Source organism: Hetaerina americana, unplaced genomic scaffold (genome assembly GCF_022747635.1).
Source record: "Hetaerina americana unplaced genomic scaffold, ioHetAmer1.1.p SCAF_85, whole genome shotgun sequence".
Classification (NCBI taxonomy): domain Eukaryota; kingdom Metazoa; phylum Arthropoda; class Insecta; order Odonata; family Calopterygidae; genus Hetaerina; species Hetaerina americana.
The window spans coordinates 99,903-171,991 of NW_027287483.1; the positions used below are offsets into that span (position 1 = coordinate 99,903).

At 36.0% G+C, this 72,089-nt stretch overlaps 3 protein-coding genes across 3 annotated transcripts in view; 1 reads left to right on the forward strand and 2 right to left on the reverse strand.

Moving 5' to 3' along the window:
• The first annotated feature begins 3,722 nt into the window (after positions 1-3,722).
• On the forward strand, positions 3,723-13,441 carry LOC139698406 (protein bicaudal C homolog 1-B-like). Its single transcript, XM_071597302.1, has 5 exons — positions 3,723-3,737; positions 6,851-7,016; positions 12,078-12,182; positions 13,053-13,175; positions 13,266-13,441. Exons 1-5 carry the CDS (start codon positions 3,723-3,725, stop codon positions 13,439-13,441), a joined length of 585 nt encoding a protein of 194 aa, XP_071453403.1.
• A 15,094-nt stretch (positions 13,442-28,535) lies between these two features.
• LOC139698425 (trans-Golgi network integral membrane protein 1-like) lies at positions 28,536-38,959 on the reverse strand. Its single transcript, XM_071597326.1, has 5 exons — positions 38,265-38,959; positions 37,537-37,980; positions 37,248-37,283; positions 34,331-34,470; positions 28,536-29,344 (listed from the first exon to the last, which is right to left on the reverse strand). The coding sequence occupies exons 1-5, from the start codon at positions 38,833-38,835 to the stop codon at positions 29,198-29,200; spliced, it is 1,338 nt and encodes a 445-aa protein (XP_071453427.1). The 5' UTR covers positions 38,836-38,959; the 3' UTR covers positions 28,536-29,197.
• Positions 38,960-70,939: 31,980 nt separating this feature from the next.
• Positions 70,940-72,089, reverse strand: part of LOC139698394 (acyl-CoA Delta-9 desaturase-like) — a 42,197-nt gene continuing 41,047 nt past the window's right edge. Inside the window, exon 6 of the mRNA XM_071597286.1 lies at positions 70,940-72,089. This exon is cut by the window's right edge and continues 1,371 nt beyond it. The gene's annotated coding sequence lies outside the window, so the exon portion shown is untranslated.

The window sequence follows — 72,089 nt, forward strand, 5'->3', positions numbered from 1 at the left end:
TAGGCAAATATTGATTGTGAGGAGTTACGACATTAAATATTGGTAAAAGGAATTAGCAAAACACAGTCTGACATAAAGACAGAAAAATAACCCGTAAAAATAGTTTAGGCCTCTTATGATCCAATGTCTAAAGCATATTCCCTCTGCCTATGATTAGCTATAATTCCCACGCAGCCACTTCAGAGTACTTGCTAGTTTGCAGGTATTGCCGTGTGTTCATCTGCAAATTGTAAGGTGTGACTTAGTTTGTATGTAATTTTTCTCACATAATAAAAAACCTTGAGCTTGAAAGCATGAGAGCTACACTTTTAAAAGGGTGAATTCTTAAGTTCTCGGGAGGCATTGTCTCATTCCATAGTTTAAACATTTTTATTAATCCTTGCCCTGTTGTTACATCAGATCTTTCATAAATGCCTCAAAGTCATACACCATCATAACCCTCCATTGATGCATTAATAATGGATTCATTGGAACGAATACAAAATATGCAGACAGAACTTTTGCAATGCCATAATGGAGACATTTAATAGAAGAACTTTTCATAGCTAGATCATGAACTTGGCTGGAAGTTGTTTTGCTGTCTGTACACCAGAAATGAAATTGTTTCATCAAAACTAAAATAGATTAATTTGAAACAATTAAAGTTCTAGTTAAGAGATCATTTTAAGTTTTGGTAAGAAAATCGGACTCTCTTTATTAAGGTGCTTCAAAAGAAAAGCAAAATTGTAAACTGTGAAACTAAACTGTAGTGACAGATATTGCAAACCTTGATAGTTTAGTCATATTTTTGTAAATGTAACAGACAGTAATAATAAAATATCATGACGGCTCTCCAGCCACAGGGCATGGTAGCCCTACGACTAGAGAGCATTAAGCTACTGACTTTAGTACCTAGGTGAACTCCTATTGATACTCTGCGCACCCTCTGCTTCGCCCAAGCTGAATATTTTTGGGTGCCAAATGTTCCTGGGAAACCATAGGTGGTACAGGGAAAATAAATGGGCCCTCGTAGTTACCCTGCTGAAGTATATATTTCTCACAGGTGGTCTATGGGAGCAATGCCTTTCCCTATTTAACCAATCTTCAGGCTGATTACTGTGGTTAGTTCAATCATAATCATACACTCTTTGTTAGAAATTTTTTGGGCATATGGTGAATCTAATTTCTTGAATTTATTCCTTGATTTAAGGTAGTTCCTTCATTTGTCAAAAACATTGTTTTCAATTTCTTTGGATTTTTGTTGGTTACTAATTGCAATGAACTAGTTTTTAGTAAGTATGATATATTTTCATTGGATTCACTGTAATGTAAATTTTGCAGATGCTGACTCCAGTAAAGTTTAGTTTTGAGTTGCCTGCTATAAGTGCAGTCAATGACTCTTCTAATTCAGTGAATCAAATCATTGAGATGGTTCAGCAGAGGTACAGCGTCCGTGTACATTTGAGGAAAAGTCCCAAACTTTTTTCTGACATCATCATAGTGAAAGGTTCAGAAGAGGAATTGGTGAAAATAGAAACAGCAACAAGAGTCCTCATTCAGCAGCTGTGTAATACCTCAGAAGTAAGAGAGAAAGTTTAATATTAAATTTCATGTGCACGTCATGTATGTAAATCAGTATATGTATCTGTAAATATATGTACTTGAAGATGTGAATACACCAATGGTCAAAGAAATGGCAGTTAAAAAGTAATATATGCAACTTGAGTTGATTTGGACTGAAAAAAAAATTATTCAGGGTTAGTTGTTTCTTCTAAATGCTTAGAAAATATGAATATGTAGGATATTTTGCCTGCACTTATGGTGATTTGATGATTGTCTGTATCAAAGGATGGTGTAATACCCTTTAATTTTTAAATTGTAGACATCTTTAGATGAAGTCAAAAATGTCTTAAAAATACTTGTACACTATTTTGTTATCAACAAAGCTCCAAAATCAAAACCACCGTTGAAACTTGAAATGAGTCGGGGAAGTTTCCAGATGGCAAGCAGGCCTGAAATTAATGCCCTGTATATTCAAACCCTATTTTTGTGGAATATTCCAAAGACTCTATCCATGAGGCCAATTCAACTTGGAAGATTTAACAAGCAGCTCGGCCATCACCTCATAATCCCAAACTTTGTTGAAGCAAACATTCAAACTCTCAACAATGTACCATAATTTTCCATGCACGTACTGTATAATGCAATTTTGCATGACAGATTTTTCAAAAAGTTAGGTGCGCATCATAAAATTTAAAAAATGTGCAGTGTTTTTCAAAGGGTCATAGGAAATACTTTTACATAGGCAGTTGATAATTTACATTTAAATTCCCATTGCTTACCAATGTTTACAAAAAATACAAATAATGATTTTTTAGGATAGAACGTGATCAGTTTTATATAGTTTAGTTGGAATTAGTATCTTTTATTATATTTGAGTAGTCTCCAGCTGATCATATTAACAAATTTTCCTTTTTCTTTTAGCATGGATTGGTTTAATTTAGCCTAAAATGTAGTTTGAAGTCATTAAATGGTTCTTGTGACCCATAAACATAGAGTTCAGCTTGAAATTATTCTTGATACTAAGAACTGAAAACTTTTGATGCACTAGTCAGAAGATTTCTGCTGACAACATTCACCATTTTAGTTGTGTGGATCAGCCAATATAGGAATAGAAATATCTGATTAAAAAATTACTATAGAATTACGGGTGAAGCTTGGCTTTTATATTTTTCAGTCATTTTCATCAGTATGACATTCTTTTTGCTAGATTTTAATTATTCAATCATTTTTTTTAAATGGCATCATTTATCTGCATATGGTGGTGTTCAAATTGGAATAAATATTTGAAAGAATTAAGGTGCACTGGGTTTCATGTCTCTGGATCATAGGACTTAGAAATGAATAAATGACTGTATCCAAATACAGTCTCCAAGTTGGAGGATTTTCTTAAGATTCACCCAGCATGGGTGAATATTAAAATTGGAAAATTATAGCAAGTGGCTTTGAAAGGGTGATGTCTCTAAAATATGAAGTCTAAACAATATTAAAAATAATATGATAGAAAGAGTTTTGTGATGACTAGTCTATCCTTCTCCCAAATGGAAAACTCAAAAAGGGCTCAATACCTTAAGATAGGATAATTTTCATTAATATTTTAGATACATTTACAGTATTTCATGGATACTTATCTTTATGCAAAGTGTAGAATCAGTTATGAGACAGTAGGCTGTGGTTCCGCTGTATTCATGCAACAAAAGGAAGGCTTACTCACTCATGCTCCTTAACTATTCTTGTCCAAACATACCATATGGCATACAAACTGCAAATATTCAAAAAATAGTACAAAAAATGCACCTACATTAATGCATATTTTGGCTTATGTTTATGCACTCATAGATTCACAATATAGCAAAAATTATCTAAATTACTAATATATCTCCTTATTCATTTTTAGGGAGAAGTTCCAGTGCAAATGACTATGGAAATATCACCTCAACATCACTCTACAGTTAGGGGTTTCAACAATAGTAATCTTAAAGAAATTATGTTGCAGACATCTACCATAATTATTTTTCCCGATGCTCTGGACCCTAATCTCCCATCACTTAAAAAAAGTACTGTCACCATTAGTGGAAGTATTCATAATGTGTACTTAGCTAGACAGAGGCTGTTGGTAAGTTCCTGAAAGTTATTAGATAATACAAATAGATTTATTTATTATTTCATCTTTTTATTTTGGAATGGTAAAATCTAAGGTATGTCGCACAAAAACAAAAATGTAGACATGCATTTTGAGAAATAGTCATAATAAAATTACCACTTGTCATATCCTGACGAAAAAATTTTTTGTCAAGAATTCTTTTAGGTCATAAAAACAATTCTTGATTATTAAAAGATTATAACCTAGATTTATACATCTGATATGAGTTGGTATCTTATATGTCTGCTGGTCAATAATTATACAGGTTTATGCCAGCATTAAGGGGTCCTTTTAGAAACAAAGAAGTGAAATACTGTACAGCATGGACCTTCTTTCTTTGTCTTGTGGCATAATAATGGATACTCTCATTTTTTTTAATATACACAGGTTTTCTTGCACATACAAATATACATGATATATATATGTACAAATATATTACAGATAAGATTTTAAGATTTATGAAATGAAATCTACATGAATCTCTTTTTGGAATTTTTGCCATATATACATATAATAACTCTCTTTTGCATGATGAATAGTTTGTCAACACGCACAGCAGAGCCCCAAAAGATAAGTCCATAACACACTTGAGATTGAAAATGACCAAAGTAGATTGTTTTTAAAACTACTTGATCTATAACCTTTGCTAGGTTTCTTACGGCATTGGAAATTCTGGAAAGTTTATTACATAAATGACTAATATGTTCATTCGTTTGTTTTCATCAATTATTAAACATAAAAAGCTAACACTGCAAATTTTATTCAGAAGATTATATTTGATGTAAGGATCTATTTCAGGATTTTCTTATTTTTTCGTTGTATGTAGTTTGTATTTTCAAAATTAATTTTAAGGTAATTTTTTGTGAGCCAGTTTCCTAAGAATTCAAGGTAATTTTTACATTATACTCCAGCAATGAGTTGTTCTTGTTACTTGGTGTTAAATTTGTGTCATCTGCATAAAGAATTATTTCTATTCCTAATATTATTTTTTTAATTTTTTTATTATTTTAATTATCATTTTTATATTACTTCAATATTATTTTGTTACCTCTTTACATAGGTTGTAAAATTATTTATATAAATTAAGAACAAACAGTATGGGACCTAGTATAAGTACTTCCTTGTGGCACACTGAACTTTGTTTCTGTAGTGGATAAGTAACCGCTTCATATGTTGTTGGAGTAGGTACCTATAAATTCCTCTACATGCTTTCTGTTTATAAGATAGGATTTAAAACATCTGTTGGCTATTCCTCTTATTCCACAATGTTCTAATTTTTCCAGCAACAAAGAGTGGACTACACAGTCAATGTCTCAAGAGAGAGAGATATCATTAAAGATTCCCACAGTGAATTCATTATTATCTTAGCCTGTCACAATTTTATTGATGAAGAAAGCTGAAGCAGCTGTTTCTTGCCTCTGGGAAACCATGTTGAACTGCATATAAAACTTTACACTTTTTCAAAAAAGAAATGTCTTTATTTCATTAAATATTCAATATTTTTTGAGAAATTAGACAGCAGCAATACTGGCCAATAATTTCCAACATGCTTCCCTGTCTCCGTTTATAAACAGAGGCTTAATTTTAGATATCTGAAGCAGCTCTGGGAACTCTCCCTTTGTGAAAGACTTGTGTATTCAATGAACAAAGGGCTTGCAATTTACATGTACACTTTTTTTAATAACCATGACTGGAATATCATCAATTCCAATATATTGCTTATTTTTGAGATTATATACAATATTCAGTAATTCATTTTGTGTGACTGGGATGACAGAAATAGAGGTGGCATGATCTTATATTGATAATGAGCATGATTCACAAAGGGCTGGGTCTCTCTTAAGTTTTGGGACATGTTCATGAAGTAAGTATTCACAAAGTTGGCAAAACATTCTGGATTAGAGATTTGGCCACCATTTTCATTCTTTAGAATTAAGCTATCTATACTTTCTTGCTGTTTCTTTTAGTTTCCCAGTTCACAATATCCTACACAGCTCTTGTTTTATTGTTGGCATTTACAAGAAAATAAATATAACTAGCTTTTTTGGAATTTTTATAAGGTTGGAATACTCTTTCTTGATCTTCTTCTAGTCAACATCAAGGATGGAAACACCCCTCAATCTCTTTATCCAACCTAACTCTTTTGAGTTTTTAGCCACCTGATTTCTTCATTTGTTGCCCAAAACGTTCTTCTAGTCCTTTTTGGGACAGTAAGTTTTTTTGGGAAACAGCCCTCAAGTGTGTTTAATATTTTCAAGCTAGAATTTGTACTTTTGGTGGGCACATTTTAAGCAATATAAATGAACCCAAGACAAGTTTGATTGCATATCACAACTTTTCAATTTTTTCTTTGGTGTAAAGTCTTTTATAAACCTTTGTTTTCCATAGTTAGAGCAATCCTCACCACCAGTTAAGCATAGTGGTCTGATAGATTTAGATCAATTACAAATATAGCAACTTTATTAGCCAATTTTTGTCAGTAATTATATGATAAATTCTGGTGGCCATGGTTTTGATTTGTTGTGTAGGCAAGTGTATCAATGATAAACCATAAAATTCTAATGGGTGGCTCATTTTTAGTAAAACATCACTTTGAATTAACATATTAATGTTAAGATCACCACAGATAATGCAGTTTTTGTTCTTTTTTATGATGAATTTTAACAGCTGGTCAAAAATTTTAAAAATTCATCTAAATTTCCAATTGGGGATTCATATGAAAAATCACATGCAGATTTCCCCTGGTATTTTCAAAAATTCAATTGCGGAAATTTGAATATTTTTCTTTGACAATGTACTTAGAAATTATAAAATAGCATGTATTTTTTGCAAAAATGTATGATCCATCATTTTATAAAACAGAATCACAATAATACAGGTAGTCAGCTATATCCAGTTCAGCTTCTAAGTCTAAGGTTTTATTCTGTCCTCGTTCAATATGTCAAACTTCAATATGTCACAACTATGTATGTTTCAACAATCAAAACGCAAGCCCAGAAAGCCTAACTAAAGAATTTAGCAGTGTGGCATCACCATCATTATTAGTAAAACCTACTAATCTCCATTATAAATTAAATCCCAGCTTGAATTAGTCCTATACTATAGCCTTCAGAGGTCTTAAATCTGATAAGCCACATCAATTTTTTTTAATACTTTCTTTACTTCTAGGGGTCTCTGCCTCTAGTGCTTATTTTTGAAGTTTCCGAGGAGCAAGATATTGGAATTGAACGCTGCAATAAAATAATGGAATTATTAAATGTGATAATATCAGTGCGCTTGAAGCAAAAATTTGGAACTTATGCTGTGCACATTAAGGGTTTAGAGCGAAATGCTGGTAATTATTCTTAAAATTTGGTATTTATGTTTTGTGATTGTCTGATGAGTACCTATTTCAGTCAAATATAGAACCCCATAGAAAACCATTAAGATTCTATTTTGAATGATACGAAAACCTTGACTGAAAAACTTGGTTTGGGGAACTATTGTTATTCTGCTACCTAAGGAAATAGAAGAATATTTTCACTGAAGTAAATGCTTTCCATTTGATTTGCTATACTAAATGCAGAATTGAAAATTAGACAATATTGAAAGTAATTTGGTCTAGATAACTTGAAGATGGGTTTCTATTAATGATTATTACTTTCATTAGCTAGTATCAGAAAGCAGAAGTTATTATTATCGTTATTAAATAATCTACCAGTTAAGGTAGGTTCTGGATGGACACAACTACCAAATAAATATTTTGTGACTCCTAACAAAATGCATTCCAGCAACCTAATCTACATCAAGTCCCACTTCATCTCTGTGTACCTCATTCCTCCCTTCTTCCCATCCAATATACCAATCCTGTTGCTGCCCCTTCCTCATTTGCCTGACATTCTCCCCTCTATTACAGTCTTCAACATCCAACTGCTAATCAATATGCCTTCATCCATTTTTTCTGCCTCCTAAGGATTTCCTCCAACAAACACCTGTCCTCACCCACCATACCTAATACTTCCTCATTTGTTTTCCTTTCAGTCCAATTCACCTTCCACATTCTTCTCCACTCCCACATTTCAAAAGCCTCCAATCTACGTCTATCCTCCTGCTTCAATGACCACATTTCCGCGCCGTACATAGCTATGCTCCATATTAAAGTTTTTACGAGTCTTTTCTTAATATCCTCACTCATTATCCCTGTCATCAAATCCCTCCTTGTAAAAGCCTCTTTGCCTAGCGCAATTCTTCTCCTTACGTCCCTACTACTTTGACTGTGTTGGTCCAAAACACTTCCGAGATACGTAAACTGTTCTACCTGCTCTAGTTTTTGCCCTCCCATTTTACTGTTTAGCTTAGTCTTTTTCTTTCTAGAAAATCGCATTACATTTGTTTTATTAATATTGATTCTCATCCCAAACCTGTTGCACTGAATTTCCAATTCACTCAGCAATGCTTGCAGCCCCTTGGCTGACTGACAAACTAAAGCTTGGTCATCAGCAAACCTAACTGATTTTACGAATTCCCTGCCCACCTTCATTCCTACCTCCAGTTCTTCCCATGCCTCTTTAATCATTTCCTCTGCATACAGGTTGAACAGCAACGGTGATAATGGGCAACCCTGCCTTACACCTCTTCCTAACACTGCCAATCCCGGTGGCGGCGGGGTAACGTCCTCGTCTGCCATTCCAAGGGTCGCGGGTTCGATTCCCGCCTGGGTGAGTTTCCCTCCATCTAAGGCTTGGGTGTTTGTAAATGTGTCCATTGTTATCGTTGTTAATAGTTCGATGTAAAGGCCAAAATGTGCTGTTTTCGGACTTATACTGAATAAATAAATAAATAAAATAAATAAATAAATAAATTCGGACTCTCCGTTCCCCACTCGCACCTGAGCAGTCTGAGACATGTACAGGTTGTGGATTAGCCTCGTGTCTCTCCAATATATTCCTATTTTCTGCAATACACTCGTTAGTTTTTCCCAATTAACTCTATCAAACACCTTTTGGAAATCTATGAAACAGGCAAATACTTCCTGATTGTATTCTATATTCCTTTCGATTAGTGATTTCATTGCTGCGATGAAATCACCCGTGTCACTCCTTCCTAAACCCAAACTGACCATCCCCCAAGCAATCATTTTCCCTGCTCTACATCCTTCCATTGATGATCCTGAGAACAACTTAAGTTGCTCAATCAAACTTATTGTTTTGTAGTCCTCACATGATGTAAACTTCACCTTTTTTGGAATAGGAACTAAAACTGATCTCACAAAATCTTCCAGCCAGATTCCTTCCTAATAGATACTACAAATCAGTCCTTATAGTCTCTTCCTCCTAAATTTTCCTAAATATTTTAGTAGTTCCGCAGGAATGTTGTCTATCCCCACGGCCTTATTTGATTTCATCTCCCATAATACCCTTTCCATCTCTTCAATGAGTATGCCTGGACCTAAGCCATCTTTATCTACGTCATATTTTCTTTCTGTGTCTAAGCTTGCTGGCTTAAGTTCTTTACCATACAGTTCTTCTATATATTCCTACCTTCTCTCTTGGACCTTATATATTTCAACTTTCATCTTACCCAACTTATCTCTAACTGTTAAAACAGATCTTCCCTTCTTACTTCTTGATAAAGATACAACCTTACGGAAAACAAATTTTACCCTTCCTCTGCCAACTTTCCATATCCTCGTACTGCATCTTCCCTACCATGCTACTCTTGCTTTATTCGTTACCATCTCAAATTATTTGACTCTTTGTACTTCCTTTTGCCTGACTCTTTGTGTTTACATTCTTCCATTTTCTTCCCTAATATATCTATCATCCTAATCATCTCATCTGTGATCCATGATTTCCTTGTCCTTTTCCCATTAACAGCTTTTATAGTTTCTATTGCAGCTTTTGACATCCCTTTTTTAAATATCTCCATTTTTCCTCGATAGTACTCAGCTCTTTTCCCTCATGATTTTCTTTACAGCCTGTTGGTACTCCTTCCTTGCAAATCCATTTAATGCCTCCACATTCCATTTCTTAACCTACCACCCCAGCCTCATCTTTTTCAAATGGATGCTACATTACATAACAACCAACTTGTGCTCAGAGTCGGTAACCACTCCCGAGAGCTGTGCGAATTGATCACACTGTTTCTGAATCTGTGCCTAACCATAATATAATCCAACTGATACCTTTCTGAGTCAGCTGACATTATCTATTTATACCTACATCTTGCATGGTGTCTAAACAAACTGTTGGTGATGACTAACCCCTGTCTCCTACATAACTCAATTCCTTTCTCCCTTCATTCATTCCTCGTGCTACAATCGCAGTCCCTCACCTCATCACTATCTCTTCCTTTGCCTACCATCATTTTCAAAACTCCCATCACTATCAAATGTTGTCCTCCAGGAACACATGCAATTATGTCCTCTAACTGATCGTATATCCTGTCAACTTCTTCCACCTTATGATTGCTTGGTGGCATGTACACCAAAACAATTACCAAGTTTGTCGGTTCTGTTTTTATCTCTACTAGAAATTTTCTATCGGCTGCTTGTTCTACGTTTACTACACTTCTTCCTACCTCTTAATTCAATATTATGGTAACCCCTCATTGGCTCTCGTCCTGGTCCCTGTATATTATACTATAATTATCACTCCAGTAATTCCCACTATCCTTCCATCTCACCTCACATATTCAGTCTTCTTCTCCATCTTCTGTCCTGCTGCTGTCTGTTTTCCTTTGCAAAGGTTTTGAGATGACGACCGTGGAAGCCTTGCCTCTCCCGCTGCTGGGTACGACACTAGGCTGATTGGGTTGAGCCCTGTAGTTGTCAGGACTCATATTCTCTATATTGTCCATTACATTCTTAGGAATAATAATTGAGGTGGTTTTCTATTGCCCTCCTCAAAAGTGTTTTTAACATGACATCATCACTCAATGGCCACCCCACTGGGGTCAGACGCCTTTGCAGCCGTCTCACTGAGGAAGAAATGCTGCATGCAGTACCTTTCATCCGGCTCGTAACCTTCTACCTATCTGGCATGGGTGGGGCCATGCCAGAAACAACCGCCAGCACAAGACCTTCCACCACGTTAAGGTTGTAGTCCATGGGAGGGGAGGGTTGAGTAGGAATCTAATATGGGGATATCACAAAGAATACGGAACCAATAATTTACTGCTACAAAAACAGTTAAAAGCTTATTAGGACTTACATTTATGGATTCCAATCATCCTAAAAATATCTGTATTATATTATTGTCTCATTTGTCCATGAATCACTGAAATTAAATGAGAAATCCAAAATGAAAGCACAAAAGAAAGTTGGATTATATAGAATCCATTTAAATCTATATCAAAAGTCAGCAGGAACATTTTTTAAGTCTAAAAAATACTTAATATCATTTTTAGTGGATACCCAAAAATGTTGAACAACTCCCAAGTTTAAAAATAAATAGTTAATTTGAATGCATTACATATTAATAATTAAAAACTAAAAGATACTCAAAACAGCCATTTACACAAATTTTATCCCACACCTTAACCCCTCACAATTTGTGAAATTTACATAATTATTACAAAGTGCCATGAAGATAAATGAATAACTGACATTGATGTCCAAAAATTTCCTTATATTTGAGGTCTATAAATTTATAGAAACAGCTGTATCCTTGAATAATCATCTTTTGGGAAGACCGAATGCTTTAAATTCCAAAACAAACTTGAAGGTAAATTTTGTGGCATGTCATGAGAACTACCACATCATTCTATATAAATTTTTACTACTACTATGAGATGGATTTTTTTTAATTTTAGGTGTTATGATCATTTTAAAGTAACACATACATCTATAGTAGCTTAAACCTGGAATTAAAAACATGCTTGCAAATTTCTACTAATATTTTACCACAGATACTAGTTTTGATGCATTGCATGATTTCATAGTAGCTACTCAGTTATACAGTGGAATTTGTGTGCTATATTTTCCAGCAAATAAACATGGTTTATTTCCCAAAGAACTTATGTAAAACCACCCAGCACCTAATATGGCCAATCTCTGAGTCAATTTGTCTATGAGCCTTTTTCCAGTATTCTTGAGCATATTCCCATTCTTGGATTGCTAATAGATTTTGGGTCACTGAGTATTTCATTAGCTTTTGTTCTTGTGTACCATTTTTTTTATTCATACTTCAGTCATCTAAGACCATATTTGCCCTTATTTTTTTGTTTTCATTTATTTTTTCTTCTCTATTTTTGTTATATTCTATCCCCATACAAGGTGATTTGTTACATGAACAGGATGAATTTTGTTTTCTAAAAAAATTAAGCCACTAAAGATTAATATCATTACAAGATGAACTTACAATATGGACTTCTTTGGATAAGAAATAATATTAAACAATGTTTCTAATTTTTTCAGAGAAATTATATAAGTCGAGACAAATGCTACTGGATTCCAATGAACCACCTGTACTAGCTGAAATACCCCAGTCTTACTTTGGCAATGGCACCTTCATCAACACAGGTAGGATCCATGAGTTATCTAATTTGCCCATTTAAATTAGCATAGGGCCATGGTTGTTTTGCTCAATAGGTACTAGATGCAAAGATCATTACTAGTTTTTCTTAATAGGTACTAGATACAAAGTACAATGCCACAGAGTAATTGCATTATTACTGGACACTATTAAATAAGCACCTAATAGCTAAATGTACACATTAAAATTTTTTGGCAAATTTCATCTGTATGCAAACAAATAAAATATCCAAAACAAGATAAATTTTACAATATAAAAATCTTTGTATTCATTTTTAATGAGTGGTGTATTAATATTTCAGGGAGGGCAAAAATATTTTGAGAAAGGTATTTTTCATTGTAAACTGGGTAGAATTAATGAATTTATTATTGAAAATAGGAGTAGACTGGAGATATTGGTGGGCTACTCTGTACATGTCTGGCAGCACAGATGCAGGTAGTAGATGGAGAGTTGGGATGGCTTGTATTGTGCACTGGGGTGGGACAGGCTTATTCATATTCATGCATGCCTTTCAGTGTATGCACATAACATGCAGATAAAATGGTAAAAGGGTCTTGGAAATAGCTGGATGTAGGAATGAAAGGAGGAAGGAAGTCATCACATCAGACTTTAATTAATTAGTCAGTCAGTCGAATGATTGCAATCATTAACTCATACCTCATCATTAACCAACTTAAATATTTGATTATTAATGTTTTGGTAAAGTTGTTATATGCATAGGATTTTGTAATAGTTTAGCATCAGTATGTAACACTTCTTAACAGTTGAGTTCTCATTTTTTTATTTTTTTATTAGTTACACTTTTATTAGTCATGAAAAAATTAATAGATACCCCTTCATTTTTTTTCTTACTGAAGATGATTCCCTGGCTAGTAGCAATGTGAGCACAACATCTAGCACTGGTATGAGTCCAATGGCTTCACCTAGATCAGGGAGCATAAGTTTACAAGGAATTGACTCTGGATATGGTGAGACTCATGGTGAGATTCTGATTTTTTTAATAGCGTTCACCAAAACTGTTTCTCTCCTCTACTGTATAAGCGAAGGCTATTTTTTCTACTTCATTGTAGAAGAATCAAGGCCAGTTGGTGGAATTTCAATTAATGAATGTGGACAGCAATTGGAACAGCTTGGAGATAAAGCACTCAAAATATGTTCTGATTATGAAGAGATGCAGGCAATGGCTGCACAAGGTAGGTTCAATGATGTAATATATTCCCTGGCAATTGCTGATACTGATGTCTGAATTCATAATGAATAGTACTGTCATGATCATCATCTCACAGTACTTAACTGAAGACAATTTTGGCTCCAAAAGGCCTTGAAATGCATCTGCCACAAAACTCATCCTTTACCCTTGAGTTACCTACTTTTGCCCATCATATTTTAATATCTGCACAACAAAAAAGCAACGAGTTACTTTAACTGTTACAGCCATGCAAGATGAGCCAGTTGCTTCTAAATTAAGGCTACCAAACTCAAAATGGTCAGGCTTTGGTTTTAGTCACTCAATGCCTGGGAGTATGCTGAAATCATGTGCACGTCAATCAAAAATGGAAAAGTTCCTGGAGGTAATTTTCATTCATGTCTTCACTACAATTTAATTACCTCGAGAAACTCATGTTTATTTTCTTTAAATAGGAAAGTTCTAACAAGGAGTATGATAACAAGTCAGCACAACCTTATGAAGATAATCATGACAAAATAACTCCATCATATCCCCCCTCCATAACTACAGATGGAACATTAGGGTCAGAGAGACTTGACGAAAGTGTAATTGACCTATTTTCATTACTTCAAAAAATTGGCATGACAAGGTATTCATGTGAGTAACTTTTATGAAGTTTTAAATATGCATATCTAATATGGAATTAATATCAATGAAGTGTAATGTGATTTTTATTATTTGCACTGCTACAAAATTTTCAATAATGGTCCCAAAATCTGTTAAATACACTTATCATAACATATTCATACTAATGTTATAACATGATAAAATTTGGAATTCATGTGGACAATTTTAAATATTTGCAGATATATTTACTTCTCAAAAGGTTGACATTGTCACCTTTACAACACTAAATGAAAATGACTTGCGATTGCTTGGCATTCCAACTAATGCAGCCAGACAGAAGATATTGGGAGCAATCTCAGGTTTGTGCAGTTTCTCTAAATGTCTAATTGGTATTCTTTACTTATGCTACAAAATTTACAAAGATATTAGAATAGGTATTGTGGTGTCAGTCTTCAAGATCTCATTCTATTTAGAAAATGACAAAATCCTCAATATGTCCATAATCAAGTAGCAGCCAAAATCTACGGTGTTGGTAAAATACCTAAACTGTGAAAGTAAACCATTTTATCTTTCAATTAATATTTTTCCAGAAATTTGAAAATAAGATTATTTTTCAATAAGAAGTGATGGGGCAATTAATTAACAGGTCTATGCGTGCAAAAGAAGTTCTAATGGTTTCAGTCCAATTATTTTATTAGCTCTGAAGAAGGTATCTTTATTTCATGTCCTGCTATGAAAAACCTGGTTAGCACATATGCAATGTATTGATACTGATACAGTTTTTGTCACTCATAACCCTTTGATACCAAAGGAATTTGCTTTTGAAAACTGCTACTTCCCTGATTACCATGATAGAGACCCTACATTCTTTACTGAACACTCCTAGGAGTCAAAGAAAAAGCTCCCAGGTGTTCAACTCCTACCCATTACTACTCAATTCAGCAGAGGTGGTGTCCATCCATCGGAAACTGAGGAAAGTTTACCTCACATTGGTGGATCCCATCATGCCATGAGTTCACAGTCAAACAATTGTTTATGCAGAGATAATTCTGAAGAAATATTATTATTTGTTCCATAAATATAAACTCAGAAATTAATATTTTGGGCTCAGCTATGAATTTTAAAGGTTTTAATGGAACTGCTAATATCAATGGATGCAGTATATAATCCATTGCCAATTGACACATTGTACACCTGGATTTAAATCCTTTGTGTATTAAACAGTCAAAAATATAAATGTCATGCAAGTTCAATACAACCATATAATTAAAATATTTTAAGGATGAAACTAGTGATGCAAAATAACTTTTATCCAGGTGTGCATTATTAGTGATTTTTATGGTGTATGTCTACAAAAAAGGCAAGATTTTTTCAATTGATATTTTTTCCAGAGTGAAAGACAACAATTTTTCTAAATATTTATGGCTGTGGGGATAACTAACTAATTTAAGGAGTTAATTAACTGTAGTAAACTGAGACAGTATTTTTCTCATATAATTAGCCTATAATCTGTTATGTGTATCGCCTTGATTATGTGTTCTGCCAGTGTATGCATTTATTTTATGCATATTGAGTGAGATTCATTTTTTTGCAAAATTTGAACAACACATTGTGTTTTTAATGTTAAACTGATTCACCCACTGACAAAAAATCCTGGCCCCTTGAACCAAAGCTAGTCAGAAATTTTCAGGGGGCATTCCACAGGGGGCAGTGGAAAAATTGAAAATCCCTAGAAATTGGCCTGATTTTTTAAATCTAAGGTAGGATTATGTCTTTCAATGGCAAACTAGTGTAAAATTAAAAATTTTCCATACAGATTGATTCCAGTCTGCATCAGCAATAGCCATTGCCAGTTTAATAATGTTCAGTTATATTATGGCAACAATAATGATATAACGCAAAGCACTGCATTGGATTTTTTTGCCATAAAAATGCAAGGCAAGGCCTGCGTGTCATAAAAGACTTAATAAGAGTCAGTTCTTCTCAACAACACCATTGAAGATGGTTTTTAATGTTTTAAGTTGAGAGACAATAAATTTCAAAAGACAGTGAACCCAGATCTCAAAGCACTGCTTTCACAGAAGTAAACATTAACTACACTGTTGCTATTTTGAGAGAAGATCATCAAATAAGGAAGAAAACTGTAAATTTTCAATGGGCATCATCCTTACATTGGTAACAGAAAAACTGGTCATGAGATGTGTGGTTGTATTGGGTTCTGCGAAATCAAGATAATCTCACAAAAGTCGATGTGAAGTGTGTTCCCCAGCCCATCCCCTTTAGAGTCCATACCTAGCCTTGGGCAAATTTCTCTTCCCAGAGTGAAGGAAATCATTTATGGAAACTGTTTCATTATAGCAGGTATAGGAGAACTGAAGTATTTTATTATGCAATTGCCGCCACTAATGCAATACTTAAGTTATATCACTGAAAATGTACCACATAAATTTAAATCACACATTAAGCTAACAGCACAAGATACTTTTTAAAATTTTATTTATTTATTAAAAAACAAAAAGCAGCACCAAAGGCCTTTTATACTGGCTGATATAACACTAGAAATATACTAATATTAGAAAACCAAGGGTGGGTTGGTGTACTAACTCCTATAGAGTATAATTTGTTACCAATATATTGTGATCTACTGCATCAAAAGCTTTTTAAAGATCTACAAATGTTATTATTATGATAAGCCTCCTATCTATTCCATTTTAGACTCTTACGACTGACATTCACTACTAGTTCAATGGGTTGTGTGGTTCCTTTATTTCTTTGGAAGCCAAATTGATATTTAGACATTATTTTATACTTATCCAGGAAATGCAGCCATTTGTCTGCCATAAACCTTTCCATGATTTTTGAAATGACAGGCAGCATTGGGCAGTAATTATTTAAATCTTTATGAGATACTCCTCTGCAAATAGGTCTTTTGAGAGATTTTTTAAACCATTAGGGATTTTTGCATTACATGTTGAATGATTTACAACATCTTTTAATATTGTTATTATATGAAAAGGCACCTTTTCAGGTCCATTATTCTAATTCAACCATGCCCCCTAGGGTAAATGTCCATTTTGTTAATAATCTTAGATATGTCATCCTCTGTTGCTTATTTTATAAGTTTATTACTATGCTACTTACTTAGTTCTTAATATTTACCAATTTCAGCAGAATCTTGCAATTATCTTTCAGGCAAGTTATTTCTTTAGTGAAATTTTTAGAGAAACTGAAAGTGATCTCTTTAACAGAACTTAAATTACCAATATATCTTATCAGGTCTTTATATGTACTACACTTGATTTTACTCACTGTTAGACTGTTTATATTACTTCATATTTTCCTCATGATACTCTTTATTTTCATTAATGTTATCAGTATTATATTTATTTTTGGCTTTCCTAATTCCATTGTCGACGTAGTTCTTTTTAATGGTAGTTTCTTCTATTTATCTTGCTAGAATGTGATATTTCCATTTTATAAACAATTTATACCAGTTTTTTATCATTTCTAACTCATCATTTTCATCCACCCCTTCTGTCTACTTCTCATTTTAGTATTTATTTTAGATTACATATGAAGAAGACTCGTACAGTATTTCTGGCTCTTGAGTTACATGTCAATTCACCACAATCATACTGAGATAATAATTTATTAACAGATTTGGAATTATACTACTACTTTGATCTCATAATACCTTGCATTACAATGTTTAGTTTTGCATGTTTCAAACCCACCAGCTACCATGCGGTTGTCCGATACATTAGTTTTAATAATCATACATTTCACTAGGTATTATAAATGTTACCTAGGGTGCTTTGATAAACATAGCCTTCCACAACACATTCCCTAGGGTACCCAGTTATGGCCACTTAGAACCTTTTAGATCTCTTTAACTAATCACATGATTATTGTTTTTATTCTTAATATTGATATTTGTCTCCTATAAAAATAAATTCCTTCAGACTTTCATCATCAACAAAAGAGTTTGCAAATTCAACAAATTTTAATACTTAAATGAGGTGGGTCTATGGACACTCACAAAAGAAACTGAGTGTCCAATACCAGTTCACCATACTATAACTTGCATGCATGTGAAGGTATTCTTTTCATCAATAATAATTTTGTTCACAAAAAACAATACCACCACTTCCTGTTTTGGTTCTAAATTTTTGATATTCTTTTATCCTATCAGTTGATAAAGATCATTTTCTGTTTTGCATATATTCACCTTGGTAAGAATCATAATATCAAACTGGGGATATACTTGAAGATGGTTACGAATTATATTCAATTCACAGCATTTTTTTCTTAAGGATTTAAGTTCAGGGGCATTATTGAAAATTTAAAACTTTGTGAGAAAAAGGAAGGGAAAGGAATGCCAGATGAAACGCAAACAATATTTGGATTTTTAACAGTTGAAAACCAATCAATTGATAGCTATGATTTCACACGCATAATTAAATCTTGTACAATAATTGATATGAAAATTAGAAATATTATGATCACTCTTCATAAAATCTTATTCATTCTGGCATCAAAGAAAGATAAAGTGTATTCTAGCAGATTTCCAATTATTAAAACCTATTTTGAGCTTATGATAAGTAATAAAGGAAATAGACTGCAAGGGGTTGTATCATTACATGCAATCTTGCTGGAGCATGAAAGCCAAAATCCAAATGTAAATTTTGTCCAGGAACATGTTGGAACTTTAAGAATGTCATATTTTTGTAATCAAATACAACTTCAATATTTTTTCTAATGCCACCGAACATACTCTATTGGACAATTATTTTGAAAATTTTAGGGGCTGCTGCTGGCACTCACTACCTATAGGACTTCAAATGTCTTGTCTATGTGAAAACTGTCCCCACTGAATACAATGATATTCTCTACACAGAGAAATGTTGGCATGTACAAGATTTTTGGAGCTCCTAAGTGTTGTCATTTGAAAAATGGGGCTAAAAGATGTAAAATATTAATTTGATTCTGCTTGAATTTTTTCAGAGCTAAGGAAATTATATAATTTCAATGGTGGTGCTACTCATAGTGCTGAACCAAAAGGCTGATAACTCAACCGGTTGGAAAACACAATTAAGTTTATCCTGTGTTATTCAAGTGTTTTTATTAGGTGCTTTATTTAATTTAGTTTTAAAATTTGTGTGATTATTATATAAAGCTCTTTACTGAAATACTATACCAAATTAATCACAAATGAAATTTGTAACAAGTTTTGTTTGGTAATGTTCATACTTCGCAATCATTGGCATGATTTATATGATTGAATTGGTGTTTTACACTCTAGTCAATTTGACCTACACATTGCATATCATAGCATTTTTTTTAATTACACTTCCATATATTTGTTGTTAGAATGCATTCCTAGTGTAACAAAATGGCTTACTGTCTGTCATTTAATATGTATGCTGTGAAATTTCTTGCTTTGTTGCAAAGATACTTGGTGAAAATTGTGGTATTTTCAGCTTAATTGTTAATATTGAGTATTATTTATTTTTTAGTAATCATCAGCCAATGTAATTGATTAGTTTTATAATTTAAAATAATGTTAGTGAACATAGCTATACGCTTCTAATACACCAAAGAATTTTTTTTAACAAGATAGTTTTAATTAGGTAAATCCCAAATGTGATCTAAATGTTTTATTGTACAATATTTTCAATTCAGTATGTCATCGTAAGTTTTCAGGATTCATTTTTCTGTGAGGTGGTAACATTTTGATTGGCTGGCACATTTTACTGGATCTGGTCAGTCAAATGAGAGTAGAAGAGAGTTAAGTGCTGGGCTTTCAGTAATTTTTATAATTATTAAAAAATTTTGGCATAAAATTTTGACCTGAAAGTAACCCATGGGAATTTTAATTGGGAAATACCCATTGTTTGTCTTCAGTATTTGTTAAATATAGTAAATAATGTATTGCTTAATTGTAGATGGTTGAAAAAATAATTTGCAAAGGAAATTTTGAAATTATTACCACAGTGAATGAAACTGTATTTAATATCTTATTTTATCAGCTGTGATAATTTTGATATGTTACTGTCTAAAGTTTTGAAAAGTTACTGCATATTTGTGATATATTTAAATAAACATGATTTAATTGCATTTATTTAATGAACATTTCAATACTTACTGAGCACATTCATATGGACTGGACTGAAATGTCGAAAGAAAAACATTTTCCATCTCTCTAGAGTATTTTACTCCTACAGAGTCAGCCAAGTAGAGAGAAATACCGATCATCCAAATGTAGAATGAATACATTATAGGTGCCAGTCACCATTGAGGTTAGACCAAAAGAGACTTAAAATCTCCCCTATTACTACGGCAGGGATTATCATGAATTACTGGGTATAAATACTAAATAAATACATAGCTGAATTATTTACAGGGAATATGTGGAAATGACAAATCATGCCTTAGGGAAGGGCTCTACAAACTTAGCCATTGAGAAAATAACCTAAGTTTTCTTCTTCATAGTATTTTCCAGATGCCAATTAATTACAAAAAGCTAAGGTAAAATCAATGCATATGCAGAAAATAGTCTAACTTAGGTTTTCTAGTTCCAAGTGCTCAAAAATAGACCTTAGTATCAGAATTATTTTTATTGAGTAATAGTTTTCCTTTCAATTCAACTATGAAATTTTCTACCTTGTAGAACTCTCATTCATTTACTTTCACATTTCTTTCTGTAAAGCTATAGGATGAAGAATTGCAACAAAAATGTTTGTATTCATAATTATTTAGACTACATTTTCTGATTGCCTGCACTTCCCTACTTTGTGAGATTATGCAACCTTAAAAGACTTAAATGCTGAACATTCTCAATTTCTTTAAGCATATATAAATTGCCCTCCCCGGACTACAACCTTGACGTAGTGGAAGGGCTTGTGCTTTCCGATTACCCCTAGAGCTGTGCTGGCGGGAGTGATAAAAATTGCTCCTGGTAGGGTCACCCATGCCAGATAGGTCGAAGGTTAGGAGCCAGACGAAAGGTAGTCCACGCAGCGTCTGTTCGTCAGTGAGGCGGCTGCAATAGCGTCTGACGCCAGTGGGGCGGCCAGTAAGTGATGGTGTCACGTTAAAAACACTATTGAGGAAGGCAACGGGAAACCACCTCAATTATCATTCCCAAGATTTAAATGATGGACTATAGAGATATTTTGAGTCCTGGCAACCACGGGGCTCGGCCCAATCGGCCGTGTGTCGTGCCCGGCAGTGGGGGAGGCAAGGCTTCCGCGGTCGTCATCCCACGAAACCCTTGCAAGGGAAAACCAGCAGCAGCAGGACAGAAGACGCAGAAGAAGAAGACCACATTAGTTAGAATAGAAACGTGGAATGTTAGGACAATGATGAGGACAGGGAAACTGGAGAATGTTAAGCGAGAGATGGAAACAGAAAAATAGATATTTTAGGTCTATGCGAGGTGAGATGGAAGGATAGCGGGGATTACTGGAGTGATAATTATAGAATACAGGTAATATACAGCGGCGGGGACAAGAGCCAACGAGGGGTTGCCATAGTATTAAACTAAAAGATAGAAAGAAGCATAGTCAACATAGAGCAGGTAACGGTTAGATTATTACTAGTAGAGATAAAAGCAGAACCGACGAACTTGGTTATTATTCAGGTATACATGCCACCGAGCAACCATGAGGAAGAAGAGGTCGATAGGATATACGATCAGTTAGAGTACATAATCGCGTGTGTTCCTGCAGGGAAACATTTTATAGTGATGGGGCATTGGAATGCGACGGTAGGCGAAGGAAGAGATGGTGATGAGGTGGGGGACTACGGTTTAGGCACGAGGAATGACCGCGGGGAGAAAGCAGTTGAGTTCTGCAGGAGACGAGTTAGTCATCACCAACACTTGGTTTAGACACCACAAAAGACGCAGGTATACATGGAAAATGCCAGGTGACTCAGGAAGATATCAGCTAGATTATATCCTGGTTAGACACAGGTTTAGGAACAGTGTGATAAATTCGGACAGCTTCCCGGGAGCGGTGCGCCATTGCGGATGTGGACTCAGACCACAATTTAGTTGTTATGAAATGTAGCGTCCGTTTCAAAAAGATAAGGCAGGGGTGGCGAGTTAGAAAATGGAATGTAGAAGCATTAAATGGGTTGAAAAGGAAGGAATACAAACAGGCGGTAGAGAAAATCATGGAGGATGGTAAAGAGCTAAGTACTATTGAAGAAAAATGGGAATGTATCAAGAAAGGGTTGTCTAAAGCCGCAAAAGACACTATTGGAACCGTTAATGCTAAAAGGACCAGGAAACCATGGATCACGGATGAGATGATTACAAAGATGGATGAGTGGAGAAAATGGAAGAATGTAAATACAGAATTAGGCAAAATGAAGTACAAAGAATTGAACAATTAATTTAGGCGGGCAACAAATAAAGCAAAAGAAGCATGGTGGAAGACGCAGTGCGAGGATATGGAAAGTCTGCAGAGGAAGGGTGAAATCGGTGCGCTGTACAGCAAAGTTAAATTGTTATCGGGAAGTAAGAAAGGAAGAGCTATGCTAACAGTTAGAGATAAGGCGGGTAAGGTAATAGTTGACACAGGAATGATCCAAGACAGATGGAAGGAGTATATAGAAGAGCTGTATAGTAAAGAACTCAGACCAACAAAGTTAGACATTGAAAAAGGAAATGACGTAGAGGAAGACAGCTTAGGTCCAGGCATACTAGACAATGAGATAGAAAGGGCATTAAGGGAGTGAAACTAAATAAGGCCGTGAGGGTGGATAAAATTCCCGCGGAACTATTGAAATGTTTAGGAAAATGTGGGAGGAAGAGGCTATATGGGCTCATTCGTAGTATTTATGAGGAAGGAATCTGGCCGGATGACTTTGCGAGATCAGTTTTAGTTCCTATTCCGAAAAAGGTAAAGGCTACATCATGTGAGGACTACAGGACGATAAGTTTGATATCCCACGCAGCTAAAGTGGTTCTCAGAATCATAAACAAAAGGATAGAGAGTAGGGCAAATGATTACTCAGGGGATGATCAGTTTGGGTTTAGGAAGGGGAGAGGTACGCGTGATGCCATTGCAGTAATGAGATTATTAATCGAGAGGAATATAGAACACAACCAGGAGGTATTTGCCTGTTTCGTAGATTTCGAAAAAGCGTTTGATAGAGTGAATTGGGGAAAACTAATGAGTATTCTGCAGAAAATAGGAATAGATTGGAGGGAAAGGAGGCTAATCCGCAACCTGTACATGTCTCAGACTACTCAGGTGCGGGTTGGAAAAGGGGAGTGAGGATGGGCAGTGTTAGGAAGGGGTGTAAGGCAGGGTTGCCCATTATCACCGTTGCTGTTCAACCTGTATGCAGAGGAAATGATCAAAGAGGCATGGGAAGAACTCAAGCTAGGAATGAAAGTGGGCGGGGAATTCGTAAAATCAGTTAGGTTTGCTGATGACCAAGCTTTAGTTTGTCAGTCAGCCAAGGGGCTGCAAGCATTGCTGAGTGAATTGGAAATTCAGTGTGACAGGTATGGGATGAGAATCAATATTAATAAAACAAAGGTTATGCGATTTTCTAGAAAGAAAAAGGCCAAGCTTAACATTAAAATAGGAGGGCAAAAACTAGAGCAGGTAGAACAGTTTACGTATCTCGGTAGTGTTTTGGACTAACACGGTCAAAGTAGTAGGGATGTATGGAGAAGAATTGCGCTAGGCAAAGAGGCTTTCACAAGGAGGAGGGAGTTGATGACAGGGACTTTGAGTAGGGATGTTAAGAAAAGACTCGTAAAAACTTTGATATGGAGCGTAGCTATGTACGGTGCGGAAACGTGGTCATTGAAGCAGGAGGATAGACGTAGATTGGAGGCTTTTGAAATGTGGGTGTGGAGAAGAATGGAGAAGGTGAAATGGAAAGAGAAGAAAACAAATGAGGAAGTGCTTGGTATGGTGGGCGAAGAGAGGGGTTTGTTGGGAGCAATCCTATGGAGGCAGGAAAAGTGAATGAAGGGTGTGTTGACCGGCAGTGGGATGTTGAAGACTGTGATAGAGGGTAGGATGTTGGGCAAAAGAGGAAAGGGAAGGAACAGGATAGGGATTTTGGACGGGATGAAGGGAGGAAGAAAGTACTCAGAGATGAAGAGGGACCTGATATAGAGTAGGATGATGGATTTTGTGTTTTTTTAGGAGTAATAAGATATTTGTTTGGTAGTTGTGTCCATCCAAAAACCTACCTTAACCGGTAGATTACTTTAAAAATATATAAAAATTGAAATCTCATGTTGTAAGTAAAAGGGTACTTCAGCTCATGCAGGGGAAAATATAAATAATCCTATTTTCTATGGAATGCAGCCTTGACTTTTATTTATTTTTTAAATAATATTATTCACAATTGATTTATGAGGTACTCGCAGGTGAGGGCATGAGTTCAACATGATAGTTGAATTGTCTATTTCTATAGTGTTCATTATTGTACTCCAAACTTTTCACTAGGATTATTCATCCAGCTTTTATGGTTATAGATTGATGCAGCTGAATAGGTATCATTGATAGTCTGTTCTAAACCGCTACTTAAGTATACATCTCATGAGGTTTTAACCAAAGTTAAAAAAAAATCACCCGAAATTTAAAGATTCATTGGCGTAAATAGGGGATTTCCAAGGTCCATCATCATCTTTTATGTATTTTTGCACATCCATTTTCATAGGAACATTTGCAACAAAAGGGACATTTTTAATAAAACTATTACTCTTTCTAGAGAAATAATTTTAAAAAAGTTTCACTCGATCATTAGTATGCCATAGCATGAATTAAAAAAACAAGAAAACATATGGTAAAGGTTTACACGTGAAATGGGTCACAGCAAAATAATATTAGAATTTTATAAATTATATTAAATTTATGTAAGAATCTGTAATAGAGAAAAGTTTTCCAAGATTATTCGGGTCTCCCACCGGGTCCACGTTCGTAGGTTTGTCGACGTTTCGATGGCCGAGTCGTCCATCGTCTTCAGGGCATGTCGGTACTCAGGTATTTGGCCGCCTTATATATAGTTTGGTCGGGAGGTCAGGTCCAGTCTGATTGGTCGGACGCTTTCCGCCTCTTGTTTTCCTTGATGTTCCTCAAAATGGGTTTCCACGCGTTACTGAGGGAGTATCCGCTGTCTCGGTTAATGGATTTGTTTTCGAGCCGGATCGCTATTGCTTCCTTAGTCAATCTTTCCCAAAATTGCACCTAACCTACGAACGTGGACCCGGTGGGAGACCCGAATAATCTTGGAAAACATTATTCGCCGGGAAAGTACCAGATCATTCTTCAATAGAGAAAAGTGTTTACATGGTAAGCTACTAGTAGCAATAAATTTAAATCAAATTTATCCTGAACTTAATTTTGACCTCTGATTTCATTTTTTATAGATAAAATTTTAAGCAAAAGTAAATTGCGTTCATTAATTTCTCCACATATTTTAATTAACAGCATCAGATGGAATCATGTTCGAATAACACTTCTTCAAGCCTCAAGTTTGCCGATTCTTCATTATTATTCCATAATCCTTTTCATACCATTCAACATACATTCAAAAGAAAACCAAACACCTGCCATAACACCCAGTCCACACAAAAGGAGGCAGCACTTGTTATAAAGCGATACTACAATCACTGTAATAGGAGAACTGCATAGTGACAACTCACAGGTGAACTCAGCTGTTAGGTTGTCATTATTGGTGTGAGGACTGATCTGAGTGCTCGTCCATTAGGTTTTAATTTGAATCCCCCTCATACATGTATTTCTGAGTTTTTCATGGGATATTCACTTTCTCTCTTATGATATAATAAATTTGGGCATGCTTCTATATTCCACATAAATATACACTTTTTAGGCATAATAATTGAACGAGCGAATAGGCTTTTGGATGAAATTAAGGGAGGTAGAAAGCATGCAGGGTGGAGGAACAACCATCTTCATTATGTATTGTAGCATGGGGTTAGATATTTTGGTTGTGTTAGTCACTGCTTTAGAAGTACAGCAGTTAGTAGAGTTTGGGTTGATTGAAAACCTACCCTAACTTAGCATATTACTGCCAATAGTAATGTCTTAATATTGGTTAATATGTATGTAGTAGTAGTACTTGTGGGAGGTGATTGACAGCTGTCATTTTCACCATTAGGGATTATTAATAGTGGTAGTTACCCACTTGGTGTGGGTTTTGAATGAAACTGAACATCCCTATACTCTCACCTTCCTCTAGCTAGACACAATATATTGAACTGTTCTTTCAATTCTGCATACTTTCTTAAGAAAATCAGGGTGACTCACGTATGGGATAAAAATAACTGTAATAAGAATGGAGGTTGTGAGATTTTTGAGAAAGAGGACTAAGTTGGGTATTAGAATAGAAGTGTGGAAACAAAGTGTGTTTGGAGCGGTTTACATTTCTTGGCAGCATTTTTGACTGGAATGATTACAGAGGAATGGACAGGGAGAATCAGTGGCCTTTGACAAAGGAGCTTTCACAGAGTTTATTGTGGATGCTTGGGACTTGTGAGAATTTTGATATGGAGCTTGATTTAGTGTTTGGAGGCTTCTGAGATGCGAAGTAGGAGGAGGGGAAAAAAATGAAGAGTTGTGCATGGAGGATGAGGATATTTGGAGGTCTAAAGGTGGTGGAAATGTATACGTAGAGCATTTTAGTAAGGGATGGAATCTGGAAGACTGTAATAACCTAGAAGGGAGAGGATTGGGTAGACAAGGTGCGTGGGAGGTTATGCATAGGCATGTTAGATGCAATGAAGGGAGGTGGATAATGTGGATTGAAGAACTATTAATGCAGTATGGCATCAGGGTGTATTGTTTGATAAAGGTAAGAAATGTACACACAGTGACATTCCGACTAGTTCCATCTAAAATTTGCCTTAAACTGTAACCAATGACCAATAATAAAAAAAGTCAAGGCAGTCTTATAAAGGCCATCCACCTATAGGTTCCTTAAGAAATGAGCAACTTTCTAGGTGGTCAGTCACTGTTTTTACGTTTGTCATCTCAGAGAAAGCAAACAACTGCAAAACATTTTTCTTTTGCATTTACTTGCCATACACACCAAGGAAATTAATTCTTTGGATTTCTTGAAATGCCTTGAGACTTTTTGGCCATAGCTCGGGGAAATGTATGCGATTTTTTTGCATTTAATGTTTTAGCTATTTTGAACATAAACCACAACCTATCACAAAACTATTTTCCAAAAAGTTTTTTAATGTCTCTGTTAAATCTTTATTTTCTCCCCAATGGCTTTAGTCCACTCATAGATAACTGTGCTTCCTTCCTCTCTCAAGTCTACTGCTGCTTTTCCACACCAGTGGAAAACTGCTAATTAATGAAATTCCTAAACATAACTGGTCTGAAAAATGATGCATTAAACTACCACGCCATTACTCTGCTTCCTATGGTTTCTTCCTGATACAAGAGGGCTGCCTTCGACCATCTTAATTGTTTGATGTCTCCTCTCTCCAGCAATCAATATAACAATCCCTACTGGGATAGTTTTTGACGACTAAAGCAATTTCAATGCTACGTACACGTAGTCAGTTAAATAGCAAAGAAGGCATGGGTAGCTAAAAAGCTACTAACTCTTTCAACCAATACTCCATAAACTCAGTGAGCAGTAAAATATTTAAAACGGTAGTCTATTTCCTGCAAACTTAGTGTAAATTGAGAATTTAAATTTTTACGCTTCCACCATAATGCAATTGGACAGTGGTCAAGCAATGAAGGTCCAATAGGAACAGCTCTAGGTTGGTTTCCTGGTAATTTAAATTGAATGTAACTTAATGCGGCTACAACATTCTACAATGATGTACTGGTACAGACAGCCTAAAACTTGAGATAAAAGTACAATCAGATCTAAATTAAGAATAACTTATCTAAGGTCAACTGTATTTACTATGAAAATAGCTAATATAGCCAGAGGCTACCTTAGATTCACCACTCTCAGTATGGGCCTTAAAGTTGCATGAGATGCCTACATGTTTTCGCTATCAAATCTATAAAATTTTTAAGCTTGGCAAAACCAGATTTCATAAAACACTCACTCCTTGTAACTTTTTAGGAAACATTGTATAATGACGGCACACATTATGGGGATATAAAATTCATTTCCAATATAAAAAATAGTAAAGTGTACCATTGAACCAAGTTTATATGTAACTTTTTCAATGGATAAACTTTGGCTTTGAAGGAGTCATTGAAAGAAGAATAGACATAGGAAGAATTATTTCCCTTACAATTACTTTTTGAAACATATTTTTATCAATTCAAACACGGGCCATACTTTATTGCCATACAAACAGGACAAGGAAAAATGGTCAACATTCTTACATTAGCTATAATAAGGCATTTGTAACATTCGATGTATTTTCTCCACGTGAGCCCATGGGAGGTTATAATGATAATTTTAAGAAAAACAAAACATATTTTAAGATTAAATAATTTTAACTCTTACTTAACCTCCTATAATACAAACAGAGTACAACCAAAGGTAGAGGAAAATAAAACAACACATGTGCGTGCACAAATGGAAGTGCTGAAGATCCATTCACTTCAAATCACAAATTTCATTTACATATATCATATTCTTAAATAACAAAAACTAATAAAAATAAATAATGTTAGAAAATGCATGAGAAATCATTTAGGTAAATTAAGTCTCCACTTTCATTAAGCATTTCATGAATACCTAATGAGTTTCACACCCCCTGCAAAGGTTTCAATGGCATAAGTTTTCATAATACCTCTAATTACTTAGAGCACTTAATTAAACAGCATGAGTACATGAAATAAGTCAGTTAAAATTACACCATACAATTAAAGTTGCTAAGTTTTGATGGTACACCTAATTCTTTTCAGCAAGACAAACTTTTTAAACACTTCAGTCAGAGTCAACAATAGCTCTGAAAAGGAGAAAATCACACTATAGACGGTATAAATGATAAATTAACAATTTTGAGGATTTTTTCAAACTAGAGATGAAATAATCACCACGTGTTTTCCAAAGTACATGTTTTTGTCAATAATAACTCCAATACTGGCCAGTAAAATTATGATATTCAATTTAAATTGTATGGCGTAAGATCTAAATTTAAGTAAAATCCCCTATGCTTTTCAGACAGCACAAAACTGCACATGCACTCATGCCGTTAGGCTAACAGGTTTCTCAATCAGTTCATCAAAATATGATATGAGTCACAGACGAGGAAGAACAATTAGAGGTCACTGCTTCTTCTAAATTACTGTCCAGTTTTTTGTAGCTTGATGTGTTAGGGCGACGACGAGAACCCTGCATCCTCCTCCCTTCCAAAGCAAGGGCTATGATCTGGTAGAAAACAAACGTATAAGAATGATCACTTTAAATAATGAACTTACATATTATCTAAATTGCAAAAAAGTGAAACAAGGGAGAAACTATGCACAAATCAATTACACCTTCATGTTTACCAATTAGTAAAGATTATGGCAAGGGAAAAAATTAGGACTCATCCAGCAAGACTGTGGAAGTGCCCTGAATCCAATATTTTTCCCACACCGATCCCATCTCACTCATGACATTTGGATAACTGGGAGAGTTAGCAGAATGCAAAATGTATGTTCATATAATTACTGATCATCATCTCGTCATCCTTCCACCTATCCACATACTAAAAATTAAAGACCTGAAAGATTAATTTCTATGTATTTTTTCGAAAATAATCACATGGGGAGGGCTTGACTGATGTGATAAAACTTGTAGTTTCCACTCGGGTATTAAAGGAAGGTTCAGTTTAAACAGCACATGCCTCATTTTAGATATCCTTTTGAGAGGCCGAGACTGAGTCTATTATGATTTAATCATGCATGCAAAAAATGCAAAGATGATTCATTTAGAAAATTTCTGTTCTTCATAAATTCCTGTCAAAAAATTCCAAGTAGATACCCTAAGTACTTAGCAAGTTAAGATGAAGAGGGCTGTCAAAGGTTCAGGGGTTTTCGCTTCCATATGGACCGAGGAGGTTATCAAAAAACCTCACTGAATGGAATTCCATGAACTCAACATGCATACTTCGCTGCTCATTCTTGAGCTAGCCGTTAACCACATATGCACTTACAATGATCTAAAAGATTTATTCTTAAACTCATGGATTTCAGTTAAATTTAACTGATATCTGCATAAAAATTTGATTCATTTTTCAATTTACTCATCAATCCATTCACCAGGCTTGCCATTAGTTTACACAATTGCATCAAACTAGACTATTTTATTTGACGAAAATTGTACATCCACAAATGCCAAACCCTTAAGTTAATTTAAATTTACTGGAATCAGTTCCACACAACTCCAAGTAATTTTCTGCAACTCAGCTATTCCATAATGCTTAAATCCCAAGAAAGAGTAACAATCATCTTATGAGGAGTTTAATTCCATTCTCACTCACTGTTAGACTCTTTCCATGGAAATATTTCCTATTACCAATACTTTTTGCATGCTGAAAAGCTTACCAGGAACTATGACGATAGGTTGATAGATAAAGGGAAGTTCAGCAGGGATAAAAATAGTAGCACTTTTGCCGGAGCAAGTTGTGCATCATGGGAGGCACAAATGTACATTACAGGAATGACAAGTAAGGGAAGAGATTTTGGTGCAGAAGCTTGGTTCCTACACGCCACATTGTGGGTCACATCATTTTGTATTCGAACTTTATTTATAAGCGTAACTCTCCACAGAAAGTTACACCTAACATCAGTTACATATGGGGATAAAGGAAATGAGGGATCTAATGTACCTGAAAATTGCCATTTTTCCTTCCCAGCATACGAAGATAGTAATGTGAATAAGGCATGATAAGTGATTCTCAAATGCATTATATCTAAATAGAAAGTCTGTGGAAAAGTGCAAAATCTTGCCATATGGATAAAATATACTTCCACAAAGTGAAGCCTGAAACCATACAGAATATGTAGCCACTTTGTTGTAGACCATTCTGGGAAGTTTAAGGAAGTTAATTCAATTTATGTAACATCAAATTACTTAGTTGCAAATTAATATAGTTGCCACTACTTTCTTAATGTAAATGCTACCATATATAGTGCAATAATTTTTTATGCTATGAAAAATAATTCAAAGTGTAATAATGCTAGGAAAATCAATGAACATTGAAGAAGCTTTGAAATTTCCCTAATAGGACATCGAAAGGGCTTCTATAACCTAGAAGTAGCATTTGAGCATGAATACACATAAATCCTGGTAAAGTCAGGCTCCCTATTGTGCTTCCCATGGTGGGGAATTTACCTGCCCACAACTTTCGTGTACTTTTCCAAAAAGTAAGTGAAACACCTCCTATTTAGGGAAGTTAAGACAGAACATAGGTTTCACCTGGATCTGAAGTTCTTGGGCTTCAAAGACAATGGCGGCTTTGACGTGAGAAGTTAACCGAATTCTCCACTGAAAAAGCCCATTCTAGATTTTTGGTGGATTAGTACTGATCGACTTTCATCTCCGGAAAATTATTTAAATCCATGAAAGTCTACTTCTATGAAAAAGTACACTTGGTTGGGAAAATTTACATCCCAAATAAAAGAGCATGATTTGGCATCAAATCTTCACAGCTATGCAAATTCTCTTCCAGGACTATTCACAACATGCTTGTATGTACTGAAAAGATTAGGTGCATAAATGATTGTATCACTGGCATCATATTGAAAGATCTGAGCCAGTCATCCCAATTTGTTTTCATGCCGGATGCTATGCTTGATAAGGCTGTACATTATTCACGTGAAATTACCATTCTTCTCCCAAGCTAATTTGACCTTTTATTAAAACAAAAAAACTGATGCAATAGGAGCTATTGAGAAAAATAAAAGAGAATTACCATCTAAAAAGAAAATGGATTCGGTCAGAGATGAGTTATCCATCTGGTACAGTAAAAGGCCAAAGCAAAGAAGTGAATACACAATAAATATGTACATGCATACCTTGTATGCAATCAAAAGAAAGAAAAATGTTGGTGGTGACAAAGTAAAGCCTGTTCCTCAGTTTTGGAAAATGTTTACAACCTAAAGCAGACCTCATATATTCTCATGAGATCCAAGTTTTTCAATGAAGAAAGAACTCTCTATCACTGCAAAACATTCCTCAATTACTGCTTTTTATTTATGAAATAATATTTACAGACACAAATTGAACATTAAAAAAATTTAATGATTTTATATTTTTTCATCTAACTAGATCATTTGGCCCTGAATAGAAATATTTCCCAAATAACTTGGAATGATAGAGTGCAAAGTTAATTATTACTCACAATAAAAGAAATCATCATCTTTGAATTCGCCACACTCGTTGTATATAAGTAGAGATTATCTTTTAAAAATTGAAAGAGTGAAATTCTCCAATGAACTTCCCTGCAAAACTTATTATGTTTATAATAATCTTGAAATTTTTAATGGCTCCTAAAAACTTTACATCAAGAATTATATCATAGATAGATCTATATGAACTAAAAAAGAGAATTCAAAAGTAAGCACACAAGATGACAACTATGTCACAACATGAGAGGACTGGAAGATCATGTGCAGATATGCCATGGAACATTACTGTAAAACGTTTCATTGGTTCAAATTCAGGTAAAAGTAATTAATCCCAGCTGGTTGTGATGGATGGAGAGTTGGGATGGACAGTGCTAGGCATGGGAGTTAATACAGGTGTGCCCACTATCACCCGTCTTTCTGTCTTTTTCAATTTATATGTGAGGAGATAACTGCAATGAAGGAATGGGAAGAGCTGGAGGCAGGATCCAAAGTGGGTGGGGAATTAGTGAAATCAGCCCAATTTGCAAATGATCAAGCTTTAGTTACCTAGTCAGCCAAGAGGTTGCTTTACTGCAAGTAAATGTGCTTTAGAAAACTAGTGTAATAGATATGGAATAAAGAACGATGTAAATGAAGCAAAGGATACAAGGGTTTGTAGGAAAAGGTATGGATAGATAGATAGAGGTCTTAATTTGGGCGAAATTGAGACCAAATATGTATGGAGGAGGAGGGCAGTATGGAGGGCAAATTAGAGCTGGTGAAACATTTTACATATCTATAAAGTGTTTTGGATCAAGATAGGGAAATTAGTAGGAGCATAAGAAGAATTGCAGTATGCAAAGCTTCCACAAGGAGGGAGTTAATGAAAGAAACATTGAGGAAGGATGCTAAGAAAAGGTTAATGAAAAAACTGACACGAAATGTGATTTTGTGTTGACAGGAAACTTAGTCATTGAAGTAGAATGATATGAGTAAATTAGAGGCTCTTGAGACATAGATGAGTACTAGGATGGAAATAGTAAAATTGATGGAAAGGAAAAAAAATGAGCACTTACATAGTTTCAGGCATGATGTAGTGGAATTCGAAAATAAATAATGACCAATGGTAACAATTTTCCACAAGATAATTTTTCCCACTAGTCATGGTAGGATAAGAAATAGGGTCGCAGGGAGAAATTCAAAGGAGCCAGGAAAGGTGGATGGGGAGAATACTGATTGGCGATAGAATGTTGAAAATTGTGATGGCGGAGATGATGTCAGCCAAGCAAGCTAAGGGTAGGAAAAGGATAGGCATATTTGATGGACGGTAGAACGTACATGTAATAGAAGAAGGGTTTATTGTATTGCTAGATATCAGGACATGCCTTGTTGGACGATGCTAAGAAATGTAGGGGTGTTAAGTGTGTGTCCATCCAAAATCTACCTTAAATGGTTAACTACCATATAATAACGCATGTAATAATAATGATAATACATGTTTACCCATTCAAATTGGTAAGACAATTGTCTGGGAAAATGTAATATAGTCATCAGATTGATGAAAATGCCTATGTTAATGATTATTTCAGTGAACTATGCCAGGTATTGAACTACTTTGCATTGCATTTAGCCTTTTTGGCAAATATTCTAATTTAAGTTGACTCTTCAGCAACTTCTTCAAGGCCATGATTGTTTGTGAGTGATGCAACACATGGTATCTTTTGCAAGGCAAGGAAATGGACACATACAAGAGACCCTAAGGTATTAATTTCGCACATCCTTCCAGATGGCCAACTTTGTACCATAATGAATATGGCACATTGTTAATTGAAAAATCACAAATTGAGTATATAATTCAACAGAATATGGTATTCAAAGAAACTGTTATACTTAAACCAAAATATTCATATTTTAAATATAACAATAACTCTAAACAAATAACTGTTTATCAATGAAAACTTCCACAAGTTGGCTTTCAAAAATTTTCATCAATAAATTTTCCAGCCTTCAACACACTTTATTTTTTTTCATTGCAACTAACCTTTTGCTTGTTGTGAAACACAAGATATCCTATGATGCAGATAACCACCATTGTCAGGAAATAAGCAAAAAAATGCGAATCCTGAGCATCAACAAAAGTGTCATGGTAAACTCTGCTATCTATTGGCAGTCCATCAGCACCTATAGAAAAAAAATTATGTTTTTAATACATGTTGTACAGAAGTATGCTAACATTTTTGATTAAATGTCAAAAAAAGTAAATTTGATACAAATCCGAGTCCACTAATATGGGTTATTGAGATAGGAACTTCAGCACCCAATCTATCGATACAAAATATGATAGATGATTTTGTGACATGTGCTTGACTATATGGACAGCTTCCACTTTTTCTATCAAAGTAAGCCTGAATCCAACAAAATCTAACGCAGCACCCTTAATCCCAATGCCCACACATAATGAGATGCCAAGATATTCCCCCAACAGTAAGAAATAAAAATTACCTCGTCCACCAATTACGGTATCATGAAGGATGCCTGCAGAGCCTCCAGCTGTGATTTTATGATTTCGGAATTAATATATTGCAGTGACTTTTGCTAGTTCATGAGAAGAACATAAAAGAAGAACCATATGATTTTTAACTTGAGTGATTACACATTAAGGCAATTTAGTTTGAAAGAGAGAAGGAATTTTCATAGAGAGTTGCACTGTTGTTGTTATACAGTTGTAGAAACTCAGAGGATATAATTGTTTGGTTCCTAGAGGGAAAAATTAAATGATAATTGGGGATTGGAATGACATGACTGGATTTGTAGGCAATGGAAGACAGTCGTGAGGTAGAGGACTATGGTTTAGGAAAAGGAATGAACACAGGGAGAAAACAATACAGTTATATAGAAAATTAGGGTTAATTACAATGAAAACTTGGTTTAGACATCACAAAAGGAATAGGTAAACATGGAAAAAGCCCAGGGAGTCAGGAAGATATCAGTTAAACCATATTATGATTCGGCAAAGATTTAGGAACGTCCATCATATATTAGCCTAAAAGCAACATTTAATACAATTTTTCTTAAGTGTCTAACCTGCAAACCTTAGGAAACCAAGGTTGTAGCATGTGATACCTAAATTATTGAGATTCTGATTTTTTCATTGTGGGATTGTTGGAATGCATAATTGTATGGCACACCACACTGTGGACATTTATTTTATTTTCCATTGCTGGTTTTTTCTTTGCACTTTAATATAGGAGAGCCATTTTCTCTTTCACAAGAGAGAAAAAATATCCATCTTAAATCCAGATCTATACACACCACAATTATAGGAGAAACACAACTTTTTGTTCCCACTGCAAAATATGCTTTTTCAAGAAATCTGCTTCCCTATCCATTCTTTCTATTGCCAAGTATTCCAAATCCCATAATCTGCTGCTTGACAAATGTTATTCCATTTTAATCCTGGAGTATCTCCCAGAATCCACCTCTAGCACTGAAGCAAGGAATACATATTAAACAACACATAACTGTTTGAACAAGAGGTTGAATCACCTGATATAGATGTGGTAAACTTAAAATCTTCTTCCCCATCTCTTGACATCCCTTTCACAAACAGTGGCACCAGGAGAGTCTCTCACAAACATCCCTACTCAGTCTAACTTGCCTTACATGCATCCATGTTTTTCTGATCTAATCACCCAAACATTATCGGTAATATTATGCCCACAAAGTCTCTGTATCATTTCACCTATTTGCCAATCTAACATATTTTCATTGACTTGTATGCACTGATATTTTAAACCATCCATATATTTTCAAATCTACTTTTATAATCATTCATTAATGGAAATGAGATATCAGTTTATGCTGGTGGCCTGTTAAGAGTTCTCTGAGTTCCCACAGTACCCATGGTGAATTCCAGGCCAAGCCACATACCATGCTCAGAATCTCATGACATCCTTTCTTCAAAGACCAAACAGAATACCATCTTTACTGTGCAGCCCCTCCAACAACAAAAAGGCCAAGGCTTATATCAAGAGACATGATCACACAACATTTGAATTGCCTATGTACTGCATTTTATGTCGGAGTGTATGGGGTTGCAGATAATGAACAACTGTTGAAACGAGTCTCTCTCCATCCATTTGATATAAGAAGCCAAAGATAGGAAATCTCTTCTATCATTTACAGCCTGAGGTAAAAGGACTGCTCCACGGTCTATAGGAGATAGCTCACATTGAATCAAATTCATAATAATAAACCATCAGCAAGAAACTCCCCAGCAATTGAATATTCCACATGTAATTAACCTTATGCATATATCCTCACTAAGCACCATTTATCTCTTACTATATTTAATGTGATTTTTTGGGTACCAGATCTTCCTGGGAAACCATAACTGGCACAAGGAAAGGAACTGGCCCCCTACCCTGATCTGGGACTTTAACACGCCGTCGGACTTAGTATTGGGTGAACTCTACCATCACCTACCAAACCGACCTTAGGGTTGATTACTGTGTCCATGGTTTTTTTATATTTATTGCTAAGGAAACTTTAATGAAGTGAAGTAAATATAAAGGTTGTGTTGGTAAGTGACATGTATTTGAGATTTTATCATTAATTTGAACGAGAAGATGTTGATTTTTCATTTTACCTGACACCCTTCCCTTTGCTTACCTTGCACCAGATTCATGTTTTAAATGTCTCCCAAATTAATCTACTTTCAACATATTTGTTTCAATATTATTCATTTCATGTAACAAAACCCTTGAAAGCTGCCCATTGATTCCAAAATATCGATTCATTTCATATCATATTTTCTCTAAACAATATCAAATATTATTGTCTCAATGTGTGAATACACCCAAAAATTATGAAACACTTACCAACAACTACTTTAATAGTTAATTTTTCTCCACATAATCATACTTTCATTATTGAGCTATTAGTTGAAATGGACTTACTATTTCCTCTTGATGGCGCATCTTCTTCACCATAACCTAAGAAATAAAAAGCAAGCATCAAAACGAAGAAATATCAATGTATCCATAGCAACCAATTATGAATAGCAATTAAAATGTTTTTATAAATTAAGTTTATGGTGATTTTTTTTGGCCACAACATGACTGCTATAAAAATACTATTACGCCACACAAACTGTGAGCGGATAGCGAATGGAGCATTTGAATTGAATCAAAGGCAAAGGATGATTTAAAATATCTTATTTTACTTATATTCATGCATCGATCTCACCTTCTTGAGGGTTGACGTCTACACTACTTCCTTTTGGTTCCACATTCCCTAATTCATCATCAGAGGAAATCTTATTAAATTCAACGAGAGGATCTCCGTGCACCATTACAGGTGATCGAACGCTATCATCTTCACGGTCATCATCTTTTTCTGCCTCTTCTTTAACTGAAACTACAGTGGATGTTCCCATGGGTGATTGTGTAGGACTATCGACAACCACGTTCTTTATAAATGTTTCTGGATTAGTATTTATCCCTAGTCTTTTTGAAGTCATTTCAACACTTTCAACTCTCCCAATTTCATTGAATTTATTAGGTGCTGTTTTATTTTCGATTACACTAGTATTCGACGTTCTTGGTATTACTTCCTCCTTGGTAGTCGGTTGACTTGCTACTTCGCCTTTAAATTCACCAATTTCGTGTTCCTGGTTGGGTGGCACTACAACTATACAATAAAAAACATATTACTATCATAGTTATCACCATTAATTAAAGCACATGCAAAACTGCATATTATGCAACAACACTGGATCAGTATGATGTAACGAATAATTAATTACATATTCAAATTTATTAATAGGGAAACCCAAATAAAAGTATCACTTACACATGAAGTATATTCATAAAATGGATGCAATTGTAAACCGTACTATGTTAAATATATATCAAGGAATGGATAAAACCTAAGAGAGAAAAATCCTTCATAGACAGTCTCTTACAATTAATTACCTTGAGAATCTGTTTTTTCCACTGATTGTTGTGGAGGGCTAAGCGATAACAGAAGGTTATTAGCCCATGCAATGGCTCCGCAGACGGGGTTAAGGTTGTTCTGTATAATACAATGCGTTTCACATAAAGTCCTATTTTTCAATGTATCAACCGCAATACTTGCCCACGGTCTAGTTTTCTTTGCATAATTATCCGAAAACTGTAACTTTTCACAAAAAGTCGAGACATTTTGACTGAGAGGAATTTTTCCTAAGAAATCTTCTGACGTGGGAAATTTATCTTCAGATATATTTTGACTACAAAGCTGCAGCGACAAGTCAAAGAGTTCCATACAGAGATACTTCCCGAATGAAAACTTCAGATCGTAGTTCGGCAACTTTTCGTCCAGTAATGGTTCTGTTACAGCACATAATGTTAATATACCGCCCTGACTTCCTTGCTTTAAGTCTTCTGCGGGAGGAAATGGACATTTCCTAAGTTCCTCTCTCATTTCGTCAACTATTGTCCTTTGTGCCATCGATGAATACGTTATACATATCACAGCGGAAAACCACAATATACACGCAAACATTTTTGTTTATAGTTATTCCACAAAACACAAACTTCACACGCTGCCGAAAGCGCAATTCTCGAACGTAAACAATTTGAACCAGTTCAACTGTTTCATGTGAGTGATATCCACAGAACTCTACTTAAAGAGGGTACCACAGATGGAGCATGCGTATGTAGAGGGCTACTACCGCCAATTCGAACCGCATGCCGATTTCATGTGGCTGCGGTAAAACGAGTCTCATCGCATGGAGAATTAAGAAAAGCATGACTCTGCCAGTCTGTACTCTAATGCCGGAAGTGAGTCTTACCGGACACGGCGATTGTGAACGAGTTTACGACGGAGTGTTATCAAGCTAAGGGTTGGGAATAACACCTTGGCCTTCGAAACTTAGCCTGACTATATTTTCAATTTGACAGATGTTTGTTGAAAAGTGGTTTTCCCCTGGCGTAATGAAATCATGCAATATGACCGTAGGAGTGTGTCAAACACTATTATTTTGCAATTAAAATAGCCAGAATGTTCGAGGAAAAACTGGTGAAGTGTAATTAGCAATATTAGCGAAGAAGTAGGTCGTGGGAACTACGCGAAACTCTTCTATTTTATCAACGGAGTGTAATTTATAGTTTTGTTAAGCGATACTTATATTATGTGTGGCATATATTCAGTAGATTTCAAACCTGAACTCCTTAATTTCACAGTAAATACGTCACTGTCGTTCGCAGTCGTCGTTTCAGCGGAATCGGAGAAGTAATGCCTGAAACAAAACGTTCATGTTTAGAATTAATCAATTAAAGGACATACAAATAAATGGGATGTAAGTTTGAAGTAGGTAATAGCGAATTTGTGAAACAGTGTTCTTCTATATGGTTTGTTGGGTATTCTTGTGTGCTCCATCGTGAGTTGCCAAATCTATTCATCTCTTAACTTTACATTATTTGTTGAATACCTATGATGTTGAGAGCTATTCCAATTTTTACCCTTCAATTTTTATGCTATAATAAATAGATATAAACCTCTTTTCAAAATTAAATGAGGTAATGAAGACCTTCCGAGTTACTTAAGTGTTCCGATATGTGATTTATTTGGTACACCTATGTGTAGTGCCACATCTATTGCTTTAACATTCTTTGTAATCATTCAATGTTTTACCTTTCAAAGCAAATGCGATCACTAATTATTAATATTAATTTACGTAGGTAACTACCTTCTGTCAAATGAAACCAAGGGCAACACTGACATGGATTTTTCAGTATAATAAATACAGTAAGAGGTTTCTCAATATAAAATGCTAAGCATTGAAGATCGTCAAGTTTTGTTTTGATTAACTTTGTTGCAGGGCTAAAAATATGTGCAATTAGATATATATAAATTAAATGATTTGGTATGCGTAATTGTTATGTAGATTATTTTGCTTCAGTTGAATCTGATAAGCTTCTTTGGATAACAACGTAAAATATCATATAAAATAAAATGTGCATTCAGACATAATGATGATATTGGATGAGCCTTAGGCTCAAAGAAATGATGAAAGAACACATTGTTTATAAAACATCCTCCTCAAATAGACTGTATGTAGTATGAATTGATAAAGGTTAATTACTATGAATATATAAAAAAGTTTAAAACATTGAAGATGGATTAAATTAAATGAAAATAATAGAGGTATGACTGAGAAATTTTTAAATATTCCAGTAAATTTGGTGGTGATAAAATTATGATAATGATACCCAAATATTTTTAATGCAATGCCAAATCATCTGCATGATTAAAGATCTATATTTTCAAAAATTCAAAGAAGTATATCCTCGAAAGGTAATGAAAGCTTGATGACTGCGAAATGTTTGTATATTTAATCCTAATGCTCATAGTATAATTGACTGTAATGTGAAAACATTGCCTGAGTCAAGAGTATGACATTGAACTATATCAATCTTTGTGAAGAAGGCAGAAATTAGTACCACAATAAGAGCCACTCTGGCTTCGGACTTCTAACTTGATCAGTTAAGTTTGTGTATAGAATGCATGATCTCTTTTCAAGGAGTTATCTGACAAATGATAGTTCGTTCACATTCAAATACAAATATATTTGTTTTCCCATCCATTAATTCCATCCCTTTTCTTTATTTTCTGATCTTCTCCGGTAAGATTTACAAGCAATACCAATGCCTTATCAGGTGTCCTTTTAGCCTGTTGCTCTAGTTCAGTCAACTTGAATGTTTCCATCGCTCTGTTGAGAAATTCTATATTGCTTGTTCATCAAGAGTATGATAAAAATAGGCAACAGAACATTCAAATTTCTTCTCTTTTCCGAGCATGACCCAGCTTTAAACCCTGTTCAAGCTACAATTAGCATACAAGCTTATATGAACTGTTTCAAATTAAATTTCTTATCCGATGCTCCACCGGCCTATTTATTCTGTTTTATGTTGCTTCTGTCAATGGGTACTATTATCACACCTTGTCCAGAACTTCTTCAATGCTTATTTGTCCAATTTATTTTCAATATAGGCACCAGCACAAAAAAAAATTTTGATTTTCTCTTTGTCTTTTTCTAGGATGGTCCAAACTTTCTACCCTGTACAATGACACAATCTATGAATATGTTTACTTACAATTTTTCATGCCTGTCTTGATTCCTTCACATTAAGACAGTCTGCTTTTAACATGAAGTGCTTCTTTGGCTCAATATACTGTCTCCTGTTTTAGATTTGGCCCTGTTGCTTTACATTAATCTTACTCCTCGTGGGCTGGATTAAATTCTGTTATCCTTATGATTTTTTTAAATTTCTTCATCTGCATCTGAATGCTCTTTTTCCAGGATATCATTTCCTAATTGCCCTCTTCACAATTCTTGCATTCAAGTGCTATACATATATTTCTTTCTTATACAATTCATTCCATCTCAATTCAAATTCTTGTTTGCCAATTATTCCTTCTACAATTTTCTTTCTCAAAGGTTTTTCTCAGTCTGAATATCCTTCAGGTTAGGGAGTAAGCCTTTTCCAGTGTTTCTCTTAGAAATAATTACCTCAATATCTCTACCTTTGTCTGCAGTCCGTTTTTCTCTTCATTTTTTATTTTCCTTGTTTACTGCAGTCACTATTCTGTTATAATCGACTGTTTCATTTTACAATTCACCATTTTCTGCATTATTCCAAGAGATCTCCCTAGAGTACTTCTTAAGATCTTTATGTGGCCTCTGTGTAATTAATGCTGTCATTTTTCTGTATTCGACCTTATATTTTTCATATTTTTGGGTCCCTCTTGTGTTCATTTTACTCTCTGCTGTTTTATTTCTCTAAAATGTATTGATATCTATTCTGTAAAATTTTTGTGACGTTTTTGTATTTAAAGTAAGCTTTGAAAAATTAATATACTATAATAAAGGTCAATAATTAACACCATTGTGTAAAACCAATCTATTTCTCAAATTGGAACACTTCAGTAGACATTTCCTTTCTTATGCTCACCAAACCTGTCCATTCAACATCTATCAAAAGATGTATTCAAAATACTGTCTCTTTCTTTGATTAAACGAATCCGTTATGTAAGCTTTCAGCATTGTTTAAAAATTGATAATTTTTTCCCCACCATCCTTTCATATTGAAACAAGTTTTTGTGATGGATAGATAAATGAATCGTAAGGGCAAAATGTGAATAATAATCTGTCATGAACCATCTCTTTGTTGTTTTCTTTGTTGATGCATGGACATCAGTCAGTAGAGAAGCTTCATTAGAGCACCCTATTTTCTCCATAGAATTTCCTTTAAGCAAAATTCTTACGATAAACCATATAAGTGGCGATTGATGATGCAGGATTATTGTTCACTTTACCTCATTTGGTTTTTTCATCTGAATATGAATGTTTGTCTATATTTTCTCTTCATCGAAATCAATGCATTTTACTCTCTTCTCCTACGCATCTGTGAATCAAAAATTTTACTCATATTAGTTGGGTATTTAATGTCATATAGTTGACTTTTACCAAATAAATATGTATATGTCTTTTTCTTTAAAAGTTTCCACATACCATTTCATATGATGATTGAAGTCTAACCATTGGTTAATATCATTTTTAGACAATATGAACATGACAATTTTCATATATACGAAGCTTCCAGTTACAAATGAAACTCTTATCCCTATAGTAAACAAACTGATTCATGGTGAGATTCCGACCCCCTCAATTGTAATCATAGCAGTCACAGTTTTACCGTCTGGCATCATAAAACTTCGCCAGAAAGAGTAACTCCGACCTCTAATTTGTAATAGCCCCATATATTGCATGACTTCCCAATAATAAACTTTTAAATGGATGGGTTTGACCTAGACATGTAATTTGACTGTTTTATGGCATTTCACATCACATACATTGATAAAAAGGCAAGGGGTGCAAAGCTAGAAAGCTTCTATGTGGTGCACCCTGGAATCGCTTACAAACAAGCAACAATTTCAGCCAGATAACCTTAGATATCTCCCGGGGGAAACTTATCATTCATCCTTTATGATAATTGCAATTAAGCCATGAAAATACGAAAGAAATTAGCTAATAGCCATCAGTTCTTTGTCTAATACAAGGGCTATCAAGAAAGTAACTTATGTTTTGGCATAGCATGGTTGTGGGTAGGGCTAGAGTCACCATCTCGTGAAATTTTTCCCAATACTTTTCTGAACTATTCAATTCTCATTATTTACTAGCATGCCCACATATTATCGCCGTATAAACTCTTTTCTTTTTTGCTTATTTCCAGGAGCTGCGAGGCCATTACCAGGCGCACGAGATAGTAGAACGGTATTTCTGACGAGAAAAGAGGGGAAGGAGGAGGAGTTGTTGAGGGGTTTGAGATGAATGCCTAAAGGCAGAGTGGGTGGGAAGTAACGAGTGGGTAAATTCGGGAGGTGTTATGCTTGAAGTGGGAGTGAAGAGGATAGAAGAAGGGCATGCAGCGTGGTTCGCATCACGTCAGTGATATAGGGAGATTCAATTGAAAACGGCGCCGAAATGTTTAAACAGCGTTGTCATTCAGAAGGAAAGGATCTTTGGCGTCAAGGCCAATTTTCCGTTGTTCCCAGGGGTCCGCATTGAGTCTTTGGAAGTAACATTCAGGAGCTCAGGTTCAAAGGTGCTCTGATGTTCTCATAATTAAGAATACGGTGTGCACTGACCCAATGTGTATTTATTACGTTATAGTATAAGAACTGCGCCTCGACGCCAATGCGTCATCATAAGGTAAACTTAAAAAACACCCGCTGTAAAGTTAAATAAATATATGCGTAAATGATACAATTTAGCTCTTAATGATAAAATATAGTTCCACCACGTCATGCCGGACAGCGTTGGCTTAATCCATACCTTATCCAAGGTTTTGGACACCTTATTCCTATTACGCTCTTCATTAACGTGAAAAAGCACTATCCTGTTTGTCCAACACAAAAACCAAATAATAAATGAAGTCGTCACATTTCAATGTGTACACATAACCTCTCAAGCAAAAATCAATTGAATTTTTACGCTTTTTAATTTATCCAATGTATTACGGCGGTCAAAATAAATTCTCATACCATTCCTTTGGGATGGCTCAGAAAACGGAGCAAGAAATGTTGCCGATGGACGGTTTTTTCAAATATTGCCAAAATAGTCAAACACCGAGGTCCACATTTCCGCAATATGTCCTCAAATGCTGTTCTGTCTTTATCCATTTCTAGTCCCCAAAACCGCAGACTTAAAGCTGATGTAACACGCCTCCACAACACCCTAAACTCGACAATTGATTGCCCTGAACTGCTCTCTCTCTTCAACTTCCGGATACCAACTTGATCCACCCGCACCCACTCCCTACTCCATCTTTCTATTCCTAGAATATCTCTCACTAAGCGCTCAACTTTATTTCGCCTCTCCTATCTTCTATATTCACTCCCTCACAATGTCGATCCTTTTTATTTATCATTCAAAAATTTCACCAACCAAGCTTTATCCAATCTTTCAATAAATTAAATTTTTCCCCAGTCCATGTTCGGTTCTCGTTTTTCTGGCTATGCTGTTATGGTCTTTTGTCCTCTTTCGTGTTTCTTTTTTTCACTGTAAATTGGCGCTACTGCTCTATGTGAATAATGTTTTGAAATAAAATAAATAAATAAAGGATTTTCTCAGTTTCAATACTTGGATTCTTGTACATTATTCTTGCCTCTATGAGTTTTATTATCCAAACGACTACTCATGGCCGCGTAAATATCGTTTGCGTCTCACGAATAGCCTATTACCTTAGGTTACGATATACTTTTGGATTTTAAATAATAACAATTTTTAAAATATGCAATTACTGTTACGCAATTCTTTCACTAAGGGTTTTCTCATGAATAACTGATCGAAGCACTTTTTCACTTGATAAAAATTTTTTATTTTATTTTACGACCAGGTTTCGATGTATTACATCATCATCACGTGACCTGATGATAATATAAAAAATGTATTAAGTGAAAAAGTGCTTCGATCAGTTATTCATTATGTTCGATTAGCACCACATCACGCCTGAAGAAACTCAAGGGTTTTCTCAATTTCATTACATGGATTCTTGTATATTCTTCCTACCTCTATGAGTGTTCTTATCCAAAGTGCTACTCATGGCCACCTAAATTTCGTCTGCGTCTCACGATTAGCTTATCAACTTTGGTTACGACATTATTTTGGATTTTAAATGATAACAATTTTTAAAATATGCATTTACTGATAGATATTTAACGTTTGAAAATAGAAATTCCTAAGAAAATGAAAATAATTTACCGATAACTGATTCCTTTGGTTTTTATGACTGCAGTTACTTTCTTATGGCAGGGAATATGTTAATTCAGTTGTGAGAACACAGTGGATGAATTAAAAAATTTCTCGGGAAAATATTTCATCGTGCATATGCGACATTTACTGCATGCTTGAGATTTCATATTCAGAGTACAAGCACCATAATATCAGGGAATGTCATATGCTATTTATCTTCTAAACTGCAAAGTCCAGTATTTCCTTCATTTAAAATTTCAAGGTTGGTACAATTGAAAACACTCATAAAAATTTACATGATAGGATTTAAATTGGGTCATAGGTCATGAACTTCGAGAATATAATATGGCTATCAACGTGAAAACTATAACACCATTGAAAGTAGAAGAGAGAAGCTGAGTCATTTGTAAAAGAAAACTACACACTAGCGAAAGCATTTGAAGAAAACAAGCGACAATGCTCAGGGGAAACACTAATTTAATTCAAATTGTAGTAACATACACTTCAGCTCACATTTTTATTATTATATGAAAGGAAACCTGATAAAATATTCACCCGTTCTTTATCCTAAGGGCATCTAAAAAAATGAAAAATTAAATCAAAGTCTAATGAAGTCTGTTACTCAGGCGTTTTAGATTTTCTTCAATGACTGATTTCTTCTTCTCGTGTCGTAGTATTTCTTCTTCAATATACTTTGGATGTTTGATAGGCATTTATCGAGAATGAGAATAATCAATTATTTTAGAACGCAAGCGATAGAATATATCTTTTTAAGTTTTGTAAGCAATATTTGTTCCCAATAACCATCATCCTTTTCTTTTTTTTTAGATTTTAACCCCTCAGGTTCAAAACGGCTAGGGGACAATATCCCCGGCATATCACGTGAAGTTGGCCCTGGATTTAGAAATGGATATAATGTCGTGGTTAAATGCTGACAGGTCTGCCATTCTCACCCTTTTTCCAGATAGCAATCGTTTTTGGGAAAAAGCTTCGCCTGGACTGAACTCCTTAGCTGGTGAAGGACGATTTATTTCTAGGGCGCTTCCGTTCCCAATAGCATTTAATGTTTAAATCGGCGAATTGGAATAGCTTGATTTTAATTGAGATACATTTTTATGGATCGATTTATAAAAACATCCTTTAGTCTCAGTCTACCCTCATTAAAAAAGGTGAGTACGAAGATTCCATCCAAGTTCACATTATGGTTATGCGTGGGCATTTCACGAGTGGAGAAACTAGGGTATGCACGTCTGAAAATTGGCAGATGAGGAAACTTTAGTTTGACGGCCAACTTAAGAATTACGAGAATTGCTGAGCTTGATATATATATAAAATATCTTCGAAATGGAACGCTCTTCGGCGACACACAAATATATAAAAACACAGATGTAGATTTTTAGAATATAGAGACACAAAGAAAGGACACTCACAATTTGTTATTTTACGTTTCGACAGCACGGCTGTCGTCTTCAGAATCTGAAGATATATATATATATATATATATATACGTACATACATATATATATATATATATATATATATATATATATATATATATATATATATATATATTTGTGGATTGATTTATAAAAACATTATTTAGTCTCAGTCTGCCCTCATTGAAAAAGATAACTGCAAGTATTGCATCAACGTTCAAATTATGGTTATTCGTGAGCATTTCACGAGTAAAAAAATCATGCGTGTGCACATCTGAAAATAGGCGGATGAAAAAACTTGATCGACCCGGGGTAATCCGGTCAGTAGTCCAAGGTTCAATCTACTGGATTTCCTCATCTCGGATTTTTTCTTACAATGTGTCATAAATTTTCATGAGCCGACAACATTATATTAATGTTTAGGTGAAAAACGCACAATAATGATACCCATTTAAATATTTCATTAAATTTATACATTTATGCATGTGGGACGGAATGAAGGGAGGAAGGAAATATGCGGAATTTAAGAAGGATTAGGTGCAGTGTCGGTCAGCAGGTTGTGTCTTGCTAAGCGAGGCCAGGAAATGGAGGGGTATTGTCTCTTTCAAAGAAACTGCGAGAGATGCCATAACAGTAACTTTTCAGTCATCCGCTAATGTGCATTTCAATACAACATCTTCAGAGTGTAAAAATCATTCGCCTTGAGAATGATTTTTACACTCTGAAAATATTGCATCGAAGTATTGTCTCTGCTCATCTCATATCCCAAATGGTAAATTTCCAAATAATAATATTAGAACCAAATCAATAAAGTAAAACTCTGGGAGTGTAAAAAATAACGTGTGACCATTTTTCAATTCTCAAGCGAATTCTCAATAAGAATCAATTTTTACTCGCAAATTTCATGATAATTATAGTTGAATAATTACATTATACCCAGAGATGATGATCAACAATTTTCCCACATCTAAATCTGTTTAATATACTGCAAACCGCCTCAAGAATGTGCTGCAGATTATGTTTGAAACCAACCATACATGAACAGAAGTTTGGTCATGCATTCACTTGTATTAAAGTCAGTTAATAAAACCCAATTTGGTATACCTATGTATTTAATGAAACTATTGGAGGATTTGATTCAAGCATTGTTTTTATTTGATAACTATAATGGCTCTTGCCATTATAGTTATCAAATAGTTTCTATACACCCTGTGATCAATTTGACATAATTCGTCTTTCAGGGTCTATTTTAAGTGAGTATGTTTTTGTGGTCCATTTTACTAATTTTATAGATCTTATAAATTAAGACACTGCAAATTCCTTAATCAACAATTTAACCCACCTACCAATTGTACAGGTACATATTTTACGTGTTAAAATATCTGGCAAGGGCGTGTGGTGGGTGGTGTTATGCCGTCAGTTATCCATGGATAGAGCTAAGGGAGCACCTTCGCTAAACTCGACGGAAATGCGTATTGGTCTCTAGTTAATGGTGAAGTTGGCTTACGTAGGAACCTCATCTTCTAGTTTGGTTGGTATACTCCCAACCTCTCTGCAGATATTCGCTTTCCACATTTATCAATATTCTGTTTGTTCTGTTTTTTTTAATCACTCGCTAACCCCATCTGTTATCTTTGAAGTGGATAAAAAAATTATAATATCGGAAGTTTGACCATATTGTCATTTTTTTATACCATTAATATCAGTTATCAGCCCAAAGATTGATTTGATAGATGAGGGTGGAGCTAACCTGGTACTAAGCTCAACGACGTGTTAATTCATACATTAAGATATGGGGACCAGTGCCTTTCTCTGAGACTTCTGTGGTGTGACCACTTGGGCGTTGGCAACACATAGAGGTGAATCTCACTTACAATGTAATCTCATCAACAAGTTTGGTCAGCATACTCCCGACTTCTCTGTAGATATTTTCTCCTCCTCATTCACCAGCGATACCCGCTCTCTTGCAACTAAATCACGCTACTTTGAATTGATATTCACTGCCTAATAATAATCAATGAAAATTTAACAATGGGCCATGCATTCATTTCAAGCAAGCGTGGGTGTAATGAGAAAATCTCAAAGCAAAAGTAGTAGACTCTGCACTAAACTAAAATGATCCGACTTTATATATTCACTTTCTACAAATAACTTGACTCTGATATCAGTACTTTATGAATAGGTATAAAAATAAACAAATGCACGCAAAAAATGTTGTTCCGTAATATCAGAACAAAATATAAACTAAGAATAAGTTAAAAAATAACTTAAATCACTTACTAATTACACTTCATCAATAACAAACTGTCTAAAGAGTATTAATCCCAGGAACATATGTATATATTATGATAGAAACCGTTGGCATTAGAAACAACCTCCCTTTAGATGCTATTTATTTTTTATTATAAACTATTATGACAAGTATATAGGTATTACATACCCGTAAATATCACTAGAACCGTGGTCTGGCTGCTCCTGGAAAACAACAGCCCATGTTAAATTATCTACAAAGAAGTAATAACGCTAGATTATCACTGGTTTGACTCTGAGGAGATAGCTACAACCACGTAGGGTCGGAACTTTACTTATACAACCCGAGCTAAAGAAATTCAATAAATAGATGGTCTTTTAGGTAGCACCATTATAATAATAATAATAATACTTTATTCATTTTATAAATGGTACAACCATATTAAATGTCGTCAATCATAATATTACTTAATATATAAACATATAGTAAGTTCTTAAATGTGATGAAGATTGTCACAAAAGAATTCATCCAATGAGTAAAGTGGGTGAGCAAGTAACCAGGTATATACCCTATTCTTGAAACTCTGGATACCATCTGATTTCAACTGAGTAGGCAGATAATTATACAGTCGTATGTTCATATTGTGAAATGTGTTGTAAGTTGATGACAATCTACAATAAGTAGTATTTAGATTCGATTTACCTCTTGTGGAATAGTTATGGAGGTTGGACCTTAATTGGTAAGTTTCTAGATTAACTTTCACATGAATCAGAGCCTTAAAGATATACAAACAAAATACAGTCATGATTCTATACCTAATAAAAAAAGGTTTGCAGGAATCACGTGGTGGTATATTAGCAAGAGAGCGAATAGCTCTCTTTTGCAGTAGCAAAATTTGTTTAACATGAGGGGAATGACCCCATAACTCAACACCATAATTCAAATGACATTGAAAGAAGGCATGGTAAAGTGTTAAACGATACTCATTTGAAATGATAAAGTTGAGCTTTCTTAACATACTATATAAACAGCTTTACTAAGTTTATTACAGGTCTGACTGATGTGAGTCTCCCAATTAAGTTTTGTATCAATATAAATTCCTAGTATTTTAGCAGTTTCAATATCAGTTGTTTTTGATTTAAGACTGCACACAATATGCTGAGTTTTGTTAGTATTTAATTGTAAATGATTAACATCAAACCATTCCTTAGCCTGTTTTTGGGTAGCGCTAGATCGTAACTTTGCATCTTCTGGATGTTGACACTTTTGCACAAAAGTAGTGTCATCAGCATATAAAACAGATCTAGGTTTCATATTACAGGGCAAATCATTAATCATGATAATGAAAAGTACTGGGCCAAGCACAGAGCCCTGTGGTACACCACATTTTACTTTAAGAGCTGCAGACCGACAGCCATCAAGTTCAACCAATTGGTGGCGATCATCCAAATATGACTTCATTAGTTTCAGTGCAACTCCCTTAATACCATAATATTCTAGCTTTGTTAGTAATATTGAATGATTAACACAGTCGAAGGCCTTACTAAGATCACATAGTGTCACTGAGACTGATTCCTTTTCTTCAAATGCATTAATGACATAATTAACTATGGACTCTACTGCCAAAATTGTAGATTTCCCAGATCGAAAGCCGTACTGGGATTTGGAAAAGAGATTATTTAACTCAAAAAAGTTACATATTTGATCTTTCATAATAGCTTCAAAAATTTTACCAAAAACGGGGACTATGGAAATGGGGCGGTAGTTAGCTAAATCATCTTTATCACCTTTCTTATAGACAGGTACTGTTTTGGAATATTTTAGAGCTGTTGGAAAATCTCCTGTCTCAAAACATAAATTGACTAACATTGCTAATGGTTCCGCAATGAGCACAATAATGTCCTTTATTAGGGAGTTAGAAAGACCATAACTATCCTTACTGTTGGATTTTTTAAATTTTTTAACAGTCGATATAATATCAAGTGGAGTAACAAAATTCCATTTAAAATTTAAATTATTCGGAGGAAGATTTTGCAGCATATTACCAATATTGGCAGCATCAACTTTTCGAGAGAACAAATTGTCTTCAACAGCTTTTAAGAAAAAATTATTTACAGCATCTGGGGTGAAAGGAAGATTTTCTTTTCCATTACCATGACCAACTTCTTGATTGATTACACTCCATGCTGCCTTTTGTTTATTTTTTGCATTCAATATAAAATCCTTGTAAGCATTATTTTTTGCACACCTAACTAAATTATAATAATCTCTTTTGTATTTCAAGTAGGCCTCTTTGTCATGCCGGCTTCCACTGGTTTTGTAAGAGTGGTAGTAACTAAGTAAATCATTTCTAAGAGCTAATAACTCCCCAGTATACCAGAGATTTTTTTAATTTTTAGTGGGGATAGAGTTTAGAATTTTTTTAGGAAAGCATTGTTCAAAAATGCCTAGGAAATTACCTAAAAAACTTGAAAAACATGTTTGTTCTACAGAGTCTGTGCAAAAACCATGCCAATCAATACAAGATAGAAGCAGTTGGAAACTCTCTAAACCTTCTATTGTTATGGGCCTCACAATTATGGTTTTACCTCTATTTGGATATATCTTTTGAGTTATTTGAGTATTAAAAGTGAAGCTTATACCTTGATGGTCAGATAGGAGATAGTCAATAACACTTATACTGTACAGTTCAGGACCATAATTGGTAATTACATTATCTAGGCAGGCAGAAAGTCGAGTAGGCTGTTTGTTTGCCCAGTATAAATTATAAGAAAGCAAAAGATTTTCAAGAACCTGACAATCACTAGTTTTTAGTGTAATGTCAATGTTGAGATCTCCACAAATTATGATATTGGCTTTCAGAGTCAAGAATAGGGATAGTACTAGTTCCAGTTGATTGCAGAAGTGTTCAAAAACACCATTAGGGGAGCGATACACAGAAGCAATGATCAAATTCAGGTCCTTCAATATGATCGCAGATATTTCAAAGTGCAATTCCAGACAGAATTTGTCCAAGTCAATTACCTTGAAGGGCATACCTTTCAAGACATAAATACAGGTACCACCGTTTTTTGCTACAGATCGGCAGTAGAAAGATGCTAAGCCAAAATCACTAATTTTATACACATCAAATTCATTTTTCGTGATCCAGTGCTCATTGAAACATAGCACATTGTAGCCACCATGTTTGACTATTGCCTCTATCTCCGTTATCTTATTACGTAAACATCGCACATTTTGGCAAAATAAATTAATGCTATCTAGTCAAAAGGACTTGGGTTTTGATATTCCCGTTTGGAGGCGGGTAACACGTTTCTCTAAGGAACACTTTTCCATAGTGTTATCGGTGTGGCCCGTTGTTATTGAGGTGGATACCGGCGCATCACTAGTTTTCAACTCGGAGTTCGGATTTACCACCGCAGCTGACCCTTCAGGAATATTCTCTGTCTCTTCATGAGTAGGGGTCAGTTTCCGCGGTTTTGGGGGGTAAAATTTCCCAACTTTCACTTCTACTGGCCAAATATCTTCTTTAAGAAGTTGATCCTTAAGGCTAATTGGCGCACAGAGTTTAAAGGAACTATAAACTTCACCAACTCTCAAACTTTCACATTTGAAGTCATTTCCAGGAAATATTCCGGACAGATGCTTCACGATGTCATCAGGCGTTGCATTGGACTGGACACGACCAACGTAGAAGAGAGTCTTGCGAGGCACTCCCACAAAATTGCACGTAACAGCAGGCTGCTTAGAACTCCCAAAAACCGTATTACGTTTATTTCTCTTGTAACTCACCTTTTGAAAACTTTCCTCGTCAGTAACGATGGATTTGAAACTCATGGTGTTAAATTTTGCGTTTACATTTTTGGGGCACAAATCGGAGTTGTCACTATTGAGGCCTAATTGCTCGTTGACTTCAGGTTTCAATTCCGTAGACAACGTTACAGCTTCCTTTGCAATTGGCTGCAAGGTAGTACTTTCCGTGGATCCGGTAGATTGGAGAGCTTGTAACTCCATTTTCAATTTTTCAATGTCGGCCGCCATATTGTAAATATTGGGCTTATTTACACGGCATAAAAAACACTTCCAGTAAATGTCATGGCAGTCCGAGAGAGCTTTTAATATTATATCACTTAAGCCGGAGCATTTATGGTGATATACACACGAGCAAATATCGCAACTAACGACCATATCACGTACTTCGAGTCGTGTTTTACAAGAGCCACATCGTTGTACGGCCAAAGTTGACGCCATCTTAGAATATGATAATTACTTAAAACAGAAATAAGATTTAAAGTTTCAACACTTCATCATGAATTGGATTTACTTTAGCAGTTTATCACTATTCTCGTCTTGGTTAGTCTAATGCTCTATGTTTAACGCTTTCAAGACGTAAGGAACTTGAACCACGCAGCATTGAGAATCACTTGCATACCTGAATAATGAATGAATGTCATAGCAATAGATGAAATATTTTAACTGACGGGTTAGAATAATTTCATTTACCGGTGTTTTGAGATAGTAAAGGGAACGAGTTTTTTAATTGAATTAATACTTAGAAATTTAAAAGAAATTAAACTTAATCTACATCAGCATTTTACCCTGCAAGCAAACTGGAAGGTGTGTAGCAGGGGGCACATTCAAAACTGCCATGCACAGGACACGAACCAAGTCAAGCTTAGGAATATTTGCAATTCTGGTGCTTTTTCTGCTATGAAACAAGTACTTTTATATACCATAACCAGTTTGAAGTGGGAAAGACGACAACTTTTAACCGGCAATTTCCAGTCCTACCCATGAACAAAACGCATCCTAAAAGATATACATCACTGTACGCCATCTCTGACAGTTGCATTCCCTGCAGGATATGTGCCGCGCCAACAGGGTTACTGACGAAATACGTCGCTGCTGAACCTTATATTCCGGTGGGACCTCCGAGAGCTCTTTAGCCCTTTAATTGTACTGCGATTCATTGGATAGCTTTCAGAGCTAATATAAGATAATGAAAAAAAATAAAAGAAAATATTGTTAACAATGTTAGTATAATCTTTGCAGTTATTATTTTAAGGGAACTCAGCTATTAAGCAAATCACATATATTTATGTTACATATGGTTTAAAGGGAAAGGCATTTTGATTGGCAGTAGGATGTTGAAGGCTAAGATAAAGGGAAGAATATTAGGTTAGGGAGGAAAGGGCCGGAATAGGGATGTTGATAGGGATGTTAAACTTGATGAAGGGAGGAAGAAAGTACAAGGAGATCTAGAGGGACTTACTGTAGATTGTTGGGTTGTGTTTTGCTAGGAGATATTTATTAGGTCGTTGTGTCCATCCAGAACCTACCTTAATCTGTAGATTGCTTAATAATAATAGTTTAAAGGCCGGTATTGGTCAAAGTACCGTTAAATATTTCCAATAGATGCCACGATCACCGTAACTGGAGTCTGTTGGAGTAAGATCTGGTGCTTTCCCGGTGTACTTACTTCATGAAGTTTTCTCGGGTCTTCCCCCGCGTCACGGGTTCCATATTGGCCAACTTTTCGATGCCCGAATGGCGCATCGTCCTCAGGGTATATGATGTTTTCTTGTTTCAATTATTAAAAATTATTTATGATATTAACAAATAATTAAGTGTCTCCAACCTGTTGTGCTGGTAAAATATATGTATAAGGGCGAGTATTAATTTATGAATGAAAATCGCTAATACATAAGTTCAGGGCGCGTCCGCGTGACAACCCTCCAACTCTTGCCCCCCGATACCCGTGCGACCCCCTCCGATAACCTCCCCGCTCACGACACCGTCGTGCCCGCCCCTTACCTCCCCGCGGGGGGGAATCGGTTGGTGTGCTCCGTTCCCGGAGGTGCTCGGAGTTGGGGGCCGGGCAGAATGAGCGGAGGCGAAGGGGCAAGATGCGGCGGCGAGGTATCCCACGCCGTGTGCGCAAGTGTGTGTGTCACCATGGTTATGAGAAAATGACTTTCCCCACTTTCGACCACTTGGAAGGCCCACCGCCTGTTTGACCGCCACCCGTGAGAGAGCAGGAGACTCCCGTACCCCCCTCACCTTCCTGAACTCTCCCTTCGGATGAGATCTCGCTCGTCCCGGACTCAGACGCGCATTCCACCCCGTTAATCTCCCCCCTTCATTTCCCTTCGGGGGTTCGAAGGGACGGAGAAGAAATATCCGACTTCCTGCCGAACTTAAGCCCCACCACAATGGATGGTTAATTTATGAATTGCTTATGAGCGAAAAGAATTTGAGCCAGTGATGGTTGGGTGGTTGATGACCTGTAGATCCGATTCAAGATTCACAGGGACTGAATATTTTATTGGAAGTCGTTGGATTCATCTGTAGGTTTAACCGGAAAACCTCCGTGGCCCATCCTATCTCGTCATCCGAAATACTGTGAATGCTGGAGAGGGTTTAACCGTCAAAGTCCGTCGTCTCAAGAAGAACAGGCATTTGAAATCCACCTTTTTTACGAAGGTGACCAAATTCTACGCATGCCCTTTGCAATACCTTTTGTGCTATAACGTTCGATTGCCCTTTTGTTTGGAGGTAATACCTACATTTTTCACAATAAAGTCCACCCACAACCAAAAAGCACTACAGTCGGTTTGCGCATGTCTCCTGCATCCTCATATCCCGAACTCTGGAGGAGTAGGGAATGGTTTTTCCCTACAACAATGCCCTAGTTCATTCATCTCTCAGAACTCACGAGTTTTGAGAGAGCACATAATCATACTTTCTTCCCCGAAACCTAAAAAATCAAACGTATAATCGTTGAAATCTAAACAATTATTGTAAACAGTATGTCCACATCAACTTTATTCTCACACTGTCCCTCCATCTTATTGAAACGCCCTTTGAACTTACAAGATATCTTCAAGTCCACAAGACCACCTGCGGGCCCTCCTATCTCTTCTCCGTCCCTCTACGCACCCTGCAACCACCCACGCGGCAAATTCTGCCAACTCCTTCGACCCGCCACCTCCCTGACTACCAAATTCCAATCCAAGAGTTATTCCTTCACTACCTGCACTTCAAAAAGTTTTATATAATACCTTCCCTATAATTTCAACTCTGCCTTCTACGTGGGTGAATACACGACCACCCTTTCCTTCCGCATGAATAACCACCACTACGCCACTAAATCTCCCACCCTCTTTATTTATCCCAGCCCTACTCGCACTATTTCCCACGACCAATCATTTGATAACTGCTTCCCTATTTCGGTGATTGAAACCCCCCCTAAATCCGCAAAGCGGGATAGAGATGAGAGTACGCGAGATGGCGTGTACATCAATCGTTCTTATATCCCGGGTGTAGAACTAAGCCCACTGAAACCATCCAATAGCCGCCATCCCCTCTCATCCCCTTGTCAATTCCCTATTTGTCCCTTACCTCTCTCCCCCTCTCCCTCCCACACACATCCCTCTCGCTCTTCCCCCCAGAACGGTAGTCTGAAGATGATTGCCGCGCCGCCGGAACATCAACTATATTCGAGGAACTATATACGAGGTCTGTCCAAAAGTATCGCGAATTTTGATTTTTCCCGAGTTAAGTATATTTGATATTAGATTTTTTTTAATTAATATGTTGGTACTTATGTCTCTCAATTATGCCGAAAATTTCGGCCATTTTGAAAGTTCCGTTAATTTTTGACAGCTATTTTGCTGGGACGTGTTTTGGCTTGTCTTCGATTTTTGCCTGTTCCAAAAAATGTATCAAAGAATCTGTATAAAATTTTGTATGACAAACGAAGCCAAGTTCAAGGACGCATTCCGAATGTTGACTGTGGCATATGGAGAATCTACCGTTGACCGAAGTAACGTTTATCGGTGGTATATAATGTTCTCAGAGGGCCAAGAAAATGTGAACGACGAAGACGTGCCGGACGCCCGAGCACGTCAACAACAGACGAAAACATTGATGAAGTGAAGAAAATAGTATTGGCCAATCGTCGAATCTCCGTTAAAAAATTTTCTAAGCACCTAAACATATCGATTGGCTTGTGCCATTCGATTTTTACCAATGATTTTGGCATGACACGGGTCGCCGCGAAATTCGTACCAAAATTGCTCAATGTCAACCGAAAACAGCAACGCGTAAACATTGTTAATGAGGTGTCCGACTCTGTCCGCGACGACCTAAATTTGCTTCTGAGGGTGGGGAATCATGGGTTTATGGTTATGACGAGGAAACTAAAGCTATATCATCCCAATGAAAGCTGCAGCACGAGCCAAGACCGATAAAAGCGCGCCAAATTCGGTCGAATGTGCAAGTTTTATCGTAGTTTTTTTTATTGTAGTGGAGTGGCTCATCATAAGGTCTTGCCACAAATAGAATGGAAAATAAGGAATGTTACCTGCAAGTTATGCGCAATTTGCGCGAAGCAATCCGCCACAAAAGCTCGGATTTATGGGACTTATGGGATTTATGCACCATGATAACGCCCCTGCTCACACATTGTTGCTTGTGCGAAAATTTTTGGCCAAAAACGACAGATGCTGCAGCCACCGTATTCCACAAATCCGGCCCCCAGTGACTTTTTATTGTTCCCGAAATTGAAGAGGCCCATAAAAGGACGACGCTACGCTATGATTGAGGAGATAAAGACTGCATCGAAGGAGGAGCTGGACATTATCACAAAAATTGATTTTTTGAATTGTTTCGAGGATTGGAAAAAACGTTGGCACAAGTGTGTAATATCAATTGGGGATTACTTTGAAGGGGACAAAATAGATATTCATGAATAAATAAATAATATTTGAAAAAACACGAAAGTCGCGATACTTTTTAAAAAGACCACTTATGTAAATGTCCTTTCTCTGTGTTTCTCAATTGCCATAAATGTTGTAATGAAAGTTACCATGCATATAATAATAATAATAATACGATTATTATTGGTCATCTACCGGTCAAGGTAGGTTTTTTATGGACACAATCAATTCCCTTGTCTCAATTAGTAAAAAACAACCCGACGTCTAACATACACGATATTTTGAATAAATCAATACTCATATCAGCATACTTCCTTCCTTCTTTCATTCCATAAAATATGCCTATTTTATTCCTAACCTTTCCCTGTTCGCCTAACATTCTCCCCTCTATCAAAGTCTTCAAAATCCCATTGCCAATTATAAAAGTCAGGTCCTGCAGGAATGGAAAACGAGAAGGGGAAAATTCATTTAATCCACGGCCATGCAACTTATATTCTCGGTCGCCGCAGGAAGTAAATGTGGCGCCCTGCAGTTGGCGGCGGTCCACGTGAAGTATCACCTCCGCGGAGAGGGACAAAGAGCGGAACGCGGAAAGATAGCATCCTAAAAGATATACACAACTGTATGCCATGTGTTCCATGTATGCCAGTTGCATAGCAAGCAGGATATGTGACCGTGACGACAGAATAGCTAACGAATTAAGTCGTTGATGGACCATACACTCCGATGGGACCTTCGAGAGCTCTTTAGCCATTTAATTGTACTACGATTCATCGGATATCTTTCAGAGCTAATATCAGATAATGATAAAAATAAAAAGAAAATATTGTTAAAAATGATAGATTTAGTCTGTTCAGTCATTATTATGAGGGAACTCAGCCACTGAGCAAAATCACATTTTAATATGTTACATATGGTTTAAAGTGAAAAGCATTTTGATCGGCAGTGGGATGTTGAAGACTTAAATAAAGGGGAGAATGTTAGGCAAACGATGAAAGGGCAGGAAGAGGATAGGGATGTTGAACTGGATGAAGTGAGGAAGGAAGTACAATGGGAAGAGAATAAAGGTAAATAAAACAAAGGTTATGCAGTTTTCCAGCAATAGAAAGGCTAAGTTAGCTAAGCATTAAAATAGGAGGGAAAAAACTAGCGCAGGTGGAATAGTTAATACATCTCCTTAGTGTTTTAGACCAAAATGGTTAAATTAGGGACATAAGGAAAATAATCGCACTAGGCAAAGAAGCTTTTACAAGGAGAAGAAAATTGATGACATGGGTACTGAGCAAGGATGCTTCGAAAAGGCTCGTTAAATTTTGACATAAGCATAGTTACGTACGGTATGGAAACATGGTCACTGAAGCAGGATAATAGGCATAGATTGGAGGCTTTTGAAATGTGTAGAGATGGATAAGGATAGTGAAGTACTAGGTATGGTGGGTAAGAGAGTGTATTGATAGACGAAATCGTAAGGAGACAAGAAAAATAGATGCAAAGCATATTAATAGGCAGTGGGATGTTGAATACTTAAATACAGTGGAGAATGTTAGGCAGACGAGGAAAGGGCAGGAATTGGATAGGGATGTTGAACTTGATGAAGGGAGGAAGGAAGTCCAAGGAGATGAAAAGGGACTTGTTGTAGAGTAGGATGTTGGGTTGTGTTTTGTTATGAGTTATTTGGTAGTTGTGTCCATCCAAAACCTACCTTAATCGGTAGATTACTTAATAAGAATTGTTTAAAGGCCGGTATTGGTCAAGTGCCGTTCAATATTTCCAATAGATACCATAATCACTGTACTTGGATTCTGATGGTTTCTTGTTTCAATTAATAAACACTAGTATCAAAAAATTTATATAGATATTTACTAAAGGAGAAAAAATGAAATTTATTTTTAATCCTTTCAGCTTTGCTGTATAGTCTGGAGAAATAAACTACATTTTTAAACGTAGTTCTCGCAACATACTTTGCCATCGGGAGGCTTTTAAGTATCCAGGTTTACGTAAATACTGAACGCTTACAGAGTAGTACTGGTTCATGATTAGGCTGTATCTCTTGTTGGTCGGTGTGTCGAAGTACGCCTCACCGAATTTTATCTCAGTGCGATGGCATTGAGTTAATTTCGCCGGTTCAAGCATCCATTACGTGTTCCGTGAGGGGAGACTCTGAAGACTGGACCAACGGGGAATGCCAATGGAGGAACTGACCCGGTGGAAGACCCGAGTAGCCTTTTCCACAGCAATTCATCAAGAAAGCACAAGATCATATAAAATTAGCTCATCCACGCAGGAATTGCAAGTGAAATTGTATTTGACCTTCATTTTATTGGTCATTAAATAAGTACTATCCTCTCATCACTTAAAACATTATATGAAGTACTTCTCTCAGGGACAAGTTTTTCTACGGTAAATGGTCCATGTAAATTGGATATCAGCTATATGATTTCACACTAGCAATTCTTTGAAATCCAACTAAGGATGATGAAGGTATTAATATTCTCATTGATACCCTGGTTGGCTCACGAAAACAACCTACCTCTACTTTTAAATATTTCATCAGATAAAAAGCATTTGCTTGAGACTGTCTTCCAAATTTCTTCGCATTAATTTTAATTCCCAACTTCATCGGAATTCTCATATTGACAATCCTTTGCAGAGACTTAATTCATGTTGTTCTCTTATTTACACTATTTGTTTTACTGGTTCTGATAACGTTCTCCTCTTAATATACGCATTATGGTGTACAGTGGGTAAGTGGACTAGGAGCCCCATATTTGGGCTCCCAGTCCACTTAAAGAAGGGGCTGGTGGGCTGGGTCAAATGGACGGGAGCCAATAGACAGCTGAGGAGTTTGAGAAGATTGGTTATGTTGTGAAGGGGAGGGGAAGCTGAGCGATCGAGAAAATGACCGTTGCAAAGAGGGGGGAGGGAGGAGTGAAGAGGAAGCTTGGCACAAACGTTGAGCGTACGTTAGTGGGGGAGAGAGAAGTGGCCGTTGAGGAAGGGGGGGAAAACGTTACAGAGAACGAAGGGAATACCTCAAAATCTGGTAATAGATCGTTTGGGAAAGGAAAAGTGAAGGGATGAGAAGCACAAATGTTGAAGAGATCGTAAGTTCAAAATAAACAAAAAGGCTATTTCAAATTTTACAGGGAGAATAACGAAGAATATGAAATAGGTCCTGTGTCGCTCTTTAAGGGATTGCCTCTGTATTAGAAAATCAAAATGTTCTCATAAGCATCATGTAAATTATTCGTCATTTTTTTTAGAAGATTTAGATTGTGTTTTGTCATGTGGTGTCCTGTTTCAATTAAATGCTGTGCCATACTTGATTTATCTAGTTTATTGTGTTTGTAGTGGGAGTAGTGTTCTTTATATCTAGTAAGAATTTTTCTGCGTGTTTGGTCTATATAAGGAGCTTGGCAACTCCCACAGTTGATTTGGTAAATACCCGACTTCTTAGTTGTAGGTATTTTGTCTTTAGTGTTTCCCAGGAGCTGTTTTAGTTTTCTGTTGTTGGTGTAGGAGATTTTCATGTCAACAGTCGTGAAAAATTTTGTGGACACCCCTGGTTAACTGAGCATAGAAGGATAATTCCATGTTTTTCTTTATTGCGTCTTTTTATGTCTGGTGTAATCCGATATTTTTTTTCAATTTTTGTTTCTTTAGCATGTTGTCGATTAGTGATTCTTGGTAACCATTCCGTTTGGAAATATATTTTATGCATTCCAATTTTTTATTGTAAGCCATGGTATTCAAAACGACATTTAACATTATGTGTATAAAAGAATGGGAATTTGTGGCTGGAATGGCCAAAAGAATGTTTATGGATGAAGTTGTTTCTGTGTGTAGGTTTCGGGTATGCGTCAAAAAGTAATTAATCGTTCAACCTATTGAGGGACAGGTCGAGGAAAGGGAGGATGTTATTCTTTTCAATTTCAACCGTGAAATTGATTGAGGGGAAAAGACTTTTGAGATTGTTCACGAAGTCATGGAGGTTACATTTAATCTTATAAAATACGGAGGAGATGTCGCCAACATGTCGTAAATAAACCGCAGGGAAGTAACTGAATTTTTATTTAAAATTTTCCTCAAAGTGAGACATGAATAAATTGGCCAAGAAGGGAGAAAGTGAGTTGCCCATTGCAGTTCCAGACTCTTGTTTGTAAAATTTACCTTGGAACGTAAAATAACTTTGATTCATCACCAGATTGGTGAGTCTGACATATTCGTCAATTGTTTTGAAATCTATGGGAATAGATTTAAGACAGTGTTCAAATGCTTGGATGGCAATATAAATGGGAACACTATCTGTTCTTTTGTATCTTCCGAGTACATGTCTAGCTGTCTTTCTTTGAACTTTTTCTATCTTTTTAATATGTCCTACCTCATATGGATCCCATACTATGGACGAGTATTCTAGGATAGGGATAACCAGTACCTTATATGCTTTTTCTTTCGTGGCTTCGCTAATTCCTGTTAAATATCTCATTACCCAATGCAATACTTTAAATGCCTTCCGTGTCAAATTATCTACTTGGACTCCCCACCCAAGATCCCTAGTTACGTAAATGCCTAAATATTTTAAATGACTTCTACATGGGATTTTTTCTCCAAAGAGGGCGTAAATTCCCTTTTCTGCATTATTTTTATTTGAAAAATGTATATGCTTACTCTTACTTATATTAATGCCCATATTATTATTTGTAACCCAGTCACCAAGGCGATCGATGTCATTTTGTAGTTTACCAAACGAGGGGAGAGAATTATTTAAATTTTCTAATCAAAACTCAAACCTCCGACATTACCCTCATTCTCTGACACTATTTTTTTTATAATTATTAAAGTGCTCGTTTATTAAGTCGCCCTCGGTGAAGTCAAATTGTCAGATAGGGGTTTAGGATGGGAAATGCAAGTTTCATTACGCTTCGCCGGGTTCTTTTAACTACTCCTGCAAGGACCATTTAGGCCAAACACCATTCCTCATTTACGTATTTTCCTACATCGGTTCGCCATACTCTCTACCGTCCAACCGGTCAATACGTGCAACACGCTAGATATGGGAGAAGTGGTTATAGAGTAATTGATATCGGAAGGGGAGTATGAGCCGAAGTGGCTCAGGCGTAGGACTGAATGGAAAACTGGGGATCCACCTATATACTATATAGTATGTATTGCCTTCCTTTGGAATAGGATATGATTTTCCGAGAGATACTCATATCCAATCAATATATTGTTAATCCTGGCATATATCCTCATAAAGATGGTGAAGAGAAGAATCCGTACGAACTAGCAGAGAAAATGAATGGAAGAAAAGTGGTGTACGCTTGGTAGGTGATAACTATGGAGTATGAATGAACGTGGGAGTAAGATCCGAGTTTTGTATGACACAGGTTTTAACAACGACTAATTGACACTTCAAACACTTTGTCAGGATTTAAATACGAAGAAATTCGAGAAATAGAGGGATATATCAATTACATTTTATTAAGGTTAGACAACCTTAATTCGCACAGTTACCATGGGACGGATGCAGAGCGATGATGTGGTGAAAGTCCAAAGAGAGAGAACACTCGGCGCACCAATGCGCGTGTTCAACGACTTCCCGCCTACCGCCCTTTTAAATACCGATTGCAAAATATTGGCACACGTCCTGCGCTTTATAATGACGGCTGTTTTCGACATCGTCCTCCCACCACACCAGTACGCGGTGTCGAAAACGCGAAACATTTTCGATGCCGCACTTCTAATTCGCGGCGTTTTTTCCTCACCCTCGTATGGCGATCGTTTCTATCATTAATCGCCATTGATCTTGCGAAAGCATTTGATCTGGCCCGGATCAAATGCATCCTAACCGTGCTCAAGAAGATTGCCTTCCCCGAGTACTTCCTTCGTGGCATCTCAACTATGTACATCGGTAAAACCTGTAGGATTAGGATAAAGAATGCTACCTCGCCGCCCATTCCCGTTAATAACTCCGTTCGGCAGGGCTGCTCGATGTCAACCCCCCTACCCATAAGACTGCGGAGCAGTGGGATCGGGGTATGCCATCACAGCACCGTCTGCCTGGCCGTCGCATACAGGGTTCGTCCGGAAAATAAGTGTACTGATTTTTTCCCGCCGCTCCAGGCGCGCCCAGCACCGCTCTGACGGGCTGCGATTGGAGGGGGGTATGTTGGCAAGCGACGCTGAAAAAGGCAGTCGGCTCTGAGCTGTGGTGTAGTGAGGAGCTCTGTTAACGCGAACCTCCACGCTCGACCCACGTCACGGAACGCGATGCCGAAGTTTTTGGAGCAGCGTTATTCCATCAAATTTGCGGTAAAGCTTGGGAAATCGTCTACCGAAACTGTCGGTATGATTAACCAGGCTTACGGGGAGTCAGCCATGTCCAGAAACATGATCTTTCGGTGGCACAAGATGTTCGTGGAGGGCAGAGAAGAGGTCGACGACGAACCACGGCCTGGACGCCCATCAACGACACTCACCGACGAAAATGTGCGAAAAGTTCGCGATGTACTGAACTCTGATCGTCGTCTTAGTGTTCGGCTGATAGCAGAGCAGTGTAATGTGCACATAAACAATAGTGCACGAGATTATTAGGGAGCAATTACAGATGCGAAAAATTTGTGCAAAGTTGGTGCCTAAAGTGCTCAGTGATGATCAAAGACTCAATCGTTTGGAAATCGCGACACAACTTGCGGATCACTGCAAAAATGATCCACATTTTTTAGAGAACTTTGTTTCAGGTGACGAGACGTGGATCTTTGAGTACGACCCGGAGTCGAAGAGACAAAGTGCGGAGTGGCACACCCCATCATCACCCCGTCAAAAGAAAGCTCGCATGAGCAAATCTCGGATCAAGGCGATGCTCATTGTCTTTTTTGACAAAAGGGGAGTCGTCCACTACGAATTTTTACCTGAACGACAAACTGTAAATGCTGCATTTTACGTCCAAGTGCTCGACAGGCTTCGAAAACGAGTCGCCCGCGTCCGGCCAGCGATCAAAAACATCTGGCGGCTGCATCACGACAATGCGCCGTCTCACACCGCGCTTGTCGTGTCGGACTTCTTGGCCAAGCACGGCGTGGCAACGCTGCCGCACTCGCCCTACAGCCCGGACTTGGCACCACCGGACTTCTTTCTGTTCCCGAAGATAAAGAGGAGTTTGAAAGGAACGCGATACGGGACTTTGGACGCCGTCAAAGAGGCCGTGACGACGTGTCTTCGAGAGGTTCCCGATGATGCCTTCGCGTGTGCGTTCCAGGAATGGGAACGCCGCTGGAACAAGTGTATCGACTCACAAGGGTCCTATTTTGAGGAATATTAGCTTAAGATATGTAAAAGTGTAATAATTTTTTTTCCTGAGCTCAGTACACTTATTTTCCGGACGAACCCTGTATGCTGGAGACATACCGCTCTTTATAGACGACCCGTTCCACATGGCTTTCGACCGTGACATCATAATATCATACGAGGATGGCGGCCTCTATCTTAACAACTGGAAATCGAAGTTTCTCCTGCTGAAGGGCAAAAAGCCTCCAACCTCCATAGTTTGGTCAGAAGCGTCCTCCCTTAAAACCTTAGGGTTCTGGTGGGAGAAGGAGTTGGCTCCCAGGATTGAGCAAGACTGGGGAATTGTAGACCATGACGTGAAATGGATTGCCGGAAAATTTTCACTCCCTTCCCTCCCGGTCGTTACCCGCATCCTCCTCAACCAGGTAGTCTTCCCGCGGCTATGGTACGTGGTCCATCTGTGGCTCTTTCCCCCAAGCTGCAATGCAGATTTTATGAAAGCGCCCAAACCAATGATTCGAGCTGGGTGGTTTAAACCTATCAGATACTACTGTGAAGGCAAAGGTGGTCCATGCGAGGCTCAGCCTACGCATTCCCGGGGGACGACGATGCGTGGCGCAAGGAACTCCTCAAGGGCGCATGGCGGGACCTCGAGCGCGACGAATAACACCAGAGGACAGGGACGGAAAAAGTCGCCTCTCTCCTGCGAGATGGAGAAACAATTAGGGTCAAGACCCTGTATCTCAGAGCTCTTGCCGAACAGCATGAAAAGACATCTTTCCCGCGAGAGACGTTGTCTTGGAAAAACAGGGCGACCAACAGGGCGAACGATGAGGCACGTAGCCGTATGTTCGACGTAATCGCAAACATAACTATGACGAGGGAGGTGAGACACCACCTTCGGCGGCCTGATTCGCCCCTATCTCCGTCATACAGCCGAATAGATAACGTCGCGCATCTGATTATTGGCTGCGACGATAAACTCAGGGAATGGCTGGCCCTGAAAAAGATAAATAAAATCTGGGATGTGTTCGGTGGTGGTGCCATTATAGACATAAATTTGATCACCATGAACTTTCGGCTTTTTACCGAGTTTTACGTCTGTCATACTGACGGCCCTAAATGAGGAATAAACACAAATAAGAGTAATGAATAAACATTTGACAAAATGTATGCAAGCATCGGCTGAACGGATGTGGCTGCCCCCGATGATGGACACACTTCCTCTGTGGTTGAAGTTATTTAACAGAATGACTGCTTCAAACCCCATTATCCCTAATTTATTTATTTACTCACACACACACGCATATATATATATATATATATATATATATATACATACACTTTTATATATATATATATATATATATATATATATATATATATATATATATATATATATATATATATATATATATATATATATATATATATATATACACACACACATACATTCTAACACGAAATCCCGCCAAACGGCGAACAAATACTCATTCATATAGAAATAGATATACGGAAAAGGAACACATATGATGGACGAACACAGTAGAGGTGGGGAAGGCGGAATCAGGAAAATCACGAGTGTAAAAATATTTCCTAGACCGGGACTTGAACTCCGGATCTTTCCTTGCCGGGCGGATGCTCTCAACCACTTGAGCTATCCAGGAAACGTCATTTACCCTGAGATCTGCTTGCTTTATGCAACCAAGTGCCCGGTCTAGGAAATATTTTTACACTCGTGATTTTACTTATTCTGCCTTCACCACCTCTACTGTGCTCGTCCTTTATATGTGTTCCTATCCCTTTTCCGTATATCTATATCTATGTGAATGAGTATATATATATATATATATATATATATATATATATATATATATATATATATATATATATATATATATATATATATATATATATATATATATATATATATATGTATATGAGTATATATATACTCGTGTGTGTGTGTGGGCCACGGTAGTCCAGGGGTAGAGCCTTGGCCTACTGACCGGAGGACCCGGGTTCGATTCCCACGCAAGCCTCTCTGGACACCTACAGCTGCACCCAAGCCATGCAATTTTCCTGGGAAACCATACCGGCACAGGGAAAGGCTGGGTTGTTGGACTGAATAAAAGGAGGAAAGATGTATTTGCAGATGAAGAGGGTCTTGTTGTAGAGTTGGATGTTGGGTTGAGCTTTGTTAGGGGGAAACAAGAGAATTATTTGGTAATTTGTGTCCATCCAAAACCTACCTCAACCGGTAGATTACCTTTAATAATAAAAACAATTTTAAATGGAAATGGGTAATGTTACATGATATCCTCAAACTAATTTAACCCCTAAGAATATTAATAGTATGGACATTTATAAGGCCGCCAGTAATATTATTAAGAATTTAAATGAATGCATTGCTGAACCATTAATTACTATTGTCAATAGTTGTTTACAGCCTGATGCCTTCAATTTAGCTCTTAAACACTCATCAGTTGTTCCCATTCATGAAGGAGGAGCTAAATACGACTCTTAGTACGACCACCCTCTTTTAGTGATTCCATTTTTTGGTAAAAGTTTTCATCAATAATCAAGCGTGAATCAACCTTGTAAGCATGCATTTGCACAATTAAACAAAAGGATACATTTAAAGCTATTAAATTTTAAAAAATATTCTTTTTTCCCATTTATTGATTTTTCACCCAAGTCTGAAAGATTGCTTCCTGCGTATCAGTCTCACAAACTTAGAGCATGTTCGTATTTTCAGTTTTAAGGTTTACACTGTTTTCCTCATTTTTAATTATGGCTCCGTCATATTGCTTGGGATAAATAATTCCGATAGTGTTCAATAGAGCCAGATGCCTTTGCAGCTGTCTTACTGAGGAACAAATTCTGTACAGATTACCTTTCATCTGGTTCCTACCCTTCAATCTTATCTGATATGGGTGACCCTCATAAGAGGAATTTCCTTTTCCTCTGTCCACACAGCTTTATAGGTCACTTGCCATAAAGCCAGCTGCCAGTTTGCTCCAGTCTTGCATTAATTATTTATTCTAACATTTTGAATGGTCTAAGGAAACTTCCAAATAAAATATTTTTACCACTATTTCATTTATTAATACTTATCTATCAAGGTACCCACCCACTACAACTGCTGTTATCAAACCATACAGCTATCTCAAAAAGTGACAATTATACGGTAGTATTTTTAATTAAATTTTATGCCCATCTTTGGCAACACAGCACTCATGCCTGAGGCCAGATTCTACAAATGTTTCACCATAAAACCAAGTACCAAACTTTGTAAGAATCTTACATTTCACAGCTTTACCATCCAAATCTTGAGTCAGTAGATTCAGATATTTCTGAGTACATTAATCACGGCATGCAACATCATTCATATTGAATTATATCTTATGTATAGGTTATGTCAATCATGTTATCATGATTGACATAACTTATACATAAGATACAATTCAATATGAATGACGTTGATGGGCATTGTCAAATAAATGAAGTCAATTGTTAAGGTATTATATTTAGTAGGTATTGACTAATTGCAAAGTTGATTTTACCAAACCTTTGCTAAAGATAACAATAACATCATGAACTTCCTTTCTACAGGGCTCAGAAAAAGTATTAAAATTATAAGGAAAAATTAAATATATTTTGATGATGGAAAAACTCAAATTTATTTTACACTAAGCACTAATACAATCCTAGAGTAAAACTTTTCCTGAACATTGTCATTATTTAAAATCATTTAAAACTCATTACAAAGCAAGAATGGAACACTTTAAGAATAATTAAGGAACAATGGAATAGTCTGAATAAGTAGATCCATACAGCTGACAATATGTTTTTGTGTCACATCTTATCACAGAGGAAGTCTCAGGAATAATGCTATTAAAATATATGCGATAATCATTTATTGAAGTACTTTGAAACCTATCATATGTTTAATTTGGTAAATTACAACATTTTGAGTTCAACCACACTATATACCTGAGCAGATTAATGAGATTTGCCATAAAATTGCAAGATTTCTAAAACAAGTGCCAAAACGTATTCTATTTCAAAGAAAGCGTAGTCATGTAATAACATGACAAACGTGTTCCATTATGTATGTTGGGAGATATATACAAAGTTCTTTTACGTTTTTCCTGCTCTTTATGCATTCAAATTAAGGCTGAAAATTCAGAATGTACCTTATATTGAATATATCAAATTGGCCAAGCCCTAATGCTGCTTATATTTGGCATTCAATCAGTCAAACTTTCATAAGAAAAATATTTTTAGCCACTCGGGTTCAGATTTACAGATGATTGATCCAATGGAGCTTCAGCTCATTGTAAATTACATATTTACTATGTAGTAATTATAAATTTGAAGTACAGTTCATAAACTAGCCTCTACATACGCAATGTGTACCATAAATATACTAGGGATGGTTGCAAAATTAAAAAGAACAGGTGGTTTGCAAAAAATTCCATGTAAAACAAAGAATATGTAGAGATATAAATGCATTGAAATGACAAGTTAAACCAAGAGTATCTCATACCTCAACACCTAATGTGACAAGATGATCAACTCAGGGATAATCTCTATTTTTCTAATGAACTCAAAATGAGAATGTAGTGTCACTTCACAATAAACATGGTAGCAATTAACATGATTTTGTCCCAAAATACCTACAGGTATTTTTAAGTAAACGGGGTTGAAGTGCTATTTAATCCAAGCAACAATCTGAATTTGGTGTTTGGCACACACTTGCAAATTGGAAATGTTTTACAACTGACAAGCACATTTGCCAATTTAATCAAGGCTGAGAGAAAAACTGAAAATCAAGGAGCAAGAGATTAGTTGAAGATGACAGGAAAAATATGTAAGCACAGAGTTCAAGAGATTTTGAGTTTAATGATCTACTCTTTCTATATGCTAAATAAATATGTATAAGTTATGATGGATATTTCCAAATAATTCATTTTTTTAATTACCAACTCAGGAAATTTGCCTTTTATTCTCCAATGTAATTAAATGCTTTATGGCAGTCGAAATTTAGGTCATTTGTATACATTGAAACTTCATTAAATTTGATTCCTTAAAATGAGATCTAAGTTTATCAAAGCATCTGAGCAATTTCATACTGTTAATACCGTACAACCTTTCCTCATTATCTCTTAAAGCAGCTGCCTAGCAGTAAACAAATAAAAATTGAACCATTTGGACATAGTGAAGGGAGGAAGAAAGTATGCGGCATTGAAGGGAGAATTGCTTTAGTGTCATGTCAGGTAGTGTTTTGATAGGAAAGGCGTGAAAATTTATTGTTGCGCAGTATATGCTACATCCTTTAAAAACCCACCTTAACTGGTAGAATACCAATAATAATCCAAACTAATAATTGATACATATCAAACAGAAAAAACTGATTTTTTACTTACATGTAAAGGGTGGTCTTAAAATACTCCATAGATGCAAATGTAAATTACCCTCCAATGAGCAGCAATCCTTATCATTTAAAAGGGTACATTATGTAAAAAATAGTGTAATGGCAACATTTTGAAATTATAGCTTTTTAATAAAATGAGGTCCTTATTTCATACCCTGAGATAAAAATTGGTACATACTAGGTCACACAACAATCATTTTTATTGTTTAAAAATTATTATTATTCCAAACATTTCACTTTGAAAGCATAACCATCTTTAATGAAGTTTTCCTTTGCTTTCACTCTCAGTAATGAATACATTTAATTTCTTCCGTTAATTTTTATTATGATCATAAATTTAGCGTGAGATCATTTATACAGTTTTAACTTTAAGTTGTATATGTATAAAATATTTTATTCTCTCTTCCCACTGCACTACTTCCTCACATTACAAGATAAATTGTCTTTTGGCAAACGGAATGATATATGCATAAATGTGTGGCTTTACATGATTAAAGATATATTTCACAAATTATTAGTTATATTGATTAGTGCCATGAAGATAGTTCCCATGTATTGTCATGGAATTCCAAACTTTAGATTTACTTAATAATTGGGATAATGTAAGTGAGAGGAATAGAATTTAAAACATTAAAAATGCAGGTACATAAAAGTTTACTCTGCATTAGAGTGTAATGGTTGTGTAAATTAATTATGAAAGTCATAAATCAATGAAGTTTTGTTTCATAATCTTTGAACAGAAACAAACTGAAGTAGTTAGATAAATTTAAGAAATGACTAACTAACCTCCAAAAAGTACAGTGCAGGAAATTAAACCTTTGACAACAATTCATACATGAAATTCTACAAAAACAATCCATGGTTCATGGTTACATAAGTGGACCGATGTGAGAGCCATTGGAACACTATTTATATTAGCATTTAATGCACAAGCATTACTCACATTACTTTTGCTTATTACTTACTTTTGTATTTACTGTCCAAAAATATGTAATTCAAATTTTATAGGCATTCCATATTGTTTAGAGTATGAATATTGCACCAAATTTAACTGGTATATGAAAACTGTAACAGGGAAACAAACTAGCCCCGGTTCTCCGGAGGCGTGATTTCACATGGATCACAGCTTGAAATGAGGTTAAGCCCAACAAACCAAACAATGGGTGAAATGGATAATGGTCAACAACATTTTTATTTTAAAAAGGAAGAATACTGATACAAGAAATGTTTGCCATCTTCTTGGATAAGTTCAAATATAAATTAATATACAAGCCATAGGCAATACTTGGGACAAAAGACCACTTTGAACTATATTCCACAATGGATAGTGATAACTGAAGTTACCAACTGAACTTTGTTCCATAGG

Excerpts from the sequence above, each read along its gene's own strand:
- LOC139698406 (XM_071597302.1), top strand. Across the intron at positions 7,017-12,077 it reads GGGTTTAGAGCGAAATGCTG|AGAAATTATATAAGTCGAGA; the intron begins GTAATTATTCTT and ends TAATTTTTTCAG. Across the intron at positions 13,176-13,265 it reads TGGATATGGTGAGACTCATG|AAGAATCAAGGCCAGTTGGT; the intron begins GTGAGATTCTGA and ends ACTTCATTGTAG.
- LOC139698425 (XM_071597326.1), bottom strand. The coding sequence starts at position 38,835 with ATGTTTGCGTGTATATTGTGGTTTTCCGCTGTGATATGTATAACGTAT. Across the intron at positions 34,471-37,247 it reads TGCGCCATCAAGAGGAAATA|GTGCTGATGGACTGCCAATA; the intron begins GTAAGTCCATTT and ends TTTTTTCTATAG. Across the intron at positions 29,345-34,330 it reads TGTTTCACAACAAGCAAAAG|ATCATAGCCCTTGCTTTGGA; the intron begins GTTAGTTGCAAT and ends GTTTTCTACCAG.